The sequence below is a fragment of the Lagopus muta genome, chromosome Z (assembly GCF_023343835.1).
Source record: "Lagopus muta isolate bLagMut1 chromosome Z, bLagMut1 primary, whole genome shotgun sequence".
NCBI lineage: Eukaryota > Metazoa > Chordata > Aves > Galliformes > Phasianidae > Lagopus > Lagopus muta.
The window spans coordinates 2484511-2555951 of NC_064472.1; the positions used below are offsets into that span (position 1 = coordinate 2484511).

General features: G+C 43.5%; 1 protein-coding gene across 4 annotated transcripts; it reads left to right on the plus strand.

Annotated features, from left to right (window-relative positions):
* The first annotated feature begins 757 nt into the window (after window positions 1-757).
* SMAD2 (SMAD family member 2) lies at window positions 758-39247 on the plus strand. Of its 4 annotated transcripts, none has more exons than XM_048931615.1 (11): window positions 758-853; window positions 9018-9303; window positions 27335-27424; window positions 28556-28749; window positions 29358-29492; window positions 32781-32855; window positions 33337-33390; window positions 33958-34170; window positions 35306-35443; window positions 35621-35765; window positions 38982-39247. In XM_048931615.1, the coding sequence occupies exons 2-11, from the start codon at window positions 9071-9073 to the stop codon at window positions 39103-39105; spliced, it is 1401 nt and encodes a 466-aa protein (XP_048787572.1). In that variant the 5' UTR covers window positions 758-853; window positions 9018-9070; the 3' UTR covers window positions 39106-39247. The 4 variants fall into 4 exon arrangements, with proteins under 4 accessions (XP_048787572.1, XP_048787573.1, XP_048787574.1 ...); XM_048931616.1 differs by having other exon boundaries at window positions 801-896; XM_048931617.1 differs by lacking the exon at window positions 758-853 and adding an exon at window positions 1562-1855.
* The last annotated feature ends 32194 nt before the right edge of the window (window positions 39248-71441 follow it).

The following is a 71441-nucleotide window of genomic DNA, read 5'->3' on the forward strand; positions in this document are numbered from 1 at the left end:
CAGCTTCTGGGCTCTGATGCTGTCTGCTTATTTTGCCTTTCCTGTCCTAAAGAAATGAGGCTCATGCAGCTCCTGTTTGTTTTTGCGAGGAGTCCCCCAGCATCGGCTTTTTTTTTTTTTTTAACCTATTGCAACCCAACCGGACAGAGATGCAGAGGCTCTGAAGAGACAGCTGTCTGCAAAGTGGCTGCAGCAGAACAGGCGCGTTAGGGACCAACCGTAGGGAAAGGCAGAGAAGGCTCTGAGGAGACTCCGTGGGGCTGAGGGGCTCTGGGCGGGCTTCGGCTGGGATTTAAGGGGGTTCTGGAGGGGCCCTGGAGGGGTCTCGGCTGGGGTCCAAAGTGGGTTCTGGAGGGTCTCTGTGGAGGCTCTGAAGGGACGAGACCCCGCTTCTCCATCACCCACTCAAGGCCGCCGCAGCGGATCCCCACGGTACCACAGCGCCCCTCAGAGCGCTTGCGCACTACGCGACACACAAACTCTGCCCCTTCAACCGCCCCCAGAGGGCGCGCCGGCCGGAGAGTGACAGCTGGAGCAGCCAATGACGAACGCTGTTTTGCAGCGCCGCCGTGAGCCCTCCCACCCGGTTCCAGCCCTCCTCTCCTTGTTCTTTTTTTTTTTTCCCCTCATCGCCGCTCCCATTGGCTGAACAGTCCGCCAATCGGCTTCGTGGAAGGGTCAAACCAATCCCGTCTCTCCTTTCTATCAGCCGCAGGTAGGTCGGCCAATAGGCCGTCTCCCCTCCCACCTCGGTGGGCGGAGCGTAGCAGTCACCAACAGGCACGGGAAGGGCGGGCGGGCAGCAGAGAGCGCTGAGGGAGGCGGTGGACGAACAGCGGCTCCGAGAGGAGAGGTCGGTGCGGGACGCTCCGGCCGAGAGGAGGACGGGACTGAGGGTCAGCGGGAGCGGCGGGGAGAGGCAGGAGGACCGCGGGGTATTCCGGGCGTCGGGGAGCAGCTGGTGCTGGCTGAACGGGCCTGGGCCCGGCGGGGGCCGCGCGGCGCCTTCTCCCCCTTTGTTGTGGTGGGGACGCGGCCGCGCTCGGGGCGGCGGGAGCGGGGAGGAGGGATGGGGGAGTCGGATCCAACGCGGGGAACAGCACGAACCCACAGTGCGTGTTTGAGAGCCGTGCCTCCTTGAGCTCCGGCGGCCGTGCCCCTCTGGGGAAGGACCTTTCATCACGCCCCTCTGCTCGTGCACGGGCGCTGCGATGCTCCTGTGAGAGCGGCGTGGCAGCTCTGTCTGTGCTATCTTTTGTTTCTTTTTGTTGTTTTGGACGGGAAGGGGGAGTGCCTCGGTGCGGTCTTTCAGCCTTTGCATTGGGGAAATAAAAGAGCCCTTGTGGCACCCGGCAGCCCTGGAGAGCCGTTGGGTTCAACGGGCTGCAGCTTGGTTTTGTGTGTTGGTTGGGTGTCATGATCATTGATTAAAGAAGCCATGTATGTTGTGCTCCCTTTCAAATCCCTTTACGTTAAGTAGGTAGTTTTAAGGAAAAGTTCTGTTTTCTGGATCCGCTGCAGGAAAAATTTCTGAAAGTGCTGCGCCTGGTCACAGGTGAGTAACTTCCATCTGCACAGAGAAGTTAGTAATGACAACTTACGAGGAGCCCACACCTAACAGCAGGTTTGTCTGTCCGTAAGTGTTCCACGCTTAGCCTGGAGAGCTGCACTTTCAGACTGATTCACAGCGTTACTTTTGTGGGGTTGGAGTGTGCAGTGAGGCTGATGAGTCTTTTCTCTGTTCTCCAGACTGGAAGAACCTCCTGTTGTTAAGTCGAAAGGCTTATCTAACGGAACGCAGTTGCTGTTTAGACTTTAAGAAGCGTTATCACAGTGTTGGAGCCGTGGTTGCATGGTACATGAGTAGCTTTATTGTTTGATGGCTTTAAAACCTCAGTGTTCACAAACTCCAGTGAATTACGGGGGAATGAGAATATAAATAAAGAAAGGTTTGAAGTTTGCAGTTGCTTCTCCCTGCCTCGCTCCATTTGCTTAGCACTATCTTGGTGGAAGATAGCATTGATTATCAGTGCCTTTAAAAGAGGAGTGGGGGAGGATTGCACTAAGAGTGGCTCAAACTTCAGTGTGTTCTTAGCATCACCTTTAACAGTCATTTGGGGTGTTCAATGACTTGTTAGAGAATTTGTCTGTAATCGCGTGGTTCAGGATTGGACTGCACTGACAGTCACCAAAATTGAACAGGAGTGCAGGTTCAGTTTTCTTTATGGAAGAATCTGGCCACGCGTAATACAGTTTCGGAGAAAAGTTCCTGAGGTTTGTTTGATCATAGTAATAATAATTCCCTCCCTTTCCCCCCCAAAAATAAAGCACATCTGGAAAAAAGTGATTTTAAAAAAATTGATCTCTTAACTGATCTTTTTTCCCCTCCTATAAACCAGGGGCACGAGCAAGATCAGATGAGTTTGGATCACAGCATATCTCTAAATGCAAAGCCCTGCTTGGGTGCTCCTTCACCTTCCTGCTCCACTTGATCTTTCAGAAGTGTTGAGCACTGGTTGATGTAATTGAGTATATTGGAGCTTAGAAATCTCTGCTGCTGAGTGCAGATTTAAAAACAAAACTTGTCTCCATCTGTCTAATCTCCTTCCCACAATCGTACTGGGAGAACAGGCTTGGTAGTACGTTCTGGCTAACAAAGAATATGAATTATGGTTGAGACTGAAGAAAACTCCCAAGTTTTCTTTCTATAAAGAGCAGCACACAGAGTTTTAATTATTATAAAAGTATTCTAGATTTTTTCAAATGTACTCAACGCTGCCTTAATGACTGTGCATGTAAATGCCCTGTAATTGAAAGCAGCCATTTATGGGCCTGACTTGCTAAGTGAGCTGTAAATTCTGCTTTTCAGATTGGATTTAATGACTTTTATCATAAAGCCACAAACTGGTTGTGAGCTGTGCCGAGAGGCAAACAATACCTAAGCTTACTTTGCCAAAATATTTGTAATTGTGGATTTGTTAAACTGAATTGCTGCAGGTCATGCGATGGGATTAGTTTTTTGTAATAGAATGGGGAGTGCAGGCAGTGCTGTGCTCAATACTCTCTGGGCTAGAAGAAATTAGTGACCACAGAAAATCTTGCTAAACGTTGCTTTCAACTTCCTGCAGTGCTGCTGGATTACAGAGAGGAAGACTTTGTTCCAGATGACTTTTTATTGTGATTAAGTGTGTTTGACAGCAAGAGTGTGAAGGGAGACCAAAAGAGACTGTGAGAGAGCAGCTCCTGGGTCTGCTATCAGTGTAGTCCGGGGCTTCAGCTTGATTTAATTAAGCTGGAGCAAGATGAGCTTAATGGAAGACACTCTTCAAGCTCTGCCTGTGGTGGAGGAAGGAGAGTTTGAAGAAGTTGGGAAACTGTTAAGTTATGCAGATAGAAGCTGACACAGGCACCCAAGTACCTGCTAATCAGTTCTGGGACTGCTCCTTTCAGATTTACCCAGCAGCATTTCCTTTCTAACCTAATGGAACTGACTCTTGCCTGTTACACATGGAAAATTTTAATCAAAACAAATTAGGTGAGAAGAGCTTAAACTGCTGTGGTTTGGAATGCTCATTTGGTGCTTTTGTGGCTCTGCTGAGGTCTTCCAGTATTAAGGAGCAATGCTGTGAGTTCATAAATACTAAGTATGTGGGGAAAGCATGCTGCTTTGCAGACAGGTGAATTGGCTGCCTGCAGGTGTGGTACACTTTCCAGGCTTCTAAGAGAATGGCTAAGATATATTACTCTTATAATTATCTCAATCAGAGGTCAGTAAAATTAACGTCTTCTTTCTCGTATTTCTGGTTGCATGCAGTTTAGTGTCACTGGGTGAATGTGTTGCTTTCAGTCTGTTAGTTTTCTTCTAACAGTTTTTTCATTACTTTTTGAGTACTACTTAGTAACTGGAGAAAAATTCAACTTCTGAAGCTTTCCTGTTGTCATGTTGGTGCTTATTTTGGTTCTGCACGTAAGAGATGTGAGTTTTCTCATTTGATTCGTAATCAATCTTTGTGAAATGCGTGAGAAGAAATATGTCTATGCTCAAAGTAGATGTCTAATTCTCCTCAATGAGCTACACAGAGGAAAAAGTTGTTATGCAAAGTTTCAAGATCCCCTTGAGCATAATAAACTTCATAATCAGCGTGCAAATTGAGTCTATATAACGGCATGTTGCAATATCCTCCTTCTAAGGTTGTCCTGGAGGAGGAATTCTCTTTGCTGCTGGTCCCCTGGATCACAGGCCTGCCTTGAGCTCCAGCAGCTCATGCAGGAGCTGAGTTTGGAGCTTGGCTTTGCCAATGAAGCTATGGCCAGATGGAGCCCCAGGGGACAGTGTTTCCAAGCCCTCCTCTCAGCTGGGTAATTGGCTGCGGGGCTCAGCTGGGGGTGAACCATGGCACAGGGCTGGATTTTGCTCCCAGCTCTCTGCCACCGTCGGCCCCACAGCAACAAACTCCAGCATCCTAAGCACAGGAAAGGAAGGAAACACTTGAAGCTGTCCTATCCCAGCCTTAATGTAGGGAGAGAAGGAGGTGCCTCACCTGAGTTCTGTGCGTGGTTGTTCTTCAGAAACCTGTGTGTTGAACAGCAGGCTTGAGCTTCTCCAGATGATAAAAGAGGTATCTAACACACCTTTGTAGGGTAAGAAGTAGCCCCCATTGGGACTCAGGGCGTGATTTGGAGGGTGCAGGAGAAGAAGTGAAATGTCCCCTCTTGTCCATTCCTCTAAGTTCTGTAAATACAACATATTCCTTCTGCAGGGAGAAAGAGCTTTTAGTTACAGTGTACAGAATTCAGGTTTCCTGCAGGGTGAGATAGTTAGCACTGGGGAAATTCGTTTCAGATTCAGCTGTCTTGTTATTTGGAATAGCACAGCTTAAAGATTCCAGAAGCAGGCCATAAATTCTGTTATGTTTCAGTTTAGTACAAGATGAAATGCTGCATCTTTTCTTAAAGTTTCACAGTCTTAATGACTTTGCATTGGTGTAGGTGACATGGAATACTACATATGCTATAGATCTTAAAGCTTTATCTCGCAGTGCTGTTTGGCATAATGTAAGATCTTGCTACTGCCTTAAACAGATGATGCTAGAATTAATATCTTTATTGTGAAGGAATTATCATAGGGAGGCATGTGGAGGAGAAAGGTGGATATTCCCTCTTCCTCTGAGATACGTGAAACGTTGTGTGCTGGGTGAAATTGGTATAGAATCTTGTCCAAATTCCAGGATTAATGAAAAAAAAAAAAAAAGAACCTTATATATAACAAAATAGGTCTGAAACTGGGAAGAAGTAAAGTTTTAGACTCTCTTAAATGCCACAAAAAGGTTTTCCTTGATTCTCCTTTAGCTTCTGTCCCCTTCATTGCAGAAGAGCACTTGAAAATGAAGTTATTCTCACCCAGGTTGCATAGAATAAAACCAGGAGAGATCAGATTTCTTGATTTCAGATTTAAGATGAATGAACTGGTATGAAATACACTGCATAAGGCTTTACAGTAATTATCCAGAAGTCACTTGATATTTTTGCTTATAGTGTATACCAGACACTCAGGAAGGGGAAACTTCCCTTGAAGATTTCAGTCTGCCTGCATGCTGCCCTGAAGTTTTCCTTCATATTTTACGCTTAGTTATTGCTGGGATCATAGGCTTAATATTTAATCCCCGTTCCAGAGAACCACAGCAGAATTGAATAATAGCAGACATGATTCAAACTGCAACTTTAGAAGTTGCCAGCGATCACACTGTTTGACCAACTATAGAAACGTGTGCATGAGGAAGCGGAATATACTGCGGGGGTAGAGATGGAGCATACCACCACCATTAGGCAATCTGCGAGTTTTCCAGCTATAATCTGTTGGATGTAACAGCACGTGTTCCCTGTGTGCCAGCAGTTCTGACACTGGTAGCCCTCTTTCAAACCCTTGAGTACTCGGAGCTGCGGTTTTAAGGCACAATCTGGCAAATGTGGTAGGGATTGAAGTAGTGACAGCTTTCTGCTCCGTGTCACAGTTGTGCTGCCTTCCTCTGGACGTGCTCTGTGATGCCTTTCTTGTGATGAGAGGCTCAACACAGAGCACTGAGGTATGATCTCACCTGTGCTGAGCACAGAGAGATGGCCACCTCCGTGCTTCTGCTGGCAGCGCTGTTTCTGATACAAGCCAGGATGCTGTTGGTCTTCTGGGCCACCTGAGCACACTGCTGGCTTGTGTTCAGCTGAGCATCAACCAGCACCCCCAGGTCCTTCTCCATCAGATGCGTGGGGTTGTGGCCAAAGAGCAGGACCTGGCACGTGGTCTTGGTGAAGCTCATCTTGTTGGCCCCATAGGCCAGCTGTCCAGCCTGTCCAGATCATTCTGTAGGGCCTTCCTAGCCCCAGGCAGATCAACGCTTCCTCCAACTTGGTGTAATCTGCACACTTCCTTAGGGTGCACTCAGTCCCCTCCTTTGGTTAATCAATGGAGTTGTTAAGCAGGATTGCCTCACTACTGACCCCTGGGGAGCACTACTCATGGCTAGTTGCCAGCTGGATGTATCTCTGTTCATCACCATTCTCTGGATGGTAGTGAAAACAGTAAACAGGCAGGACAGATGATTTTCTGCTTTTGGGATGGGGCACTAAGCTAGATGCACTGACTTCTGTCATGTTAGGGTTTTTCTTAATTACTTTATTGCTGCTTTTTCCTTGCATGATTGAGGTTTGTACTTTGCTGTGCCTCCTGTAGGCATGGAGAAGCGTGTAACTTCTGCATATGTTAAGCTGGCTGAAAGACTGTCCTGTGTGTATTCATCACAGTTGGCTGCAGCGTTAAGGTGAACAAAATCCTGTCCTACTTGTGTCACGTTCTCTTTGCTCACCCTTTGGAAGAAATGAGATTGCTGCTGGAGTAGCTTGTTGAAATGCCTACTGATAGAACTGGCAAATCCATGACATGGCATAACCATGGCTAGAAGAGCAGTCAGAGCCTCCCAGAATCACACTTACTCTGCAGCCATGGCATATACGTTGTTTTCTTAAATCATGTGTCCTCCTATTTAAAAATAAATTGTTTTAATGTAAATATGACAGCGGGACTAACAGATAAACTGTGCTTTATGAAAGCATCTATGAAAACTAGTAAATGTGTAAGGGGAGTGGTAGAAGTCAAGTAAAGAATCTGAAAATTCTGATTAGTTAGGGTTGAACTGTCAGTCTTATGGAAATGGGGAGAGGAGGATTTTTGCCTCAGACTATCTGGAAAATGTGAGAGTTCAAATGTAAAGCAAGTCTGAGATGCACGGGCTTTCTGCATGTAGTCTATTTCAAGACTTTATCAACGTGCATTTGAGGCAGAAACACAAATAGTTGTCTGTATTTAAAAAAAAAAAAAAAAAAAAAAAGCACCAGAAATTGTATATAGATATCAGTGTTATCTCAAGGGAGAGAATACAGCAAGCTTGGACACATCCTCTCGGGGGTGTTGTAAAGCTGAAAATAGATAAAAGGACAGAGAATGTTTAGAAGGTTTGAAAGAATAGGCAATTCAACATCTTGGTAAGTGAGACTGCTGAAGTGCCTACTTTATAATGCTGATAATCAGGGCAGTTGAAAGGTGACAAATCAGAAGCTGAAGAGTTGGTGATACCTGTATTATATGTTAGTGAGCTGCATAAACTTGGGAAGAACGGGTGTGTGGATGAGCAGTGATGGAGGTGTTCGGTTGGGGATGTCTGTCAGTATTGGCTCCCAGGGAAAACGTAGCTTGAGTGTGCTGCTTAGCACTGGATTGAAGACGTTGGCTGTTGAGTTTGTTTCAGTAGTTTGCTGTAGCTGGGGCTCCAGTACAACGCTTCTGCAGTCTGCAAAATGTGACCTCCAGCCTGACTTATTGGCCACAATTCTGTAATAATTTAACACCACTGAAAGAACAGTTCTTCTCATGCTGTGGTCTTATGTGAAGGTGAAACCTTTCATGTAGGATAGATGAGTTATTATTTAAAGCTGCCTGTGGAATATAACCCAGCTTTTGTTGACCTGTTGGTTCTCATTGAAATTGTGAAGGTGTGATGAAGCAAAAATCAGCCAGGAATACCATAACCTGAAGTGTCCCAAATGAACCATTGCTCTTTTGCAGATGAGAAACCATACAAGGTGAGGTATATTTTGGATAGAAGGGAGGAGCGTGCCTGCACAGTATGCACATAAGCTGCCTAGAAAGCTCTGATTGTGTAGCTTGAAGGTAACACTTTGTACTTGGCTCAACAAGGTACTAACTATTACAACTTAGAGTGCTGAAGTTTGACAGCACGGTAAGTTTGTGGAATTCAGATATCCAGTTCCTGCCTGGAAATAAGACTAGTTCTGACTTCAATGCAGTGCTTCTGTCTGTAGATGATGCTGTCCTCAAACAAGCTCCAATAGCTGTCTGCTTAAAATGATACAGCTGATTTGGGGCTTGTATTTTAATTCCTGAAAGTAGCCTGATACAAACTGTAAAACTAGGAAGTGTGTGTGTGTATGTATGTGTATATATATGTAAAATATATATATGTATTTATATATATATATAAAAAAAACTGGCTATCATTTCTTCCAATCCGTTTGAAGTACAAATAGAGACGAATGCCAGACACAGCTCAAGATTCAGCATCCCTCCTGATGTTTTATGTGTCCCGACTGGGGTAGTTGATATCAAATGCAAGGGTGTCAGAATTCAAAACAAACATAACTGTGACACTCAGGTAGCTACAAAATGAGACTTTAAATATTCTTTAATGGATTTTTGAAAGAGTTGATGATTTAAATTAGTGACATCTTGGAAGGTTGATTATCTGTCGGCTGTTGAGTTGTAGATTAGAGCCACGGAGTAAACTCATCATCAAAATTTAAAGTGAATTTCTGATCCGCCTTCTGAACTATTACCTGAATTGTTTGGAGGTGGCGTGTCCTACAGCATTTGATAATGGAAGATCCTAAGCAAGGAATGTTCTGAGGTAAAACCTCAGTGCTAATGTGTCTGTTTCGGTTTGCGTTTTTAGGGATCAGACAGAAATCTCTAACTGTGTGCTGAGCGTTCTGTCTGGTGGGAATCATGTCATCCATACTGCCATTCACTCCACCAGTCGTGAAGAGACTTCTTGGGTGGAAAAAATCTGCTGGTGGTTCCGGAGGGGCCAGCGGTGAGCAGAATGGGCAGGAGGAGAAGTGGTGTGAAAAAGCAGTGAAAAGCTTGGTCAAGAAGCTGAAGAAAACAGGACAGCTGGATGAGCTTGAGAAGGCCATTACCACTCAGAACTGCAATACCAAGTGTGTGACCATACCAAGGTAAGTCCTGTTGCGTTCAACATTCCTTACAGCCACTTAAGGGGTGACTAAATGGATGTTAATTTGTGTGAACAAATCAATAACAGAATCAGTTGCATGCCTTTGATTCTTTAAAAGTTCTTTAAAACCTGTTTCGGTTTTATGTACTGCTTGCTTCAGTTCTTAGAACTGAATCACATGCTTTGTACATTCACAATTTCTTATAAGTTTACAATTCAGTTTTTATTACTAACTGGATTCCAGTTTGTGAATGTTCTGGTGGTGCCTAGCGCAGCTCTTAGCTCGTAACACTGCCATATGCTTTTATTTTATAACTCTCTCTGTATTCGGAGGGGCTTATTTGAACTTGCACTTCCACATTAAACAAAAAAAGACTAGTTTTTCCTTGGTCAACACTTCAGTCCTCTCAATTATTATTTTCAGTTGTGTATGGAAGTTTTGTTGAAGTTTTGCAAACTGCATCCATTTTCCCATTTGAAGGGAAACGTCAGTGGAAGCAGTTTTTCTAAAGACTTATTACTATTTGTTATTGGTTAATGAAAATGCTTTTCATTTAATAACTTAAGAGTACTTCTAGATCTTCTCTTCTGCTCCTTATATGCATGTATATTTAGGTAAACAGCTCGCATTCTACCCCTTTGACTTTCTCAATTCATTGCAATTGCTGTGCGAGGGGCAAGGGTCGTGTTTGTGAAGTGTATCTCCAGGTTCATGTTGTAGGGAATCGCACTGACGGTGTGTGTGTAAGCTCTTCAGGGCTGCAACATGAACCTCAAATCACTCTGTGGTGTGTTTATGAAAATGCAAGGAAGTCTGGTGACAGGAATATTTTGGGCGTTGAGCCCCCTGACACTTAGAGTAGTTTCTAAGAGAGAGAAACTGCATATTTTACGACCTTCATTTCTGTATTATTAGCACACTGATCCCAGCTACTTTTAAGCTTTGTGTTAATCATAGTTCCATTTACATTCAACTGATGTCAGTCATGGTTGCCACTTATCAAATGTGTTACAGCTGTTACCTGATCATGGTTTTAGCATTACCCTATATTTGACATAGCCTTTTCTGTAATCCATACACATAGCTGCTTTCATTCTGCCATCCATTTTCTGTTCATCTTTTGTTTCTAATGTTGCCTCCCGCCTGCATTTTCTTTCCAAGCTGTCCCCAAATTTTCTGGGTTTCTCATCTTCTTTGTATAGTCTCCTTATTGTGATGGGCGTTTCTGGCTGGATTGAGATGTTCTGTTCTCATCTATCTTTGGGTCAGCTGAAGGAGAGCTCACCTATATCTTACTTTTCTCGACTGTTGTATAAGTAAACTGGTAGCTGGAGCTCTCTGGGTAGTGTTGGCATAAGGTTTGGTTTTAAACTAATGGCTTTGGTGCTAACAGGCAAGATGATATCAGTACACAGACTTCATTTTCATAGCTGGCTTTTGGACTGTTGCTGTTATTTCACTTTACGGCAGTAGTCTGGGCTCCCAGGGAAGACCAAATGTCAGCTCAGTGCTGTAGCGACTTCTGGAGTTTTTTGTTTTTGGATTCAGTAAGCTAATAAAACTGGTGCTTGAGACCCATTCCAACGAATTTCTTAAAGATCTGCAGATCAGCATGGGTGAACAACAAAGGGTTGACTTAGAAACATCCCGCCCACAGCGAAGGAACAAAAAGTTTGGGGTGCTCAGTTGCTGAGGTGCACATCTGTCATGAGTGCAGGTTTGTTTGTTTTGTTGTTGCTGGCTTTTGACCAGTTTTAGATTCAGTTTTGATAACTGCTTAACTCAGGATATTGGCAAGTGCTGTGAGATGCCTCTTTGTGGAGCTGTTGCTTTACAACGTCACTAGAAGTTTCACTTGTGGTTTCAAAAGCTGCTGGTCCCATTGCAAATTTCCATAGTTTGTTAAAAATGATTAATTGTAGTGTACTTTTTTTTTTCATCTCAAAACTGAGAGTGGCTCGGATGGAACTGAATAAAGCTGCCCCTTTGGAAATCTGCATACGCACAGCTTTTGATAATCCCGTTGCGTTGTTCTGTTTCTGTTTGTCAAGGTGACCACACAGAAAGTGGGGCTGATGCTGTGTGTGCTACCCAAACTGCTCGTGTGAATTACCACAACTTCTTATGCAGACAAATCGAGGTTCTGAGAAAGCAGAAGCAAACAGATGGAGTGGGTGTTGGCATCACGCAGCAGGGATGCTGAGCTCCTCAGAAGTGGGTCAGTAATCTAGAGCAGAGGCTAAATAAGTACAGAGGTCCATTTCACACCAGCCCTTGAAGTAATTTGGAGTTATCTTGCTGAATCCTCCCGGAAAGCCAGTGGGATTCTAATCTCATAATCCTTAGATATCCTTAAACTAAATGTGGAGACTTGAGTTCACTTTTCTACAGTATGTAATGAATTCAGGTGCGTTTAAGATCATGTCTTTATGCTCTCCCCTGCAGTTCTGATATAAATAGAGCACAAGAAACAAATCAGTGAAGAAACATTTTATGTTGGAGTAGCTACTTCCTCACTAGCATGGATAGAAATGAGTAGTTTGTAAATAACATTAATTAAAACCTGCATCCTTAACAAACCAAACCACACCATGCAGTGTAGAGCTAGCTAGCATGTTCACAGCCTGTGTCCATGGTTTAAGAAGTTGTTGCAGTGGTGACAGAACATTTGTGCTCAAGGTAGGGAAAAATAAATCTCTGGTTTCAGTATTTTTGACTGTATCAGCTGTGTGGCTCTCCTGTCTTGAAATACAGCAATGGTTCTGCAAACTAATTCCATCCTGCGTTGTGCACAGTCTGCATGAGGCAGCGTTGGACTGAGGTACGTGGTGTCATAGAGTGTAGGCACTCTTTTTGTTCCAGTATATGTGGGAGGATAAGGAAGGGCTGGGTGCCTTCCATCAGTCTCAGCATCTGCAGCCTTCATTCATTTCAGCTTTGCATAATGAATAGGGCTTCCATGCGTGCCCTGACAAGGTGACTGCTAACTGGGAGGAAGGAGCAGCTAAAAGGTGTCTGTAGCAGTATACTTCTGTTTCTATTCCAGATGCTGTGTCTCGTGTCAGTACTCTAGGAAGGTTTCATATTTCATATAGTTGAAGACTTTCTCCTTGAACAGACACAATTTTTGTTGGTGTTAATGCTAGTGGTTATGTTAGAACTACTACATACATTTGCTGTTGTTACTGTGCTTGGAACTTAGCATTGAGTTTTCTTTGTGATGGGGAGGTTGAGTCTCTACAGAGGAGGTAAATCTTATCACTGCTTTTTAGTAATCTGTGGCTCAAAAGAAAAATATTGGATGTGTTGACAAGTGATCTGCTGGAGTACTGGCTGAAGGAAGGCTTTAAGACCAAGTTTCCTTAAGTCCCAGTTTAGGGATTTTTTTTGCTGCGGTGCTTTAGAGTCCGGAGTGAAATGAGCAGCTGCTCTCTGTGCAGAGAGGAGTCTGACCCTCTTGCAGGCCCTTGTTTTCCTGCCTCCTGCGCCATTAGAGTTTGGGAAGGTGCTCTCTGGGAAACGGTTGCTTTTACTTCAGTTCAGTATGAATATGGAAAATGTCTTATCTCTGCCCTCTGCCCTTCTTGCTTCACATGAGGGATAGCATCTCTGTGCTGTTTCCTGATTTTTCAGACACTTATTGTTACTTGTTTTTCAGCAGCCTCTCAAATGAAGAAATCAGAGAGGCTCAAATCCTGCTGTTGTTTGGGTTTGGTTCATTGTTTTTTGTTTTTTGTTTCTTTTTTTGAAAGGCTATAGCTGAATTGTGGAATTTGTAGTCAGTAGTGAATTCCATGCTTTTACCATTCAACAACAGACTCCATCGTGTTGGAAATATAGAAGATTTCGAGGAAGCGCTGGGTAAAATACAAAGCAGATAACTGCTGGTGAATTGTTTGCTTTGAGTTGAGATTACAAGCTGCCTACTGACCAGTTCCTTAACTTTGTTGTATTTCCAATGTATTCTGAAAGGACTGAGACACTTAAAGCTGTATAATCTGGTGAAAGTTCACCAATCACCTAGAGGCAAGATCATGTGCCATGGTCCGAATTCTCCAAAGCAACAAGGAATTTCTCAAGCATGCCAGTGTTGTTCCGTTGTTTGCTTGCCCTGCAGCACTCTCTTCATCTTCTGCAATGAGTTAGCAGTATGGCTAAGATAAGTAGCTTAGGCACAGCATATTGCGTGTGTTAAAATTGTGTTCTGAAAGTTGGCTCTTGTGTTACTTAACATAGCCTCCGTGCGTGTAGCTAAATAATGCTAATGAAGTGTTTACAAAAGAGTTAGCAGCAGAAGTAAACTAGGCAAATAAAGGCATTTGTAATGATGGGACCAAGTCGAATGCTCGTGAGCAAGCATATTTTAAAATGCTGAGATTTGGTTGTCTTTTTCTTCATACATAAAAAGTAAATGGTAGTTTAGGTATAAAGCTCACTGTTTTTATTTAACATAACCTGTGCTACCAGTTACTTTTTTTTTTTAATTCCTTGGGAATGTTTGTTGGGAAAGAGCTCAGACAGCTGCATGCAGTCACTTAGTTTTCAGGATGCCTTTGATTATCAGTAGAGCAGAGCTGTTGAACTTACCTGTCTTCTAGAACAGATTGCTTCTGAGCTTTTAATATTTTTCCCCAAAATACAGTACTACAGAGAAATAAATTTCTGTGTTCCTTCTCAGATTAAAGCTATAGAATATGAGTGATTTCAACAGTCCCCTTGGGAGGGGGCAAAAGGTCCCTCTGGAAATGCTTTTAGAATTCCAACATCTGCTGTGAAGCTGTGAGGACAGCAGCAGGCAGTTGGATTGGCACAGCAGATCCTAAAATAACATTGCTATCCAGACAGAGGTGAAGTGTGTTTTCCCAGAAACACAACTTGGCAGCATCTGTTGGATTGTAGCTGTGATAATTCACTACTGGAGTTGGGGACGGAAATTAATTTTTAATCATAGCTCACAAACTGAGAACTGCTCTGGATAAAGAATGTCCTCAAACCATATCCTGTATTTCGGTCCATGTGCATTCGTTTAGACATAAATCAGTTTCCATAAATGTTTGAAGACTGCAGTCGAACATCTTAAGTTTCTAAAAACATGTATAGACGTTGAAGAGAGTACATCAAAATACACAAAAGCAGCACTTTATTGCTGAGATTACAAAGAGAGCATGCTTGTAAATTGTTTGCTGTTAAACCAACTCTTTTTCTCATTTTATGGTGACAGCTTTTGGCTGATTCTCTTCTATAGTGCTGTGCAGTGTAGTCTGGATTTGGGCACCAAGAGAAAACAGCGCTGCTCTGATGCTGAGCTGCCTTCCTTGGAGCCCTTTTGGAGTTGAGTGATAATAGCCTGGAGCCTGGTTTTCCAAGGCCATTTCATGCCCAGAGGTAAATGTCTAGAGACTCAGGATGGCACATCTGCATCTGTAGGCAGAAGGAAACTCACCTTAGTTACATATAGATGAAATGATGTGGATGCAAGTATGAGATTGCAGAACCCTTATATGCTACATGTAATGAGAAATAATTGATGTCAAATATGACTTCCTGTCTCAATGAAATTTAATTTCTAAACCCAAAGTGAACAAATAGTAAGGCAGTATTGGTGATACTACTTGCATCTGCTGTGTGAAAACTATTGTTATGTGTTTCCTTGACAGTTTAACCAGTGTCTTTCCCTGAAGCTAAACTTAAAGGGGAAGGCAATTGAAGACCTGCTGGTCACTCCTAAATTTCTCGATTTTTCTTTCAGCTGATGAAGGAAAAATAACTTTGGATCAAGTGAAGTTACCAGTTCGGATCAACTTCAGATCACCTGTGAAAGCATTCAGCCGCATGGAAGTGCCAATTTGACTGGCTTTGATATTAATAACCATATATTTATAAATGCATACTCAAGGGAGTGGAGTAACTACACAACATGTGTTCTTGTTTTCAGAAACCAGCTTTATGCGAATGCCTCTTCGAAGCCTCTTTGCAATGAGCTTGGCACCTGGAGCATTTCTTACTGAAAATCTTTTCTGAACCGGTCAATGCTGTTTTGTAGTCCTCTTTTTTTGAGTGGAGCCATTGTGGGTTGGGATGGATGGAGTGTAGCAGAGGGCAGTGAATGCTCAAAGCAGTGGAAGGCGAGGAGTTGAGTGGTGTCACTACCATTTCCCAGTTCCTTTCTACATGGTGTATGTTCTAGCATAGGAAAGCCAGTCTTTCAAAGATGAATTTGAAGATTTATGTTTACTGTCCTTCAAGGGCACTGTTAATTGAAATTAGGATTAATGCCTGTGTTCATGTGTAGTTGAGAAAGGATTTATTACATATACTCAGATATTACTTTTGAATTTTTCACAGCTGTGGCAATGTTGAGGACTGAATTGCTGTTGACTAGGGTTAAATTATGCTTTAGCCATTGCTCAAATTGCAGTGTCTCATAATATTTGTGTCATCCTGAAGAAAAAAAAGTCTTAGAGCATTTAACAAAGAAACTCAGGGCTGCCAGTTTCAAGCTCGTGCAGCTCAGGAAGTCACATGGCTTGCCCACATAATTTGTTAATGAGTTGGTGTGCCAAGCAGAAAGTATTGGCATGTCATTGGAGTCAGGTCAGCTTGTGAGAATTCAGATGTGTGAGATACTCTGCCAGTAGCAAAATGCTCTGTAGCTAAAGGAGCTTGCCCCTCGAGCCAGGAGGGAAAGCTGCTGAATTTTGAGGACCTTGTTAGTGTTAGCTGATGTTGTATAAAGGCTCGAGGTGTGCGTTCTAATCTTAGCACTGCTGCTTTTCCCAGCGTAACCTTGTCAACTTTTAATTTGCTGTCACTTTTCAGTCTAAGTAAAAGTGAGTTTTTGTTATGCATGTGTTAGCCACCTCCTCACTGACATAAAATGAATTGTGTTTGGTTAAAGAGTCTAAGTTTAAGACATTTCCTAATGCAGCATTACTGACGTGGAAAGCAAATTTGGAAGTGAGAAGCTGCATCTCTGGAAGCCCCTTTGCTTCATGTTTCCGTTGATCCTCATGAGGATAGCTTTGATGGTAAAAAACAGGAAGAAATAGTCAAGAGGCAGAATCAAAAATTACGTGTTAAAATGGAATATATATTCCCATAAATGTTTGTGCCAGGTTAAAAGCTGATGCTGGGGTTCAAGAACCCATGAAGTTCAGAGGGCACTTTATTGAAAATAGCTATCTGTGATTGCTTGGTGGATCCCAGCATGAAGCTGCAACCAGAAAGAATAATACCTGTGTCTGGCACCTTGTCTTACTGTTCAGAAGATGTGTTGGTGACTTCAGAACGGGTTGACTGTGCTTCATTGTTGGTACTGAGCTCTAAATTACCTCATAAATGCTATTTATTTTTTCTCTAGTAAGGAATTGGGGCTGTGATCAGCCCAAGTCAGTGCTAAACTATTCACTGCAATAGTGGAAAACTTGTGAGAGAAACTGTATGCAGTGCTGTATTCTCATCACAACCAGCTCTTGTTGGCTTCTGTCATGCTGCATTGTTTGCAGCAGACCAGCAGGATACAGGAGAACAATCAGAAGCCAGAGCAGGTTCACATCTCATTGCATGGGCTTCAGAGTTGGCAGAGGAACAATGAGCTTGGGGAAATCCCCTTGGATGGGTGCTGCACAGTGATCTGACTTCAGCATTTGTTTAGAAAAAGATTCCCCAAATGGTGCTTTTTATTCTGAAATGTGTAAGTGCATTTCAGTAGGTCAGAATTGAAGGTCTTTGCTTGAAGCCTTTGCCTCTAATCTGTAGGAAACTGACCAGTTCTTTTTGTACTTGGGTTGTCTTTTCTTGCCTTCTGGGTAGGAAAAGCCCGATGCAAAAGAAGCTGTTGCTCACTGTTCCTTAAATTTAAATTTACTGCTTGGTTAAATTGATGAGTTCTATCCTAGAACTGGTCTTCACTTCCTCTTAGTTTCGTGGGAGGCTTCAAGTCAAGTTCCTCTGTAGATATTTGAAGAAATTTTAACATATGCTGTAGTTCTGAAGTCTTGAATGTGAAGAAAGCATATTATCAACTGATGGGGAGGCTTTCAGTTTTATTATGGAAAGTTGTGTCGAAGCAGCTCTTGACTCTGGTGCTTGGTTGAAGAAGTCTTTTCTCTTAAATATGTCACTCAAATGTTATTTTCAAGGACTCCAGCTACATTTTCCATGAGCACCTTCTGCGCATTCATTTGTTTGTGAGTCTGCAGCAGCACAGCATATGCTTGCCAAAGCTTATTCTTTACTGTCCTTCTACAATATGGATGTCCCCTTCTGTGACAATGAGGGCACTTGAGTATTGTGTAAGGGCCTTATAAAGGAAAGAATTCAGCTGTGTCCCTTCTAATTAATTCCACTAAGCTGAGAATGAAAATACCTTTTTCTTTTGTCTAAACATGAAGTGTCTGATGTTTTTTTTTTTTTTATGTCCTGTGTATCTGTCTTGCAGACTGCCTTGTCAAAGCACCATTAGTATCTAGAGAACCATGTCCTGCTGTCTCCTACATCTTTCAACTGAATGAATATAGTTGGGGGAGATAATACCTGCCAGTAGGGTTGTCCCTGTGGCAAATGGCATTGATGGCAGCTCTTTAAAAATGCTGTAATATCCTGCTTGATATTTTACTTACTGTGTGGCAACTGATTCGTATTTTGTGCAGCAACCTCCCACACTTTCAAGGAATGATTTAACCAGCTCTCCTTGCACCAGGAAGCCACTGTTTTTACTTGCATGTTAACTTGCATAACTTTTTTTACTTGCATGCTGATATTCTCAAGCCTTTTAAACTCTGATCTTTGGCTGCGTTAGTACGGGGGGCAGAGTGCCACCTTGACACAGGGTGGGTGGTGGTAGATAAGGGTTGTCTCCCAACAAGTGGAAGGAGGAAGAGCAAATTGTTGGACACCCTGGGAAAGCACTTCAGCTGTTAAGCAATTGCATGTGAGGCAAGAGTGCTTGTATGCATCAGCTTCAGTTGCATGTTCTGGGTGTGGATCATGAACGAGATGCTAAGGACTTCAGGACTTGTCTGTAATCATAACACTTCCTTTTTGTCTGTCTTTAGGCAATGAAGCTCAATAAATGGGCTTTGATATCCATTTTACAATATTTGTCCCATGCATTCCTGCGTTTTAGGGCTGTAATTCAGTGGGCATGGTGGCAATGGTCCAATGATTGGACTTGAGGACCTTAGAGGTTTTTTCCAGCAATAATGATTCTGTGGTTTCTGGTATGAGTATCTAACGTGGATTCCCATATTCTGGCCCTGGAGTAGTTAGGCATCTTGGCTGTCAAGTTACGTTCTTGATTTTGCCTTTACTCATCTTTCAGGCAACATTTTGTCTCAGCAAACAAAATCTATTTAAAAGAAGCAAAACATGCTGTCCTGTACCTGAACGTTGATACTTCATCAAGCCTTTTCATGGGTTTTCCTTAATAGTTATTTTCTTTATTATCAACATGCATTGCTGGAAGTGAAGGCAGTGCCATTGTCTGACTTCAGTTAATTTTTATATTTACTTGTATATCAAAATTTGCTCTAGCAGTCGTGACTTAGGTACCATTTGGTTCTTTTTCCCAGTATGTTGCTTGGGGAAACCTGCTTTATGGCTCAAGTCTTGTCTTCATTCGAGTTCTGTTGCTTAGGAATTCTGCATGTCCTGTGGACTTTATATCTAATACCTGTCTTTATTTGAATTTTTATGCTCCTCATTCTTAAAGATACTCATGTTTGGATTAAGATCAATATATTCTCACACTGCTTTTCTTGTAGATGTGCCCACACAAGTGGTGTAGATGCAATGGGAGTCATTCTAGCATGGTGTCTAGGCACTCCATAGTGTTAGCACCATCCCACATACCCACTGGTTTGAGGTAGTTCATCAGAATGTCAGATCTTCAGGTTTTCCAGTGTCCACCAGTTGCCATTCAGCAGCCTCATACCTGCAGCACTCTAAGCTGCTCACCCACTTGGAGGGTGTTGGACTGTTGGAAGTCAATGACTGGGCTTTGCCTTTGGTAGCTGTACCTCTAAGCTAGTGACAGAAGCTTCCACTGCACCTGCAGTGACTAACAGTGGTTAGAGAACTTCAGATGAATATCATTCTTAAGTACTTGTTTGAGGCCAGTCCTGAAACATGCTTGCTGAGCTCTGTGTATGTCTTCTGAAAGCCTGATCTATGAGAATGCTGTCAGCTGGTAACTGACAATTCGTTCTGGACAGATTAGCCAGTGTTATGATGGGTATGGCTTCCTGTAAAGATGGGTTGTCCTTTTCCACTCTTTGATTCTGTTTAGGTCTGTCTCCATGTTAATCCCTATTTGGATTGATACAGGGAATTATCTGTGAATTTGCAGTGCGTGTCAACCCACTGTGTGATATTGCTCTTAATATTATCCAGGGAAATGGAAAGGTGGGGACACATGGTGTGAAATGAAATTGAGATAAATCTGCTACATTGTCCATTCCTTACATAGCTTGTGAAGGAAAGATGTATTTACTAGTTTAGCATAGCTCCTGTCCTGTGCTAGCCATCTGTAGTTGGAGCAATTCAGTGACGGTTTAGGTATTAGAAAGGAATTGCTCAATCACCTCTTTCAGTAGGTGATACTGAATAGTGGTATAACGAGACTAGAGAACAGATGGGCATTTCTCAGCTGAACTGAGTTGCTGAGCATACTTGCTTCGTAGCTGAATGCTTGATCTGGGGCAGCACCTCACTACCTGCATGGGGCTTCAAGAGGTTCTTTTCCTAAGAGACGTTCTCAGAACATGTGTGCTTGGATAGCCTTTCTTTACTCCAGTGATAGTTTGGATCCTTTCTTGCTTCTAGGATGTGATGTCTTGAATGTCTCTGGACTTTCTGACAAAATCTTTTCAGTGTGTTGTTTTCAGATGAAATACAGTTTTGTTAATACCAGTTCACTCAGACACATAATGAACACAGTGCTTCCAGCAGTGGGAATTTCAGAATTACATAATTCTGTCTCAGTTGAGTGCTGTGTTTTCAGTTCTGAGGATAGTATGATAAACAGTAAAATAATATAGCAGTCAGAAACTTTTTATTGGCTATAACAGCATTACAAATGAAAGCATGGCAGGAGTTCCAAGGTTGCATTTCAGGAGTGCCATGTTAGCACACAGAGCTGCATCTCTACAGCTTATGGAGCTGTATATTGGTCTGTTTGGTAGTGCCTGGTTAGTCTTTGGGTCTTGTGGCCACTTCTTGGTGGCTTTTGAAATATTTCATTGAAGGTAGAAATCAGCATTGTGTTTCATCTTATCACCAGTAAGCCAGCTGCAGAGATAATCAGATATAAATTGCAGCTGCTCAGTGCAGTCATATTATCTTGGAGAGGGAGCTGCAGGGCAAGTTTCCCAACAAAGCTGTTAGCTCATGGTTTCTGCAGGCTTCTTGTTCCTGCTTTGTTTTCAGGCTCACCAGCATAAAACCCATGGCCAGCTCCCTGTTGGCTCTAAGTGAGGCTGCGCTGTAGCTCATGCCCTTTATTCCTCAGTCCTGAGCACTGGCACTTTGCACAACTGAAGAAGCAACCTTCTGCCCCTGAGCAGAGTGATGTGCAGCTCCATGCTGAGCTATAACAGAGGGTCTTTAGTACTTCCCCCTTCACTTCGCATCTCCTGTGGATATCTTCAGAGTTTAAGCTAGAGTAAATGATGTTCAGTGCCTTTTTTTTTTCCCCCGTAGTGTTAGAGGAGTGAATTGTATCCTTCATCTCCTGCTTTTCTGATTATTTTGATGTGTTAATGTTTTAACATGGATCCATATATAAGGAAGGTAACTTCAATTGTTTTCCACAGTTCAAATGCTGTGTTTTGTATTTGATGGAATTATTTTTACATCGAATTTTATATGACTGTTTTCTTGAAAGAGTTCTGATTGAGAGAAGAGTTGTGTAAGGAGTTCGGAGGCATAGGGCAGACAGTCACAGTTGTGGAAATAAAGCAGCTAGCTGCCAGTCTTACTACTGGTGGAGTTTGTTCTGGGAGAAATTTGAGCTTTCTCTTTTGGAGCCTGGGTTGTCTTAGACATTACTTAATATCCTTTTCCTACAGTTAGCATGGGCATATCTGTTTGATGGCTGTCTACCTGCACTTCTGCTCACATATCTCCTTGCTGTGGTTGTTAACGCTGTCTTGCAACACAGCTTACCATCTTTTGTCTTCCTTTACTTCTTTATTCTGCTGTCTGTCACACAGTGGATCTCTGTGAAAGTGCCTTGTCCAACTTCTCTTAATGATGAGTGGCACTGCAGATTTGTATAAGTGATTTTATAAGAAGAATTCAGAGTTATGCTTTTTATTCAGCCAGGGGATTAGCTCATCTGTCTTACAGACACTCAGAAGAAAAATCATTATTTCATACTAGATTCCCAAATCTTTACACTTTCTGTAGCAAGAAAGAGAGATCAGAACTTCTGTGCTAGCTGCCAGCATGTAGAAAGGACTGTCAGGTCAGAACACAGAAGCAGCCCTGCAGACTTTCAATTGAAAGGTGGGTATGAGGAAACCGCACTCAGGCAGATTTCATAGAAACTGTCTTCTATGCTGAATTGTACAGGAGCAGTGAAACTTGTTAATTGGTGATTTTGATCCATCTCTATCCCATCTCAGCCTTTCAGGTCCATCTTCTGGTTTCTGTTATTTTCAAGGCCCTCATTCCAAAGGTTTGCTATACGCTTTGTATACCTCCCTCTGAGCTCTATGGGTTCATGAACCCCAGTGTCTCCAGGAAGAAAATACTGAAATAAAAGGGAAGGTTCACTTTCATTCGTCAGTTGATCCTTTTTGTGCTATTGGTGAAGTACTGAATGGTGTCTTTGCAGGAGTACAACTTCAGTCCAGCTGTGCCAGTGCTGAGCAGACGGCCTCAGTCAATAGAGCTGTCCTTGTTTTCCAGCTGTGTGTTGTGTATCCTAGATCTGAGATCTCACGTAGCAAAACTCAAGACTTGTGAGTATAAGGTGCAGGAAGAAGATGGTCAGGTGGTCTGGAACATAACTCCCAAACGTATTACTGGGTGCAGACTCTGAATGATGTCGTAGATTTAAGGAAATCATGAAGGATTCAATGTTAGTACTTCACAAATACGGAAGATCATTCTGTAATGACTTCTGTGCAGCTTTGGCTTTAACTAGTTTGATGAAATCTGCTTTTCAGATATTTTTTTTTCCCCTTTTTCTGAAGCTGCTACTTTAGTTCCCTGAGTCTCCATTCCTGAACAGCCGCCCTGTTGCTTTGCAAGGCTGCAGAGAAGAAAGTGGAATTGAGTTATGTTTGAGCTATGACAATATTTAACAACTTCTCTATATAGTGTTTCTGCTACTTGATAATGTAAACGCCTTTGAAGTGGTTCTGCCTTGCTTGCATCTGATGTGCTTGCTGCAGGAACTGCACTGCGTACAAAGAAAGCAGCTGGAGGTTGCCAGTGCTGTGAACAGTTTTAGTGGTAAGATGGTTACTTTGTTCATTGTTTCTGTCCAATTATTGAGAAGACCTATGTGACCTACCACCTTTATGCTGGCTTGTTTTAGCTGTTCTGCAAATGTGCTCGGGGCAAGCGCAAATCTATCATGGAGGGATGGATCCGCGTCCTTTGCCACACAGGATCTATCTTCAGCCAGTGTGTTCCAGCTCAGAGATGGTCTGTCTGTAATTGTACCCTTAGATGCGTGTTGCTTTAGACTGTTGGATCTTTTGTGGCTTATTATGTGGATTATTATGAATTTTGATACAAATTTTGATTCCTCCTATTAGAGCACGATGCGTTAAATAAGCAATGATTACTTTCTTTTTTAAACAGCTCAGACCACTTCTGTCCCATGTTTATGTGCAGGTTTAAAATTCATTTCTATTTGGAGTAATGTCCAGTTTTTAGTAGGCTTGTAGGCGTTCCAATTAGATGGTTTGTGCTGATTGGAAACATTATCTGTAATACGCACACAGAAGCAGCGCAAACACATTTTTGCCTATCTTTGATATTTAGGTTCTTCCTGCCCCCACATTTTTTCCTATGTGTCAGTACTTTGTGTCTTATAAAGAGAAGCTGTTTTGGCACTGGGTCTCAAAATTGTGAAGTATTGCTGCAGCTTTCTGCTGTTTAGGTCATTTCTTGCCCAGAGTAGGGTTTTTTGGAGCTTGGATTTTCCTGTTAGAGGAAATGATGAAATGGAAGGACTGAAGGCATGCTCTATGCTGCTGCATAGTGATAGCCACATTAAAGATTCTTCTTGCCAGAAATGTTGAATATCATCTGAGATGCTGCTCCTTATAAGCAGATAAAAAGGATTGAAACACCAACTCCTTTCCTTTTAGGGAAAGTGTCAGGCAGAAGTAGGGCTGGTTCCACCCAGAGCAATGAGTCTGACCCTTTCTTTTGTGATCAATCCCAAAACTGGGATTGCAGGGCTGAATTGTCCCAGTTTTAGTGTGTAGCAGTTGAACCTAGATATATGCTAGAATGTTGACTTTCCCCTGAAAATCTGAAGAGTTAGCAGTCAGCAATTGTGAGTATGCTTTGATGGTTTCCTCATTTTCTGGAAAATAATCTTCCTGCTCCTAGAACTTCAGAAGGCCTGCAGAATGAGGCCAATTGATTCTTTGAACCCCTCAAAAATAAATGTGGTAATACTGCAGGGTCTGCAAAGCAACAGTCCTGACATGCCATGAGTGCTGGAGGCCACAGAATGTTGTGGTTTGCTAATCTAAATCAGTGCTGAAAACACTGATTAAATAATAATAATAATAATAATAAACTCCCTAGCATTTGAATAATTGATGTTGTTTATGTCAACAGTTAAATTGTTTTGAGCAGTTGTGAAAACATTTCTTTTAATGAAAGTGTCCACTCTTGTGGGACAAAATACGTTAACTTTGAGGGTTTTTTTTTTTTTCTTCTTAAGTATAGTGAAATCTTTCCTGTGTAGACAGGGCTTAAGTCTTGCTTGGCTACGGGAGGCAGATTATATTTTGGAAATAGTGATGGTTTACCATGCTGAGATACACAGCATGTTCTAAACCAAAAACCCAGTTTTGCAAAGTGCGAAGCCTCAAGCGTGCTTAGGGCTGCAGCATGAGGGCAGCCTGCTTCCTAAACATGAAATGGTGGTATGTGCTGGCTCCTTCCCTCCTCATAAATTCAGCGTGCCTTGGAATGTCCCCAGCACTGTGGCCAGCTGTCTTCAGGGCTGTCTGCATCCAGTACATCTGTGCTCTTGGACTCTTCCTTGCAGGACAGGGTGGCTGCAGCAGAGTTCCCAGTGCATGTGGTCCCAGTGGCTGGCAGCTCACCAAGCTGGTAATGGTGTAGGAAGGCATAACTGGCATCATGCTGGGGAACATCCCAGCTGCTTCCTAGGATACTTGTATCCTAGGAATCTTGATCCATGGCTTGGGAATGTTTCCAAGCAAGATTTACCTTAGAAGTACATATGTTAGTCCTTTATTCTTCCAGAATCTTTATGGGCTAAAGCAAACCTAAATCTCACAAGGGATTTAACACACTGTAGAAAGGCAAGTTTTTAGGAGAGAACACCACCTATTTTGAAAGGGGGCACAAATCCTTCTTGAGTCTGTGCCTCCATTTATGTGGCATTAATCACTGCTTAAATATTGTTCAGAATGCAGTTGCCTTTGCAGCCACCAGCTCTCCATGAGTCCATTGCTTGTGTTTGAGTGAACCCACTGTGTAGGTGTAGTAAACGCAACCTTTAATGGAAGCCCTGTGGATGGAGATTGGATTTGGGATGTGTGTTTGACTTACAAGAGCTCTAGATTACTTGGATGGGTGACATGGAGCTGGGAGGTCTGGCAGCATGTAGGCAGTGGATCTTCTGTGTGAGCAGAACAGAGAGGACATTAAATGAACCACAGATCTGTGTTGAGATAACTGTCTTTGAACTACAGGACAATTTCCTGCAGGCTGTGCAGTGTATTTGGATTTTTGGACCTGAAAAATAGTCCTACTGTAGATGAGCCAGTAAGCCATCAGTATTAATCCCAGCCCGGGCAGGCATATGTCCCAAAAGACAGCACTGTAAAATGCAATGGATGGGTAATGGAGCAGTTTTGCTCTCTTGCTAATCGGTTTTTCTGTGCTTTCTTTTCCAGTACCCCCATGTGCTTCCTCACCACCTTCCTTCTCTGTGGTGTCCTGGGTCCTAAGTTACACCTCCATCATACAGTCACTTCAGAGTACTGTTTGTCTTTTTATAGGTTTTGGACTATGAAATCAACCTTAATGGTTCGAATACTTACAGAGAAGAGGTTGATAACGTAAAATACTGTTCCTGTTTGGCATACTGTAAGGCTATAGCACTTCTGTATGTATTATGAAGTAAATATGTGGCACATGGTGCTTACACCCCACAATTTTGAGAATGGTGGAATCTGTGTGACAGCATCAGCTTTCAAGCACAGAATCCATTGCTCCAGGGAGTAAGCTGCTAGAGATACCTGTGTCAGTTAAATGCAGCACTGTGTCTGCTTACTGTTCTTCTAACTGAGCGCATGTGATGATTGTCTGACAAGCAGTAGTGGTGCAGATTTAAGGACACAGGGATGTTCCCTGATGTCCCACAGGCAGCCTGTGTGTCTTCAGGGCAACAATTCCAGTCTATGCATGGCTGCTGGCAGCCCACCATGCAGGTAGAGGCACCTTTGGAATAGCAGTGATGGTCACTATCTCCCTTCTGCCCCCTGGGATTCTGGAGAGCTGTAGATTGCCTTAGAGCATCTCCCCCTCCCTGGGATGGTATTTAATTGAGGTATGTGAGACAGGCAGGAAGGGGAGCAGACCCACTCCCTCCATTTCCCTGTGGCCTGCACTAAAGTTTTTAAAAAGTGTCCGTGGAATTGTGGTGGCTATCTGTGCTAGAAGTGCTGTTAGGAACTGTGTCAGCTGGGGTTGGTAATTTAAATGTAAATCTCTAACTCTCTCTTTAAAATCAGGGGTGGGGCGAACTTCTTGTCCTTTTCTTTCTGGTACAGCTTTTCAGAGGTTGTTAACTTCAAAGGTGAAAAAGCAGCCACATCTCTGGTTTTAAGATGTTTGTTGCCCGAGTTCTCTCCATTTCTGAGTCTTGTTCTGTGTTATGTAAAATAAATAATCATTTCTCAGTGGTCACAGAGCACGTCTGTGGTGGACCTGAGGTGGGCCCATGCCTCTGAGAACATGCCCATTTATACACTCATGCTATTCTTTGCTTTGCCTCCATCTGCTGCTCCTTTCAACTTGTGCTTGTGTCACTGGAAGTTCCTTCTTTTGAACTGTTGTGCTTGTCACTGAGCTGTTTTCCAAAAGTTGTCTCTCATTTCCTCCTGCTTGATTTCACAACTAAAGTTTTGTTGTTCGGTAGCTGGGACTTAAGGTTATAGCACTGTAAATCTGTAAAACATACATCTTGTATGGACTAAAAAATAACAAAAATAACACCCATTACTTAACCAAGGAGAACGCAGAAATTAATGAGAAGCATCACTGCAATATGCTTCTCTTTGGAGCCCCAGTTTTCCTGTACTGAGAAAAGCAGTAAATAAGAGTATACGTGGAGAATGGCTGAATGGTGGCACCTTGGAGCTAGGCTGTGATAGTTCAGTTCCAGATGCACATGGCCTGTGATGGTAATTGTAGGGCAGTTTGCATTGAAGAACAAACAAAAACAAAAAAGAAACCAACCCAGAAATGACTCCTGAAAAGATAATTTTGGTACGAGCTAGGCTGAGGAAGTTTTGCCTGTTTTAAGGAGCATTGCAGCTGTATCAAGTACCTAAAGTCAGAATTTGTTCACCCTTTAAAAACATGATCATTTACTTTGAATCACGCGTTCCATTTTGATAGCCTCCTTCATATAGAAAATATAGCATGCGACATCCATCCAAGTGCAAGCCTCCCAGTGCTCTATCTTCTATGTGGAAGGAAGTACTCTGTACATTTCTCCATGTTTGACATCATGGTGTTTTGAATAACCACGTTCCATATTCATACCGATTTTTTGTTTTTGTTTTCAATTTATGCACAGCACTTGCTCTGAAATTTGGGGACTGAGTACACCAAACACGATAGATCAGTGGGACACAACAGGCCTTTACAGCTTCTCTGAACAAACCAGGTGAATATTCTGCCCTCTCTCCGTCATAGGACCTTGTGGGAGGGATTGGCTTTGGAGGGTCTGTCATGGGATGCTTTAGCTGTAAAATAGACTGAATGCTTCTTAGGCCTCTCACGGTACAGCATTTAAAGACATTTGCTTGCCAGTGTAGCAATCTGAGTATTCTCAGCTGATGTTTTGACCAATGAAATCCTAATTGTGGAATATTCATTTTTCACACCAGTTGAAAGAATGGGAAGACTTGTTAATGCAAGCTCTGATGGGATTTGGTATTTCTATTAACAACGTTGGACTACTTAATTCTTTAGACCTAATCTTACAAAGTGTTTAAACTGCTTTGTATGCCATGAGCTTTCAGTTAAATCTCACTAATTGGCTCTGATACGAGCTGCTAAAGAACTGCTTGTCAATTCTTCAGTAGTTAACAGCGGGCAAATTCTGAACAGGGTCTTTATTTTTTCATATCACATTGCTTGATTTGTGTACTGAGGTTTGTCTCCCATCCCATAATGATCATAAACATCTGCATTTGTGTAAGCATATGCAGTCTGTCTTAAAACTAGCAAAACGTTTTCAGCTGGTAGCAAGGCAGAGGAAGGCAAGAAGATAAAGCGTGTAGCCCCTGTGAGATGTGTGTTCTCGCTTGTTGCATCGCAGTCACACCGCCATGTGGATCCCTTGGGCAGCTGGCTGCTTAGAGACTGACCTGCAGTACCCAGGGAATTGTTAAGCTTAAAACTATAAAGCATCCATGCCACGCAAAGCCTCGAGGTTTAGAAACTGAAGGGACTGTTAAGTGTGTGATTTTTCTCTCAACAAGTGTCTTCTGCATTTAAAAAATGTGTATGAAGCGATCACCCCAAATACTTGGCTGGAGGTAAAGTGGCTTTTAATGACCCCTAAATTCACTGGCAGTAATTTGAGCAGCTCAGAGATGAGTTAACGCTGGTTGATGCCATCGTTTTTCTCCCATCTGAAGCATTTTAACAAGAGCACACATGTCACTAGCAGCGTCAGTCCGCTGAATTCTGAAAATGAGCAAACTGCCCTTCCTGTGTGTTACGCTGTTGACTGAGCGGTTTTGAGGCAGCGTGCAGCCTGTGAATTCCTCTCCACATCTTTCCCATGTAGATCTCTCGATGGCCGGCTACAGGTGTCGCATCGTAAAGGACTTCCGCACGTCATCTACTGTCGTCTGTGGCGCTGGCCGGACCTTCACAGCCACCATGAACTTAAAGCAATCGAAAACTGTGAATACGCTTTTAATCTTAAGAAGGATGAAGTGTGTGTAAACCCATACCACTACCAGAGAGTGGAGACACCAGGTAGGAAGACAGGACTGCTTCTGGCTTTATGGTCTGTGTGTATGTGAGGGACGTGGGTTAGTGTAGGGGTGAGTTGGGGCTGGACTTTGTGATTCTGTGAGTGGGCATTTTGGTGATGGGTGGACGGTTGAACTGGATGATTTTAGTGGTCTTTTTCAACCTTAATGATTCTGTGATTCTGCGTACTTGTTCAGCATGATGTGTCAAATGAAAAATAGAGAAGGATGGTGTGTTCTTGTGCCAGGACTGCAAGATGATTAAGGATAAATATTTGGAGAATACCATCTGCTTAAAGTTTTTAATAGGAAAGGTACTGAAAAATCTTTATCAATGTGTTGAATACCCTGTTAAGTGTTTCCAGTAGTGCTAGCGATTTCCAGCTGGCTGAGGATGGTCCAGCATGAAAATGAGAACAGAAAATGAGAATAGTTCACTAAGTCATGTTCAAGAACAATCTGCTTGTTCTAGTAATTGGCAGTGCAATTGCAGTGTTAGAAGTACTGAGACGCACCTAAAGAAACTGTTACATGGCTTAGATTTGTTTTTTGTTTCACTTCATAGAATTGTGAGTTTGGAGGGTCCTATTAATATTTTGACTTCTTTTCCAGTCTTGCCTCCTGTCCTGGTGCCACGGCACACTGAGATCCTGACAGAGCTTCCACCTCTTGATGACTACACCCATTCCATTCCTGAGAACACTAATTTCCCAGCTGGGATTGAACCACAGAGCAACTACATACCAGGTATTTTCTTACCTCCCAACGTGAAACAGTATGCTTAACATTGCACCATCCTCCTAAGTGATCAAATGAGTTGAAGGATGTACCAATAAATCAAATCGTGCTGATTTCCTTTATTAATTCAAGTGGAACTCCTAAAAATGAAACAGTGACTTAAAATTGTTTGATCTGTAGCTCATAATCTATAGAAGTCTGTCTTGTGTATTTGTTACTACAGTGTATGTACAGTTTTGCTGTTAATATTCAGTATAAGAGTATTGAATTAATAAAGAATTCTTCCTCCTGTTTGCTTCTTCCTACCTGAAGACAAAAAAAAAAAAAAACAAAAAAAAAACCACAAAGTGAACTGCTGCAGTGCACACACAAGCCTCTATTCTTATTGAAATATGAAAAGAGTGACCTTTGTTTCCTATCCCAATTCCCTGTTTCATGGAATCATAGAATGGCTTGGGTTGGAATGGACCTCAAAAATCATCTAGTTCCAACCCCTGTGTTGTGGACAGGGTTGCCCATTGTTAGATCAAGCACTGGGTCAGTCTGTCCAGGGCCCATCCACTCTGGCCTTCCAAGAACGGGGCAGCCAAAGCCTCTTTGGGCAGTCTGTGCCAGTGCCACAGCACCTCAACAAGTCCAGGTAGATAACATCAGTTTTCTTCTGTTTGCCCACTAATGCCGTTGCTCCATCACAGATGGCCACCAAATGGGTCAGGCATGATTTGCTGTTGGTGAAGCTGTGCTGGCTATCTAGGATCACCTGTTCATCCCTCATGTCCCTTAACGTGTCTTCCAGGAGGATCTGCTCCATGATCTTCCCAGGCACAGAAGTGAGGCTCACTGGCCTGTAGTTCCCCCAGTTTCCTGCTGCTTCAGGAAGTTTCTGGGAAGATTCAACTGAGCCAAGCAGCCTTTTTTTCATAAGTGTTTAAGGCAATTATATTCCAGCATCCCAGTACTGAAATAAGCTGGTAATTCAGATCCTGACATGAGAGGAATGACTGCCTTTAAAATCAAACACGTCATGTACATATTTTATCTGCATGTCTAATACCAGGATGTTACATGTTTCCTGTAAATCTATCTGAAAGCTGAAGTAGAGCCAAGAAAATGTCAATGAATTTGATCTCCTTTGTTAAATCAATGCCAAATTTGTTGCCCCCATAAAGAGGTTGGAATTGGGTGATCTTGAGATCTCTTCTAACCTAAGCCATCCTAAGATTGTGACAAGATTTTTAAAGGGCTGTTCAAGATGCAGGAACTTGATGTTGCTTTCTTCATTTTTGTATGCTTTTTTTGACTCAGTCTGAGGGCTTTTTCATGGTGTTTGTGGACTTTGCTTACTGCAAAGAGACACCATTTGGAAATCCAGGAAATGAGCTCAGGGAACTCTGGGTAGCTGTTGGCAAGAAGCCTGCTCAAGGTGATTGCAGGTACTCACGTGATATTCACTTCTTTATGCAGCTCACCACACCTCGCCTCCTCTTTGTCACAGACACTGCTCTTGTATTCAAGAATCATATCTGAATCTCAGTTTGTTTGATGTTGATAGCTAATCTTTGCTGCTTAGCTGGGTTCTGATAAGCCTTCTTTAGTCTGACAGCCTGCTTTGGAGAACCGTTTTCTGTAGCAGAAGGCCAGGCTACAGCTGTTGGTCTACAAAGAGATCATCACTTGTGTGTACTTCATGTGCTTTTTCTGGGCAGGTGGTGACTGCAGAGATGTAGGATAACCTTCATGGCCCTTCCAGTTTGAGCTACAGTGTCCAGACTTCTGGCTGGGATTTGTTAATTAATTTCCAGCTGTGCTGTTTCTCACCTTTGACCCTAAAATTGTATTAATAGGTGCAGGGAGGCTGTGTTCAGACTGAGTGAATATAGAACATAATCTGTGCCAAAAAACTCAAATTAAGAACTGGAAGCTGGAAGTGTGGGTTGGATTGGAAATTATTATTGACTTTAACCACATCTGTGGGCTTCACTATAAACAAAAAATGAAAAGATGGGTGCAGTCCTGTTTATCACAGTGAGTTCTATAAAAATGTTCAAAACAAGTGTGATTTTTATCATCGCTGTTCTTGGTAATAAAGATTTCCCTCTATTTTTCTTTTAAATTCTCACTTGAATTTTGTCACATCTATATTTAGAGCGAACTGAAAATGTAGTTCTTTTGGTTCAGTTTTATTTAATCTGGTGATTTAATCAAGTTTCCTCTTGCTTTCTTCTGTTATTACTCTTCTCCTATAAATCTCTGACGTGATAGTAGATACAGTTTTATTTTAATTCTGAAGCAGAACACTTTATCTTTGTTCTTAGTGTTTGGTAATACGTAATTAAATGTTTAAACTCTTAGATGTTTCTGAGACAATTCTGAGGTGATTATAGAGATCAGTTAGCAGTTACCACTTCCAATAAAGAAATTGACATTTTATTTTCAGTAAGTAGGAAAAGACTCATGTCCAGTTCAAAGAAAATTATTTCCTGAAAGGCAGTTGGTTAGCACATTATCTGAATTACAAATTAATTTTGAATGGAGGGAAGGAACAACCACAGTCTCCTGGGTTTTAAAGATATTTCTGTGAAATTTGACATTTTCTAGTGTCAAAATGCTTGTTACTGAGTTTACTTTGGTCAGTGATACTCCCATTTTTAATAAATGCTAGTGATGAGAATAGATGGTTTTTGTTGGTTTTTTTTTTCAATACAACTTGGGATTTGTCATAATAAGGAGAGCTTGTGCATCATAACCGATCAGATAATACCTTATTGTTAATGTGTGAAAGCAACTTTTAGGTGCTGAAGAAAAAGTGAATGTAGGGACCAAGCTGGAAAATAACCTTTAAATCTAAAAACTTGTAAGGCGTAGGAGGGTGTCTGATCTGATGGTTGTACTGCACGAAGACAGCTCCTATTTTTTTGTGGAAGTCACCAGATGGTTTTTTCATTTGTAATTCGACTAAATGTGAAAGCTGCTAATCACAATTGCAAAATTATTACTCATTGTAGTGGAAGTATGTTGTATTGCCTGGAAAAAACAGGGATATACATTAATTGTGTAACATGTTGGAGCAACTGATGGGCGCGCAGGGATGATGCGTTTTACATGGACAGTGGGGCAGGTAACGGGTCTGAGTTCTTACTGGGAGGGAGGAAATCCAGCAGAATGAAATTCCAGTTCGGTGTTCAGGTATCACACAAAGCATGCAGGGAGTTGACGACCAATCCCCAGATAGTACATCGTGCAAGTTTCTCATTCGTTTAAACTATACATTAATTTTGATATTTTTTCTTTTAACAGAAACACCACCTCCAGGATATATCAGTGAAGATGGAGAAACGAGTGACCAGCAGTTGAACCAAAGCATGGATACAGGTAACGTTTCTTTTTTCACCACTTTGAAGACTTGGAATTGCTTGTTGTGGTCCATTCACATGTAATAGCGTGTCTTCAGCCCAAGTCATGACAGCAGCAGCCTTCTGTATAACCTGTTGTGTTTCAAATTAATTCTTGTTAGGGAGGCTACACTGAGAGATCTTCCTAGTGGAGAAGTGCATAAATAAATAAATGTTCACAGACTGTGCGTGAAGAGAGCTCTGCCAAATGCCCCACTGAGATGTTAATAAGGCTCTTTATGAGGAGGGCTAGGTTCCCAGGAGTCTGGAAAATTAAATGTAATCTGAATTCTGAATAAAGATGGGACCTGCTGGAAATCTGGTTACAGGTTTTCTGAGGGCTTTAAGTCCTAAGAACTCTTAAGAGAAAGCTAGTTCCTAAATAACAGTCATACCTGTCTGCCTAAAATAAGAAGAATATATTGTATATTGCTCTGAACCAATCTGTGTTGTTCCAACAGGATCTCCAGCAGAGCTGTCTCCCAGTACTCTCTCTCCAGTCAACCATAGCCTGGGTAAGCTGGAAACACTTTCATATGTTTGAGTGTGTGTGATGACTCTATTTTTAGTGTACTTGTATACATAAAGTGAAGATATAATATAGGAAAGAGAGTTTTGGTAGGAGGCTATTGGGTTGACCCATGTAGCTGGGTTAATGGCTAATTAATAACTACCCTATTTCTGCAGCTCAATCTCTAGCAAAGAGAGTAAAACCTGAGTGGTTCAGTTTAATTTCTTCTTTACCAAAGTGTTTTTAAGTTACAGAAAGGCAATAGAAATGTCTCTCAGTGTCTGAATTCACAGTAACAGTGGCCTAATCATTGTGCTAAGCAAAGTGCAAGTGCTGGAATACATGAGCTGTGCTCATTCTACATCATCCCTTCTCCTCTTCCCACTCACCTTTGTGTGAAATACTGAATTCCGTTCTTTTTATTGGGGTAGCTAAGAACAACAGCAAGCAGAATTATAACGTGTGTAGCTTGAGGAGACTGTCATTTCTGGAAGAGAAGAACAGCAGGGCAGGTAGGCTCCTTTTCAGGCTCAAATTCTGTGCTAGCTTTCTTTCTTTCTTAATTTTTTAGACTTGCAGCCAGTCACTTACTCGGAGCCCGCATTCTGGTGTTCAATAGCATATTATGAGTTGAATCAAAGAGTGGGAGAAACCTTCCATGCATCACAGCCTTCTCTGACTGTAGATGGCTTCACAGATCCATCCAATTCCGAACGGTTTTGTCTAGGCCTGCTTTCCAACGTCAACAGAAACGCGACAGTGGAAATGACAAGGCGGCACATAGGTAAAGATCTGATCTTTTTCCTCTTCTAATGCTCCAGACTCCAGATTTCTCTCTCTCAAGGCTCAATTACAACATGATCAGTATTTTCTCTTCAATAATTAAGGAATATTGTTTTCCCACATTGCAACATCTTCTTCCAGAAATGGTATTTTATTTTTTCAGATTATTTTATTTAGCCGTAGCCACTGTTTTTAACATTCTTCTTGCTGCTACATCTTGAGTAGAACCTGATTTCCTCCACCTCAAATGGCAATGCTTGGGTAATAAAACTGTAGGTTTGAGGAAGATCAGGATGTGTCTGTAACAAATGATGAAAATGGTCAATTGTGAGGAAAAGCAAACATGTCAGGGGTTCTCCCTTTTTGTAGAGAGTAGCTGATGTTTTGCTGGAAAAATGGTTATAAAGAAAAAAGGGGAGTAGACATTATAGTCTCTAAAAGACCTGTTAATTATAAATAGCTTTTGGAGGGAAAATCAATTGTACATTCCTTCTTACATGTGACAGAAATAACCCATGCAGATTTTTTTCACTCTGAGGCAGAACAAGATCACAATTCAAAAATGAACAATAGGTTTTCATATTGGTTTCTTCTCAGCAATAGGTCTAAATGGAACCCCATTGTTTTTTTGTCAAAGCAGTAAAGCAAAAGGGATATGCAGTGGGTTGGGAAATGGTGTGGGTGCATCAAGAGGAAAGTCTGTGCGAGTGGTAGACTTGCTCTGTTAGTTTTTCCCGTCTCTTAACAGCACAAGACACTTCACATACAACACTTCACGTTGGCACACTTTGTTTACACTGAATCTGATCTGTTTATTTCAATTGTGATATTTCTCAAGTTCTCTCTAAGTGAAAAAGCTCTTGTGTTTGGTTGTAGACCATTACCTGGCTAGAAAATTCAGTTCATGCCATACTGAATATTATTCTGCTTTTTACTTCCAATACTGTGTGATCTATAAAAGCAAGTTAATGCTGTTTGGCTACAGCTGTCAGCCCAGCAGTATGCTTAACCAGATAACTGATTTCTGTTTTTGTTGTAAGGAAAAAAACTTGGCCTTCTCTGAAACAAATTATTCCCTTGTTTGTTAATGTGCCTGGGTCATATCACAACGAGAGTTGCTTTGAATTCTGTTCCAGGGAGGGGAGTGCGTCTCTATTACATCGGCGGCGAAGTCTTTGCTGAGTGTCTCAGTGATAGCGCAATTTTTGTTCAGAGCCCCAACTGTAATCAAAGATATGGCTGGCATCCTGCAACTGTCTGCAAAATCCCACCAGGTCAGTTGCCTACTGAAGGCTTCCTACAAAAAACAAAAACAAAGTCTGGTGAACGGATTCACAGGATGTCGTTTGCTTTGCTTTTGGTACTTACAAAGGGTTTCTTCATGGTTTTGGCCTTTGGTGTAGCTAACACAAGTATTTGTTAAGTGTACCTTTTTGATCTTTTCTTTGTAGGATGCAATCTAAAAATCTTTAATAACCAAGAATTTGCTGCTCTTCTGGCTCAGTCTGTGAATCAGGGTTTTGAAGCAGTTTATCAGCTTACCAGAATGTGTACCATCAGGATGAGTTTTGTTAAAGGATGGGGAGCTGAGTACAGGTAAGAAAAAAACTTTTCAATTTAGAGTTAACAATTTTTTCTTTCTCTATTACATTTTTTCCATCTGTATTGAAATCTGTCCATATGCTACTGCAGCTGTGCTGTCTGTAAATTGAACCCATATTTTTTTTCTCTGTGTCTACTATAGAACTCCTCAGTCAAAAAGACCAATAAACTGATTTTCGTATATCACTCAAGTTCATTGAGCAAGGAATGCCATCAAAGTTCCCTTCATCCTGCTTGCTGGCTTACTGTAGTGAAACCATTGACAACATCTTCAAGTTTCAGAACTTGTTTTACAGTTGCTGTTAGATCTACCATCTCTGTGCTGTTTGGTGGAGAGTAAAATGAGTTTATTAGGTTGTAGTGTGGGATGCAGTTGAGGGGATCCAAAAGAAGGTGTTGGAGTGACTCAGAGTGCAGCAACTGGAGAACATGCTTTTAGGTGATGGCAAATGCACTGGGACTTACAGTGGAAAAAACTTTGAAAGAGTAAGCTGTGCATTTTTGTAGTAAAATTGCTGAAAACGGTTGAGTGGGGAAAAAAAAAGTCTTTTATCTTGAATACAGTCCAATTATATTATTGCTTAGGACAAACTAAAAACCATTTAGGATGGTGCCTCTTTATGACGTAGGATGGCAGTTTGGAAAGAGGAGAAAGCACCTTCTAACTGAGCAGCTTGAAATACTTCATTATTTCAATATTTCGTTATTATAGGTGTGGTTTCAAACAACAACAAAAAAAATCCCTTAAACATCCTTAAAAATTATTTACTGAAAGCAGTCTGACATATTGATACCCTACTGCAATACAGACCATAACAAAAAAAGCCCTCATGATTTCTGAAGCTAAACAATGCCAGGTTGCACTGTAGATCCTGGGGTTTTTATTCCTTTCTTGCAGTATATCCACGTAAATGTGAGCTGTCAGCATGTGGGGGAGGATTTGCAGCTAAATGAAGCCAATTTTGTAAAAGCCTAATTAGATGGAATGAAAAATTTGAGTAATGGAATAAATTGGTACCTCTTTGTTAGCAAGAGGTACGCAAGGAAAAATCTGGCTCCAGTTTAAAGAACAGTTGGATTTAGCTCTGAAGGAGAATGCATACATTCACACATAATTAAATACAACATTCAAATCAGAGTAGAAGAAAGGCTCAGTCAGATTGCATGAGGACAGCTTGAAGTGAATGGAGTTATGTCTTGGGCTAAAGCAGTGAGGAGGCTTTGGGTGAAGCTTTTACTAAGGAGAAAGAGTGTTGATTGTAGTCTACCAACCCTTCAGAGGTCATAGGGTTAAAAAAGCTTCAGAGGAAACTGCTCAAACAGCACAGAATCTGCTGAAGGAGTACTGAATGAGTTTCTGTGCATCTCTGCTGAAGTTGGTGCTGTTCTTCAGAAGAACATTAGTTAGAGGTAATTACAGCGAAGATTTAGTGATGCTCAGGTGGGAAATCTATGGGTAGAAGAAACCAGGCTTCAGCTTTGAGATGGCTGCGAAGGGACTGTCACTATTTGATCTTCTGCCAGGGCTGTTGAACAGACCCAGTTATAACATATTAAGGAAGTGTATTGTGGAACACATTGTAGGGGAGTTGACAGCCGTGGAATAATGAACTTCCTTCTTTGGGAGAGGATTCAAGACAAAATGGAATTACATTTCCTGTGGTTTAGATTGTTCTTTTATTGGATCGCTTTGTTTTGGCACAGGCGCTCAGGGCTGAGATAACAGTGTTTTTTAGAGTGTTGAGAGAGCACAGACCCCAGCTGCTTTCTTCTAGAAAATGTAAAACTACAGGCAGCTTTCAAAATCCATCTTCTCACCAGCTTGATTTCTCTGCCTTTTCAGTTCCTCTGCTTCTATAAACACATTTCCTTCAAGAGAAGGGTTCCAGTGCCGACTGTAAAAACGAAGGGGCTGGAATTCTGTCTGCTGATTTGCTGCCTTTGAATCTTAATGCTTCCTCACTTTGATTTGGGAATAACTAGAATTACTGGGAAAAACTGGCTTAGCAACAGTAGTCTTGCCATTCTTGTTTGAGAAAACTTCTATGCCTCGAGTGGGTGCAGGGAAATAACAGGAGTTCTCAGGCAGAGTAGGTCCAATACTGATTTCTTTACTTTGGAGATGAGAAGGAAGGTGTTTGAATAACAGGTCTCAGAAACAAGGAGGATGGGAAAGTGAGTGGAACTTTTATGGCTGTCAAGCTTTCAACTTCACCGAGGTGTTCGAAATGGTGTTTAATTAACAGCTTCTGTTGTGGGAAAATAAGGCAAGTTGATGTAAGAGACAAGAGAAACACATTTTTTTTTTGTGAGCTGTTTGCGTGAGGATGTGCAAAACGCATGTGGAGCTAGAAATAAGACGACAGGAAATCAGAGATAAAGTTGAGTGTTCCTTTTGAGATAACATCAGTGCAGTGTAACCACACGCTCTGTTACAGTGTGGTGTTTCTGACAACATCTACCATGGTTGCCTTGTACGTCTCCCTTGACAATTGCTCTAAAAATGCAGATCTTACGATTACCGCAGCGCTCTGCTGCTGGACCATCCCACCTGTGCAGAGCTGAGTGTTTCAGTTTCTTATTTCTTCTAGCAGTCAGTTAAATTCAAACATAGTCATTATAATAATATAAACAGCTATATTATTATTATATAATAATAAGTTGTAATTATGCATGCAGGCTCTTTGAAGGTGGAGATGTTAGCTGTGTACAGCTGTCTGTGACATCAACACCACAGTCGGTGCACAGTTTTCAGTTTGACTTTCTTTTGAAGAATGAGGCATTTGGCATGGTGCTCATAGCACTTGCTTCAGCTCTTATTTTATTCTTCAGAGCAGCATGTCACAGAATCATTTCAGTTGGAAAAGACCACTAAAATCACCAGCTGGCCACCCATCACCACCCCATGCCCACTAATGATGTCCCAGAGTGCCACATCTCCATGGTTCTTGAGCACTTCCAGGGGTGGTGACTCCACCATCTCCCTGTTGGAATACTTCTTGATGGTGTTATTGCTGTTTCTTATAGATGTGGGGTGGCTGTTTCTTCTGAAGGCTGCTGAGCTGTTGGTGCACTGGTCACAATGGTTGCAGATTTTAACCTTTGCGTGGCAGGGAGAGATGAACCCCGCCGTGTGAGGGATTGTGTGATGGAGAACCTCACGGTTTGAAAAACTGCCTTCTGACTTTCCTCTTCCACCTGATTTTTCAGGCGGCAGACCGTGACAAGCACTCCTTGCTGGATTGAGCTCCATCTGAACGGACCTCTACAATGGCTGGACAAAGTATTGACTCAGATGGGCTCCCCTTCAGTACGCTGCTCCAGCATGTCGTAAAACTCCTTCCTCTGCTACCAGTGGGCTAAATACTAAGACCTATCAACAGACTTCATAGAAAAGCTCGTCTATCGTAGTATTTGTGTGTGGTCCTCATGAACTCTTTACTATCCAAAAAAAGCTTTTTTTTTTTTTTTTTGTTAATGAAAAACAGCACTTGAGGTCTCATCAATTAAAGCACCTTGTGGATTCTGTTTCCTATACTCTGATACTAGATGAAAACTTAGTATATAGAAATGCCTTCTTCAGAGAGAAGAAGGAACAGCTCTAAAGATTCTTAATGGTGTTTTTATTGGGTATATAATTGAGTGTCCTAATGGTTTATCAATAACATGAATAGCTAAGTATACGTAAAGGTAATGTATCATGATCTCAGATATCACAGTATTGTGCTGTTCTACATTTTAGTTCCCATAGTTAGATGTTTGGTTTGTTTTTAGATTGAGGCAAATCTCTCATAAAATTTCAAGACTTGACTCCTATCTTCTTTTATATTTTTTTTTATATAAGCAGGTTTTCAAGTTGTCCTAAACATAAAAAGCAGACTTTAGTTGTATACAAGCTTAACTTTTTTGCTGCCTTCTTAAAGAAAAATCCCTCCCTTGGAAGGGAAATAAATGTCTGAGATTTATCTGAAATCTCAAGACAATTTGTATATTCTTAATGGGGCCTAAAGTGAATCTCTGTACTCTAAATTCTGAGTATCCATCACACTAGGAGTCTACGTTTCCCTACCCATATGAGCTGATGCATCTGTTGCCAGCAGTATTGCTGGCACTGTGTTTTTTAGGATTTTTTTGTACCTTGGATCACTGAAGTCAGTGCTTTTCTTTTTCTCATAGAGTTGATGATAGCTTTGGATACTGGATTAAATACAAAAGTGACTTACCCCTAACATCTGTGTGCTTTCAATAAGCAGATGCTACTGAAAATCTAGGGGTTTTTTTGTTTTGTTTTGGAGCCAAACACTTTGAAAAATCCTTTCCCAGGGTAAACTAGACTCTTTCTAATAGGTTTTAAATAGATGCAGCTTCTTAACATGTTTCAGTAACAGAACGTAAATCTCTGATCTGATTAGCTTTGTACAGCTTACTGACATACCAGGTCATACTCATTCATTATGTCATAATGGGCCTTGTTATTAAAAGTAGTTGCTTCTGCAAAACCTTTAGGATAGTGGTTGCTGAGGTATGACCAGCGAAGGAGGGTTTCTAGGTTCTTCACAACTGTGCATGTTATTGTGAACCCTTGGACACTACAACTGCACCATATTAAAAATACTCTGAAATATATTCTGCAGATAAGTCTGGGTTGGGGAAGGGTTGGGAAACTGTATAGAAGGGTTATTCTGACTTGACAAGTATACATCTTACTAACAATCTTGTGATCTAGCTGTCTGTCATTCTTATGTCACTGTGGCAGTAGCAGGATTGCTTTTGTCCTTTCCCATGGTTTCACGCGTTGCACCAGCACTGTACTTTGTAAGTACGGCTAGTGATAACTTGGAGAACAAAATCGTGGCCAGTGTTACAGCTTTTAATACTGAGTTGAGGATAGTCGTGGATATTCTTATGCCGTAATGACTAGGACATAGAAGCAATACCAAAAAATCGAGCTTTGAAGAAGAGGGCCAACCACCTTTTGAAAATTGACAAAGCAGTTACCAGTTTGTGCTAGTTTTACCAGTAGACTAATGTATTGGTAGAACTTGTGAACCTAAGAAATAAGCTTCATGAGTGTTGCATTTGCCTAATATGTGAATACACTAATAAAAGTTTTAATTCTCACCTTGACTCCTTTGTCATTATTTACTGTATGTTTTCTTGTGAAATAGGGGGCGATTCTAACCAGCCCAAAGAAATGCCATGAATTTCCCACATGTTGTGGCTGGAAGGGTACAGTTTGGATTGTAAAATCACCTCTTGGGCAGCTATTGCGAGGATTCTCAATGTGTGTTTTCGGCTGCAGACTTCAGACCAAGTTCATTAAAGCAGTTGCTCTTTTCCTACCACGGGTGTATTTCATCCTGCTGGCACACGTGTTTACTTTCACCTGTGAAGCAGATAAGGCTGACTTGTCTGGGTGAAAGACATTACTCTGTGTGTGAGCAGGTTGAGACTTGCACCAACTGGATGGGCTAATCCTTAGTCTCCTTCCTGTGGATTCCTGTGTGTGTTCTCTCAAAGAGCTGTGGCAATATTCCTTGTTTTGCTGTGGGCATAGCAATAGCTTTGGCTACAGGCTTCTCTGGTACGCCTTTCCAGCTGGCGCACAAGGATGCGTGGTGCTGCTTGCAGACAAGGCCATCTCACTGCGTAGAAATCAATTCATTTTTCTCCCATCAGCATCACTAAAGTACTCCTGCTGTGTTTCTGCCACAGCTTGGTGGAACGAGGGAACTAATCTTCATCTGGAATGTTGTTTCATTTTGTTTGAATCATGGAATGGCCAAGGTTGGAACCACCCTGCCACACGCAGGGCCACCAACCTCCCCATTTAATACAAGCCCTGGGGCTGCCCAGCACCCCATCCAACCTGCCCTTGAACACCACCAGGGGTGGACGGGGCATCCACAGCCTCTCTGGGCAGCTGTTCCAGCACCTCACCGCTCTCTGTAAAGAACTTATTTTGCCCGTAGTTTGTTTAAATGCCTTTGGCAGCCCTGGGGTAACTTGAACATACTCTTGTTTCTCAACCCCGTGCCTTTCTGGCTTAATCCCACCACTGTTCTGCTCAAGCATCTCGCTGCAGAACGCATATGGTGTGTAAGGAACGTGGTTGCAGCTCTCTTCTGCTGGGCAAAGTCATCACTTCAAAAATACAAATGTAAAGAGCTGTATTTTGTTTTGTTTTGTTTGTTTTTCCCACTGAGACTTTTGTTAAATAAAATACCAAGTGGAGAGTAAGGCAGCTTCATTGCCAAATCCTTCCAGGATTTGAGAACAATGCCAAACACCTGACGGCTTGCACCTTTAAACTGAGAGCTTATGATTGAAAGTCAGCTGTGTGTTTTCCTGTTGCTTTAGTGCACGGTGCCTAAGGAGGTGGTGAGCTCTCTGCGTCAAGATTCCTCTGCTGTTATTTTAGCATCTTGTGCAGAGCACTCCCACCTCCTTTTGCCTTCCAGGTGCTATTGTACAAGCCTACAACGTGGTGGGAGCTGTGGCATCTTGTTCTTACTCGAGGCACTGTACTTAACTGGGGCTTACCCACTTTGGGACTGACTGCAGGCAAACTGTAGACAGTTTAGCTTGCATCTCTGCAATGACAGTGGTTCTGAAATGCTCAACAGCCAGAAATCACTCTTTCATGATTTCTGGGGGTCCCTTCCAAACCCTGCAATTCTGTGATCACAGCTACTGTACTTCACTAATTTTCCTGTGCCCAACTTCTTGTGTTGCAGTGGGAGGTGTGATGTTTGGGGCTTTGATAGTCATCTGCCTCCAAATTGTTGGCACGCTGAACTGAAAGTGTTTTGTTTGAACCTTCCAGCTCGTCATGCTACATTGTGGTTACGGCTTTTTTTTTTTTTAGCACTGCAAACTGAAATTTTCCTGCAGCTGGGTTTTGAGTTAAAATATTGTGAAATACAGGATTTCACTCTGCTCCACCCACACAGTGTCTTACTTGTGTGTGATGCAGTGTTCCTCTTACCAAAACAAGGCTGGTTGTAACCTCATTCTGTGGCTGAGTTAAGCTTCAGCACCAGCTCTGAGCAAAGTGCAGTCTCTGATAGAAGGATTACACATATCCCAAGCAATGTGCCGTGCTAGGAAGTGCTTCTGGTGGGCCTTAAGGAATTACCTTGCTGCAAGTCTGAAAGTTTATTAAGAGCAGGAAAATACTGTTGAAACGTGTGCTTTCCTGTCTGGGAAATATGTGTTTTCCCAGCCTGGCTTGGAAGCAACCATCACAGACTCTGTATGTTCCTAGATACACAGGTGGTAGAATTGTTCGAGTTGGAAAGGACGCTTAAAGGCCATCTTATGCAACTCCCTGCAATGCACGGGGGCACCTACCTGCTCCATGAGGTGCTCACAGCCCTGTGCAGGCTGACCTTGAGCGTTGCCAAGGATGGGGCATCTCATTAAAGAAGGTCATTTTAAAATAGCCTTTGGTAATGCTAGTCCTCCTTTCCATGTCTCTTTTGCACTTATTAAAAAAGAAAAGAATCTTTAAATAATGTTTCTTCTCTTGGGAAAGCACTGCTTGAAGAGTGAGTTTCTAGCGGCGCATTGTCGTGGCTACAGAAACTGGAATCAAGGCTTCAAAGCTGGGAGCGATCTTTGATGTAACGTTAGCTGTTTTAACTGCAGTCAGGATTAAATCTAGGCTGTTGGCAGAGGAAAAGTGGATGGCAAATGATGGATATGTAAAGATCTCAGCCCTCAGAGCTCTTGATCCTCTTCCCTCATGCAGAAGATGTATGAAGGATGGCTTACAGGAAAGCCCAGTTACTTGTGGGACCCAGAGTGGCAATGGACACCCATATTCCTGCACTTCTATTTGTTTTTCCTTTCAACTTGCAGCTCTGAAAAGCTGCCAGTGTTTTCTCTGCACTAACAGCATCTAGCTATTTGCTTCTCTGAAGCTGTAGTAAACTGCTGTAAAAATACATGTGTTACAAATGCCTCATGAGTTAATTGAGCTGATGGGCAGTACGTACCTGAGGCTGCAAATTCCATTGTCTTTTAAAACTGATCTTTGCTCTAAAGTCTTGCTTGTTTGCACCTTCATTTTGAAGTAAAATTCCAAGAGCAACCACCACAGCTCCAAGCATAGAAGATTATTAAATGTAGGTTTGGCAGCTACGGTTTATCTTTGGATAAAAAGGAGGATGCTGTCCATCGGGCACGTAATCAAGCCCTAATTTGGAGCAGAAAATTCCAGACTTCGTGGGGTTGTATTTCAGCTGCTCCGAAGTCCCCGAAGATACAAAGCAGTTTGACAAGGAGTAGAATGTAGGTAAACTCGAGGTGCCCAGATTGATTAATTATTTGAAATAATACTGATGCATAATGAATTTGGAACCACTTCAGAAGTTCTGTCTCGTCTTTGTGTTCTTGAAGAGTTGATCTGTAGGTACAAGTCCTAGTAAAAATTCGTATGGACCCAAGCCAAGATGCGTACCAGCAGATTTAATTGTTCTTTGTGCTGCGCTTCCTTACGTGCCTGGTTCGAGTGTTAGCAAAGACTGGTGAAGCACAGGCTGCCATAGATGGAAAGGGGCTCAACAGAGCCCTTCCGAGGGTTGAATGCTTACTATCCAGAAGGGAGTTTGGAATTAAATGTGCATCCATATGCACATGCAGATGACACTGGTTTCCTTTTGTTACCATACTGAAAGAATGGTTGGAGCACAGGAGCATGTTTTAAGGGAAATTAGGCTAACGGGAGCACAAATCTCATCTTGCACCTCTGCTGCCATCAGCATGAAGACTCAGTGGAATCCTCTATGAAGGAACTTCAGGTCAAGGCTGAAGAAGTGTCACAGCTTGTCCTGTAGCATGACACTGAAGGCAAGAGACTTTAACTCAGCACAGGGAGAAGAACGAATTAATATAAGAGGTCTACAAATGTTCCTGTGCCAACAGTTGTCTTAAGTTGTCTGAGGGAGGGAGGAAAGAACACCTTCCATCTTTGCTACTGATTAAAAAGGGGATAGGAGTGCTTGGGAAGGAATTAGTATGCACGTAACAGTCTGAGGTTTTTAGTTGTTGGGATTCAGAATGCTGAGCTGGAACTTGCCTAGCTGATGGACCAAAGCTTGATCTCAGGTGTTGAACACTTGATCGCAAATATGCACAACATGTCTGTGTTGACTGCCACAAGTCCGTGGGGCCAGACAGGGATACACCGGCCTGACCAACCTGATCTGTGATCCCACCTGGTGGATGAGGAAAAGGCCGTTGAAATTGACCAGTGCCTCACCACCCTCACTGTAAAATCTTTTTTCCTTATATCCAACCTGAGTGATCTTGAAGCTGTTTCCCCTTGTTCTGCCACCACAGACCCCACCGAAGAGTCTTATTCCTCCTTTCCTGCAGCTCCCCTTCAGATACTGACAGGCATTCTCAGGTCTCCTCACAGCTTTCCCTTCTCCATGCTGCACAGCCCCAGCTCTCAGCCTGTCCTTGCAGGAGAGGTGTTCCATCCCTTGGGAATGTTCTCAAGCTGCATCAGGGGACGCCCATTTTGAAAAACTTCTCCCAGGGGGTGAGCAGGCACTGGAATGGGCTGCCCAGGGTCCCTGGAGGTGTCCAAGAAGCAGTAGATGTTGTGCTAAGGAGCGTGGTTTGTGGGGAAATACTAGTGGTAAGTTAATGTTTGGACTAGGTGATCTTGGAGGTCTTTTCCAACCGTCGTCATTCTATGATTCTACGATGTGTTGGCAGACACCATTGTGTTGGTGGTTCCATAGAGCTAACCAAGCCTCATCTCCACTGAAGATGCTTTAAGGCAGCTCAGTCATCAGTTTAATGACAGGATTTGTATGCTGTAAGGAATGAACTGGGCACACCTGGGAAGATTGTTCTGATTTTGGTACCATCCCAAAGGCACAAAGTGACTCCTACTGTTCCCTTTCTTGTGCGCTCATATACCCACTTGGGACCTTAATTCATACAGTAGAAACCAAAAGAGGCTAACAAGAGACTTTTGGCTTCTGTAGTAATTGCACAATTACATGATAATGACCATAATTTGTGTTGTGTCAGAGCTCTACCTGCTGCCAGCTTGCATGGAACACCCTACATGGAGTCAAAGCCCTCTCTGCTATGAAAGCAAAGAGCAGATGTAAAGTTACAGGAATGTGCTTGCACCCAGTGCTTCACGGTTGTACTCAGGAAGCTGAGATGAGCAGGAGGGATGGTGTGATATTGGTAAGGTGAGCAGAACTTTAATAATGTGGCTTTCTGACGTAGGGTAAGTGAAGGTTCTTCCCTCAGACCCTGCCCTACTTGTCTGGTGCTGTTGAAAGGTCTGTGGCTACCCCAAACAGTTAGTGCTCTGCTAATTAGCTCTGCAGGAGGTCGTCCTGGCCACACTAATTGCTAATGTTGGGACTGTTAGCTCCAACTCTGTGGCTAACCAGAGATAAATGCAGATGGCAGTGGATTTACTGATAGCTTGATTGTGGTTCAGATACTGACTTGAAGAGTACCATAAGCTGCTGGTAGGGTGAATTTTTCCAGGATCTTGACAAAGGTCACTTTAGTGAATTATCTAGGAACTGAAATGCTGCTTTTGTGTTTCTTTATTAGTGATCTCTATCATTGCAAAATGTGTTTGAGAGGGCAGGGCTGGATTAAAACACCTGGGCAGCAGGGAGGAACAGATGGATTTCCCTCCATGATGCTTAAGTGGCAGTTTCACTTCAAACCACAGCCCTTGAATTGGGTGTTGATGACACGGTTGCAGCCACGGGGCTCTGGCTGCCTGACTTCTTGCCAGCAGTTACTGTGCTAATTCCTACACTTTTCAGCAGTACCTTTTGAGGTACAGGAGCTCTCTGTCCTCCTTTGATACCCTGAGATGCCATGTGCTCTGACTGTTGTTGATGGTATCTAGCTTCTTCCTGAGCAGCCCGAGGTCATCTCTGTGTTCTTATTATCTGTATGGTCAAGGCAACACCTCTATTGTAAGCCGAGTCACATTGAGGCTGTTTTCCACAGAATAAAGGAGTGTGTAGATTTAAAAGGGATGAAATTCAGATGCTCATTATGACTGTAGTAACATGACCGTCATTTCTGAAGCGAAAAATAGAATAGTGAGAAATAGGAGAACTCTTTTCTCATCTTTTCTCACCCTAACTTGCTTGCATGGATGGCTCTGCCCAGAGAGGCATGTTTGTGGGAGTCAAACCTCCACAGCTATGGAGGAGTGAGGGGACAGTGATCTGCTATTGGCTGTGTGGAGGATAGCCATGGAGTCAGAGCTGGAGTATGACCAGCAGTATTCATGTATGTGGAGATGGAGCACAGACCACTGCAGCCAGCAGGGAGCATTTTATTGCTCGTGTTTTGCTGGAGTCCTCAGCTGCATCTTGTGTTTGTCAACCCTACATTATTTCAAATGAACATAAACTCGTGTGGAAATCCGTGGTGCCAATTACCCAGTGCTGCTGCAGCACAGCCAGGATGAAAACCCAGACCTTCCTGCCTCCCAGCCTTATTTCACCGAGCCATGTGGTTTTTGTTGGGGTACCACCATAGCTCTGAGTCACAAACACTCAAGCGCAGTGCCAACAGTTACATTTCAGTCCTTCACCCTGTGGAACTGATTTGGCTTCAGCCCACTCAAAACCCATTGGGGTAGCTCACTCGTCCTTAATTAATGAGAGGGTGGTGGAGGTACGTGACCAGGTTGTAACTCGAGATGGACTTGGCTTTCTGACCAGCTGCGAGCAGAAGGTATCTTCTCCAAAGGTGCAAAGTAATGAGAAACAGGTGTTGATTTATGACAGTAGCAGTAGATCAGCTGACAGACTATTTCTGCTATTAACTGGCTGTGGAATTTGCAGATGTGACATTAGGATGAGCTCATCCTTGTCTTTGAGGGGGTGCAGCCAGTTTGTGCAAGGGCAGAGGACCCTCACTGTTGCATTGCCTCCTACACCTCACCCACCTTGACCCCATTCGTAAGACAAGTTCATCTGACCTTAGGCACCAAGCCCAGGGCACGTCTCTAAATGAAATGTTACGTGGAAAATGAATGATTCCATGGGACAATTAAATAAAAGCAAAGAAAATGACTCAGCCCTTTGGTCTTCTCTCAATTTCCGTGAGCTTATGTCACTCCATGTGTCTCCAGTTATCTCAAAAGGAAACTTTTCTGAGAAGTCTTCTGCTGGATATTTCTCACCTTGAATTTCCTTTTCCCACAAAACATGGAAATGGATTGAATCCCTCCACATAGAGTAGATGTTGTGTTCTCATGTTCCTCCTGCTGTTGCCATAGACATCACAATAAGTTGTTTGGATGCGTTTTGTTTTCCTGAAGTCCTTTCTCTACCACCCAGCAACAGGACTGCCAAAAATTGTCTGTGTTATGCCACCACTTAACTCCAGCCTCATTATCTTGCAATGTGGGGAGACAATCTCTTGATCTGGGGCACTGAGAAGGGTCACCTCCCCCTGTACCACACTCCTCAGATATTATGAACCCTACATCTAACAGGTTTAATGCCCTACAGGACGACTAGAAACTGGAAAAAGCTTTCAAGAACAAATCTCAAAGACATCTGGCACTTGGGCCTTGTGGTCCAAGATAGGTTTCAAGCTTGATTTGAATTATGTACTGTTGTGAGCATGGAGTTCGTTGGATCATCTTGTGACTGCCAGCCACTTGACTTCCTATGGGCAAAATTTTCCACTATGCTGAACTTGATTCTGCAGCTGATGTCCCAGACAACACCATGGTCAAATGATGTCTATCCCTCTTGGGCGCGCAGTCTTTGTTCTTCACAGAAGCTTTATATGAAAGCTTTGCTTCAGGTGTTCCCACATGGAGCTGCTCTCTTTACTCTCTTGCCAGACTTTCCCACAGCAGCTTGGTCACCATCTGTGCTGTGGCAAGACTTGTTCAGTGGTTGGGAAGGAGAAAACACCGTCTCTTCAGGTTGGAGCAGCTCGTAGGCAACGTCACTAGTCTTGGTGTAGTCTTGGTAGATGAAGAAATCTCACATTCATGCCCTAAAGCTCAGGGCTGCTTTTTAAAGGCATTCATGCAAAACTTTCTGGCCTGTCAAGCACTGTTACTATATCAAAGCAATCACCTTTTGCTCTGTCAGGCAGCCCTGATCTCCCCATGGGTTCGGTGTGAAGGCAGCAGGGCTTGCTTGCCTCAGCATCTCTCCTTCTGCTCATCCTTGGACACTCTAGGAGATGTATTGAGCACAGTTTTGCTTTTTTTCCTCTAGGTAGGAGAGAGACTTTTTGAAATTATTTCAAGGACACGTGATGTGGGAATTAATCAAGTCTGTCTATTTCTATTTCCATGATCAAGAATCATGGAATCATAGAACCATTAAGGTTGGAAAAGACCTCTCAGATCATCAAGTCCAACCCTGAGCCATCAAAAGAAACACTGATTCTTCAGCTTGTTAGTAGGTGTGTATACAAGGCCCTCCTCAGGTTTTTCAGTCTGCAGGGTTCAACTCTTGGAGTTGCCATCTGGGGTGTTGCTATTTCTCTGCAAAGCTCTGAAGAAGACTCTGGTGAGACTCTGATGATTCCAACTGAAGCAAGGTGAAGGTGTTACCCAAATCTCCCTTGAGCTTCAGCAGCTGGGGCCGTGCTCACTATCCTGGGTAGCCTGCACCATGCCCACCACCCTCTGTTGCAGGACCCTTTCCTAACACTCACTTGAGTCTCCCCTGATGAGGTCCATGCCAAGAAGAAACAGTAGGCTGTCATGAGAGAACTGTAGGGCCATGAGGGGCTGTAGGGTTATGAGAAGCTGTAGAGCCATGAGGGGCTGTAGGGTTATAAGGGGCTGTAGGGTCGTGAGGTCTCCCTTCAGCCTCCTTTCCTGTGGGCTGAATAAACGACAGGATTTCAGCTGCTCCTCACACACCTTGCCCCCTGTCCCTTCTCCATCCCCATCCACTGGACATTCTGATAGCTTTATGACTTTTTCATATTGTGGTGCCCAAACCTGCACCTAGTGTGGAAGTCAGGCGCTGGATTCACATTTCTGTACAGGAGAGGAGAATGGAAGCTTTGGGAGCAGCCTTCATCCATCCACGCTCTGAGCTGTAGCTATGAGGGCAGCCCTGGTGCTGGTCCAGCTCCTGCAGAAGTCTCCATTTGTTACATTTGCATTGTGCCTTTCTCACATCTCCTCTTGCAAGGGAGACACAGAGCTCACAACACAATCCTGTGCCATGCAGGAAATTCTCCAGCAGAGCACAGTGTGCTGATCTATAACATATTGCAGAGCACATCTACTCACTTAGCAACACAAGGCAATTCCACCCAATGGTATCAAGGGAAAGGAAAAACAGGAAATAGTTCATGAAAACACATTCAAAATGTGCAAGTACTGAAGGCCATGGTGCACACAAGGAATTTATGGAAATGATGCACAGCAAAAAGAGCCTTCTATGAAAGGGATCTGGGTCATGGCTGGTTGTTTTATGATGATCCTGGCTAACAGTTCTTTGTATTTAAATCACGTTTACTGGGGAGAAAGTTTCATGATAGCCCCAAGCCACGAAAATTTAGAATTATTATTATTATTATTTTGAAAGAGAATGCATGTGGCAAAACTTGAAATGAGAAAGCTCGGGAAAGCCATATTCTGCAGAACATTTGCACTGAAACTTCATAAACAGGGAAGGAAATACTCTGAAGTAAGCTAATATTCGTTGAAGGGGGAAGACTTTCCATCACACTTTGGTATAATTTGAACTGTGTGCATTTCAAGCTGTCAGGAAAGTAATGAGATTTTTATGTCAAATGGTATTTTTCAGATGTATTACTTAAAGCCATTCCTTCCAGATACCTCAAGGCCAGCTTCGTCGCGTTGGTTTTGCATGAGCTACGAGGATTCAGTCTCCAAAAATTCTGCATTTTGGTGTTGGGTAGTTCTGAGTGTTTGGTTTTTTGAGGGGTGTTTTTTGCACAAAGAAAATGTTAACCTGGCAAGGTGGAAGGATGAATAGGTGAAAGCTGCGGCACTGTGAACAGATGAAACCTTGAAACACGCAGTCATTATTGGCACAGCATTGGAGGGGGGAGAACCATCCGACGAGGCTCAGTGCTCATTAGAAGTGATATTTGCAATGCTTGTCATCGGGGACAAAGTTATGCCCAAGTACCCTGTGGCCTGGAGAAGCCTGAAGCAGCCCGCAGAGGTGTGCGTGTGGCACAACACATAAAAGCACACCAGCTCCAATGAGGGTAAATGAAAGGAACAGGTTTGGTCGTAAAACTCCCGGAGAATGCGAGGATGTCAAAGCAGGCTGGGTAATTAGCCTAATTACATCACGGCGAATGCAAAGGAGATCGTATGGAAGATGCTGTATTGTGGGAGCTTGGCTTTGACTGGGAGTGCGTGTTGAGCGACAGAGTAATGGAGCGCTCCGGGGAATGGCGCAGTAACATCTTGTTATGAATTTGTTTATCCAGTGCATGGAGAGAGGGAGCAACAGGGCTGGCAGTTAGCTGGCTGAGTTATTGCTTTTTTAACCTTGCTTTCTGCCGGTAGTCGACACCCGAGCATCCGATTCACTCTCGATGCAGAGGAGGAGGAGCAAAGAGACTCTTTTTGGGCAGTGGGCACCTCGTCTGCTGCCTTCTGGGTACGAAATTTTTGCAGCTGCCCCCTTTTTGCAAGTGCACAAGTGTGCCCACACCATTCTGTGCCTCTTCCCTCTTGCAGCCCCTTGGATCTCCTCACCTGTTTGGGTTGCAGTTAACAGAGGATGCTCAGATTTGTGGCATCTTCCAGGGCCACACAGAAGAAAGACCCATACCGGTCTGCTGCTGTTTCTCTGCTATTTGATCTGTTGGCTGTAACTGTTGTACAAAAGCTTTGCATTGCCCAAGCATGTAGAATAACAGAGTCGCTGAGATTGGAGAAGACCTCCAAGATCTCCAAGCCCAAGCCCAACCCATCCCACCGTGCCCACTGACCATGTCCCCAGGTGCCACATCTCCATGGTTCTGGAACACCTCCAGGACTCCACGCATTGCCTGTGCCAATGCATTACCACTCTTCAGGAGAACAAATTTTTTCTAGTATTGAACTGTAAGGTGCATTGCATCATACTGCGTCAGCATCAAACCTGTTAGCAGTGCCCAGGGTCTGTCCAACTGTCAGGTTGGTTGACTCTCCCAGTGAACTCTCTAAGCTTTCCTTTGCAACTATGGTATTCAGGCTGGATATTGGGAAAAATTTCTTCTCACAAGGAGTGGTGATACACTGGCACTGCTGCCCAGGGAGATGGTGGAGTTCCCATCTCTGAAGGTGGTCAAGAACTGTGCAGATGTGGCATTTAGGGACGTGGTCAGTGGGCATGGTGAGTTGGGGTTGGGGTTGGGGGTTTTGGAGGTCTACTCCAACACTAATGATCATATAGTTCTATTTAGGGTCATGGTCAGTGGGCATAGTGGTTGTTGGATGCGGTTGAGTTTGGGATCTTGGAAGTCTTTTCCAACCTTGCTGATTCCATGATCCTGTGATCTATCTGAATTTCAGTCCTGAACAAATATTCCCATCTTGTGCTGCTGCAGCACAGAAAATAGTAATTTACGTTGCTCAAATTAGCTGCTGCTTTTCATCATAAGTGCAAAACAATTTCAAGAGAACTTCAAGCAGAACACAGTTGGGAGCAGTTCTCAAAAGTGCCTCAGAAGAACACATCACTAAAAAGATGTATCTGTAGAATTGGACAGGAGCAGTTCTTGTCTGGTGCAGCTTTGGCTGCTGGAGGGAAACGATGGAATGCTTTCAGTCTTGGTCAGCATCATCACTGCTGTATCATTCAGATGGCCAAAGCGCTGCGGTGCTCTGCTGAACATGGACCTGCTCTGTGTTCTCCTGGGCATCCCTGATAGGAGATTGCTGGCTTGTGCCAAGGTGGGTGCTGGTGGTGATCCTACACCTGCTTTAAACCATGGCCCTCCTGGGGTGAGGTTTGCAAGGGAGATGCTTAGGTGAGGTTGAATTCCCCTATATTCCCCTATATTCAGCACTAGTGAGGCCGCACCTCGAGTACTGTGTCCAGTTTTGGGCCCCTCACTGCAAGAAAGATATTGAGGCCCTGGAACGTGTTCAAAGGAGGGCAACAAAGCTGGTGAGGGGTCTGGAACACAGGGCTGGTGAGGAGAGGCTGAAGGAGCTGGGAATGTTCAGCCTGGAGAAGAGGAGGCTCAGGGGAGACTTCATTGCTCTCTATAACTTCCTGAAGGGAGGTTGTAGTGAGCTGGGGGTCGGCCTCTTCTCTCGTGTCATCAGTGATAGGAGCAGAGGGAATGGCTTCAAGCTACGGCAGGGGAGATTCAAGCTGGACATGAGGAAGTATTACTTTTCAGAAAGGGTGGTCAGGCACTGCAATGGAGGCCCAGGGAGGTGGTGGAGTCACCGAGCCTGGAGGTGTTCAAGGAAAGACTGGATGTTGTGTTGAGGGACATGGTTTAGTGGGAGCTATTGGGAATAGGTGAACGGTTGGACTGGATGATCTTGAAGGTATTTCCAACCTTGGTGATTCTATGATTCTATGATTCTATGAATGCATATCATTGAGTAGAAGCATTTCGCAGCCCTGCTGGTACTCCCAGGCCTCTTTCCACCTCTCTGGATTGCGGTGGGCTTTCCCTGCGTGGCCAAAGGCGTTGGGATTCACTTCCCCGCAAGGAGACGCCGCGGGTTTGCAGCAGTAAGCTGTAGGAAAGCAAACTTCCACTTGATGGCAGCAAAGGATGGGGAATGAGGAAACCCTGGTATGGATGGAGGCAGGCTTTGTGTCCTTCCCACGACCAAAGCCCGTGACCTCTGTCCCCAAGGATAGCAGCTGGATGTCCTTCTGGAGAGAAAAGGCCATGTAGGGTTTGGGGCTGTTGCTGAGACACGAGCAGCACGAAGTGCCCAGCACGTGTGAAAAGTGGTTTCCAAGTTGCAGCATCACCCAGAAGCAGGTGATGAGGGGCACAGGAGCAGGGTGGGTGGCTGCAGTTGTCTCCATGAGCTGCGCTGCATGCAGCTGCGGTCCCTCCAGCCATGGGCAGCAATGCTGGAGGTGCTGGGAAGAGCGTGAGAATGGGCTGAGAACAGGTGGAATGGGGGATTTGAATGGATATTCCCATACACCATGGGGATGTGAGGGTTTTCTCCAGTTCTCACTTTGCTGGTAGTGGGGCCATGGTTATATCTGGCTTTACAGGACTCCACCAATAACCCCAAAGCCACGTAGTCCTCTGGCACAGCTGGAACCAAACACCTGCAGAGTGATGGATCTCCTGGCCATGGGTCTGCACTCACTGCTTTGGGGTGAAGTTTTGGATAAAAAGGAACAAGAGTGGTGGGGAGAGCACAGAGGAGGCCCAGCATCCTGCTAGAGGGGCACGACAGGGCAAGTCCAGATGTGGTTTGGTGTAGAAACCTGTGCAGATCTCAAAGGTGATGCAGGGTGGGTGAGACCAAGGTGCTGAGCTTTAAGAAGAGCTTAGGAGAATACTGGGAAAAAAACCTGAATGCTGTTAAATTCTCCAATTGAAGAAAGCTTGACCTGCAATTTGACATTTAAAGTTGGCACTTCTTGCAGTTGTATCCCTCAGATGAGTCTAGAGTTGTGATTCCTTCAGATCTGAGGCTCCTTGAGGTCCGGGTAAAGAATCCTCAACTGACAGCATGCAGGTAAGAATAAACCAGGTGTTACACGAAGTGGGAAAACTGAATTTGGATGCTCATCACTGTTGTTCGCTTTAATAGCTGGCTGGTCTTTGTGTGACTACCAGATCATTTGTCAAGAATAATTGGAAAACAGTACGTATATCCATGTGACCTTCTGGTGACCAAGTAATCAGAACAAGAGCGCATCGGTGACATGGTTTCAGATGGAAAGCTGTTGCCACAAATAGGTCTGCACTCAGGGAACGCAGCACGGTCCAGAGGGCAGCGTTTTCTGAAGAACCAAGGGAAGGAGAACGAGCATACTTCAAAGATAACCTCATCCTGCATTCAGAGCAAACATTTAGCTAATAATACTAAATGCCAACAAAAGAAACTGGTCAGTTACAGGTCATAAACTATTAATTAGAGCTTTACCATAAATGACTCTCGATCTCTGAGCCAAGACAATAAGCAGTTGAGGTTCCTTTGTTTCCAGGCTCTTGACTCCAGCAGTGTCAAGTGTTGGATACAGGTGAGTTGTGTCCTTCTCCCTGTTCAGGAAAGGCGATGCCCGGTAATTTGAGGATATTCAGCAACTTAGAAACTAATTAGCAGAAAATTAAATTTTCCGCTCCGCCAGAGCAAGCACACAATGAGACAGGTCTTAAGACACAAGAGGCCACATTGGAAAGGAGTGAAGGGTGAATGGGCATGTGGAAGACCCAGCACATGCTTCAGGTGGATCCAGATGAGCTTATGAGGTGGAGCACAAAGCCATGCTGACCCTGTGATCCCCTTGGTGTCCTCATCCCCCTGAGTCCTCCCCGTCCACCTCCTTGCCATGGGCTCCCTTGTGTGGGAGCTCACCGAATACGTGCAGGAAAACTGGAAGAATGGAAGTTCAGCTGAGCAACTGAGAACTGCTTAAAGTTATTTTTTAGAATTAAAAATGAGTTAAATCGGGCTGAAGTCATGGGCTTGAAAGATACCACCATGTGCATTCCATCCCGTTGCTGATTAATTGAAATCCTCCTTGGAAGGGTAGAAAACAAAATCCCACCTCTTCCGTGTTGTTGGGATTTCTGTCCTTGATCTCCTTGCCTGCAAAGAACCTCTCTGGGGAGGCCCCTTGTTCCCTATTGTGTGAACCTCTTGTTTCCCACTGGGGAGGCTTCTTGTTCCCCATTCCCATGTCCTGTTGTAGCTCTGTTTTGCTGGGAGACCATTTTGGGATCCTTCCCACCTTGGGACACCGAAGGACAGACAAGAATGAGGCTGTTTGCCATTCATGCAGGGCCATCTCTCACTTTCTTGGCCAATCTTGTTGTCATTGTGAGATGCATCCCAACAAGCCTGTCTGGATGCCCAGTGTGATGAGGAAAGGTGGGATTGGCTCACGGGGTACTTCAGAGCACCTATTTACAAGAATGGGCTCTACTTCAGTGAATTCTACTAGGAAACCCCTTTCAAGGATAATCAGTTAATTTGCATTCCCATAGGAAACAAACAAACAGAATGAAAACCACAAGACAAAATCCCCACAACCTTTCTGAATGCTCTCAAAATACTTCCTTTAACTGCAAAAAAAACCAAAAAACAAACAAACAAAAAAACCACCAGAAAAAATTTCCTCAGGTTAAATTGTTCATAGCTAAAATCTGCCCCTGCACTCCCAAAGCCCCCAAGCTCTGCTCTGATCCAGCTGTGCACCGCAGTCCTGTTGCTTGTGGTTAGCACCGCTGAATGCCAGGGAAACTGTAATCATTCCTAAGCAAAGTAGCACTTCCCAAAGTACAGTATTTGCTTAATGGATCATTAAACCAATATAAATAATGCTGAAGCACGCATGGAAGCAACAAGGATGTCAACATAATTACGCAGGGAAACATGCAGCATGGCTGTCTACTTCCTGTGGCTGTGCTGTGTGATGGGATAAAACGAAGCTCAGAAGAGGTTTGACTTTCCCAGGCTGCTTGACATTCTGTTTTTTTTTCTTCCTGAAATCGTTTCGTAGTTCCATCAAGATGAGTGGAATCAAATTTGAAAGAATTGTGTTTTTCTGACGGCTGTGGGAGATGCTGGGAGCGAGTTGGGGGATCACAGCACTTGGAGCCAGGTTTGTCAAATGCTTTTGGGGTTGGTTGCCTTTGTGAGTCCCCCCTAGGGGAGCAGTGAGAATTCAGCATGGGTTGGGCAAACTCTACGCAGAAGCTGCACCGCTGCTCCCTAGGTAAGATGTTCCTGAGCTTACAGTCACAACCTGGCACTGGGAATGGCAAAGCCACCAGGAGATTTGGTAGCAAATTGCAGAGCTTCTCTGCCCGTAGGTAGTTTTGTTTAATTTGGAGAAGGAAGAACTCGTTACATCTGGGAGAAACCAGTGCTGCTGTGAGTAAGTGTGGCTGCGTGCTGGCCTTCTCCTGTCACTCTGAACTCATGCTTTAATCCCCTTTACAGAACAGAGAGGTGAACCCATGTTGACTGCTCCTGAGACCTTCTTTTCTTGCAATTGCTGGAAGATGACATCCAGAACAAAACACCTTTCCAGAAGTGGAGAAACGTACTGCTCCAAAAATGCAGCCTCAGTGGCCAGTCAGTGAAAGCTTTTGCTTTGTTTGTTGCTGGTTTGTTGCTGGTCAACACAACTGCTATGCAAAGCTGCAGGTCCCCTTGCTGCCCAGGTCTTGCTCTGAGCCCAGGGCCGTATTGCAACATAGAATCATTAAGACTGGCAAGGAAAAGACCAATCAGACCCCATTCATCACCACCATCATTCCCATTCGTGAACCGTGAAGGTTGGGAAAGACCTCCAAAACCACAAAGTCCAACCCATCCCCATCGCCCCCGTGAAAGCACGTCCCTCAAGGCACGGATGGCCACAACACTTCAACCAGCACCAAAGCTGCTCCGTCCCCCCGTGTCGGGTGGGCCCTGGAGGGCAGCTCTTCCCCTTGCAGGACCTGGAGAGGGCAGCAGAGAAAAGCGCAGCAGCTCCGGCTGCGAGCGGATGGAGCAGGAGCAGCTGTGTTGCAGCATCCAAACACACTTCTCGGTGAGGAGGGTAATTTAGAGCAATTACACCGATTATTATTGCTTTTCTAATTAGTGCTTTTCCTACAGAATTAGCGGAGTGTTTATCAGGAGCCGCTTGTTGCCAATAGCTTAACTGCTTCACTACCAGTTTTTATCAAACATTAGAGGGGCTTAATTTTTTTTTTTCTTTTTTTCTTGTGCGTAACTGGTTTTGTTATCTGGTTTCACATAAAAGCCCCAATTAAATATTCATTTTGCTTTGTTACATATGGCATGAAATTTTCATGAGCTGTACATTCTCCTTGAAATTTGGGGGGAGGAGAGGGGCGAAGTAAGCCCTTACAAGCAGGCGGGGGAGTGTTGGTGAAGGTGCTCCTTCAGGAGGGGAAAAATATGTATAAAATAGAGAAAAACACATCTCTTCTCCAAAAGAGCAGTGATGCAGTGCCCAGTGAAGTGGTGGAGTCCCCAGCCCTGGAGGTGTTCAAGAGATGTGGCAGCTGGGGATGTGGTCAGCGGGCACGGTGGGGATTGTTTGTGGATCTTGGAGGTCTTCTCCAACCTCAGTGATCCTATGGTTCATTGATGTCCCTCAGTGGTGTCCCTTGTGGCCCCCCTGCTCCCCAGCTTCTCTCTGAGAACAGCCAGGGTTCACGGAGTAGAGAAAGTCTATACTGAAGGTATGAGTTCCTAAAAACTGTACTATATGATGAGACAAAACGTGAAATCCATATATATGTACACACTATTCATACATGTGTTCATATAAACATGCACATACAGGTATTATTTTCAGTATCAAAGCCAGGAGATACAGCTTCCAACAGTAAGCAGAAAAGGTGCTCCAAAATGTTGTAATCTAAGGAAGAATTTCCATGAAAATATAATTTCTTCATACACCTTAGAGTGTTTTTATAGTCACTGTTTTGCCACAGTAGAAGTATATTTTTGGTTGACTTTTTTAATTAATTCTCTTTGGTTAATTCTCGACGAACAACCTTTCATAGAAATAAAGCACTCTTCTCATTTTCCCTACAAAAATCCTTTTTACTTGTATCTGCAATTAGAAAGGCAAAGGGATTTTGGAAAAGGAGGGGAAGTGTTGTTTTCAGCATGTCTTCCCCTTCCCTTGCTCTCAGATGGACGGTGGGACATGGTGAAGACCATCTCCGTCTTCCTCCTCTTAACCCCAAAGCTGGAGAAAATGACTTTCCAGTTTCCTGAAAGCTGACAGTAAAAGCAGTTCTGAGGACTCTTTAATGTCCTCAACATTTTGTTGTGGTGTTTCGTTTATTTATTTATTTATTTTGCCACAGGACATGAAGGAATTCCCGTGCTCCGTCTCCCCAGCAATGGGATACAAATTATTATCCCTCGTGAGAAAACTACGGCTCTCATTTGTCGCGTTTTGTTTTTAGTGCGTCTTCCTCCACAATAGCAGAGCTTGCACAATAACTACATCACAAAACATTGACCAGAACACCAAATCCTCTGAATTATGTCATACTTATGGGTTTCCAAAAGCAAGCTTTAGAATAAATTCCTGGGGATAAGTAGGATGGGAAATACACCGGCGAATATGTGCGCGCACACCGCGAGCGACGCTGCTGCAACTGCTCAGACCGAGGAAGGTGGGAAGATAAATGAAATTCATAGTCAATAGATCAGTCCTTATCCCCCTCTTGGGGCAAGGGGTTCAGGTTTTCTTCGGTTTGGATTTTTATTTCTTGTTTTGTTGCCTATAAGCGGCAATGACTTCTCTGAGGCCATCCCTGGGTGTAGGAGGAAGAGTTGGGGACCCTGTGGGGCCATCCAGACCTTCCCAGGGTCTCCAAGCACATCCCAGGCACCCAAATTCCCTATCTTTGGATAATATCATCGATGCCCACACTTTTGTTTCTCTCTTTTGCTAAGGTTTATTAATTACTCCTCTCTGTTTCCAACAGTGAAACAAGTGTAACTGAAACTATGGTGTGAATGGAAGCGGGAAGAGAAAAACAAATGGTTCCTTGTCCAAAGATAGACAGTGGGGTGAACAAAATCAGTAAAAAACAGCATCCAGTATTTTGTCTGATTAAAAACAATGCCCCAGAAATGAGGAGGTGGGGCATGGTTGTCAGTTAATCCAAATGAGATGGCTTCACTTCAGCGCAGTGTCTTGGGTCTGTCCAGAATTATGTTGAAAGTGCTCAAGGCCTGCCCCCATTGCTGTCTTGAACAAGAATCAGAGAATCATGGAACTGTAGAATCACAGAATCACTAAGGTTGGAAAAAACACTCAGATCACTCAGTGCAACCCCAACCATCCCCACATACCCACGGTGTCCCTCAAAGCCATGAATTTGGATGAGTCCTGCGTAATGAATTTATGTAGAAGGTTACGAGTCAAATTAAACACTTTTAATCTAAATTAGATGTTTTCACTGTTAAGGGAAAGAAGAAATCACACGTGGGTTAGATAAACTATTTTTTTCTCCAAAATTCCACAGGGAAGAGAAAATAAGGGAGAAGGGAGAGGCCTTTTCTGGCTGCAGCATTCTCTGGGGGCATTCATGCAATGGGTTTTCCTTAAGATCATGAAACAACTGGGGACCTGAGCAAAATGAATGGGCATGGGAGCTGCTCAGGGTTTCCTGAAAGAAAGAATTTGCATTGAAAAATATAATTTTTGAGTGTGGAAAACCTAGCTGCTCATTTTCTTCCTTGTCTGAGCGTTATTTGAGTGATGGTTTCCCCTGTCTACAACAATACTTTTTTTTTGGAGTTTTGCTTTAGGTAGGTGACAAACTTGGGAGGGAAATGGAAAATAAAAATCATGTATGGGTGAGTTCCCTGCTGTGTAAAGCTGGTCATACATTGGGCCATTTAGTCATATTAAAAATAAAGTGAATAATATGAATGTCCTGCACAGAAAGAGCAAACTTATTTTCAATCAAACTGGAGTAATACAATTTTTCTTCCTTTTCCTCTCCCTTGTGCTTCTGAAGAATTTGGCCGCACAGCAGCTGGACATTCAGTGCTCTCCAAACAAAGTTTTCCTTAATTACAAGTTCAAGGAAGGGCTTGTGCTTTAGACCAAAGCCTGAAAAGCCATCAGCTGGCACAGGTCAGTGCTCCAAACTCCTGGCAGTTCATCCTTTTTCTAAGCACTGCTGTCCAACACTGCTCTGTGCAGAACCGTGCAGTCCAAAGCTGCCTTGCACAGAGGGGTCTCCAGAAGGCAGCTTTAGAACAAATTCCTTGGAATAAATGGGATTGCAAATATACAGCCAATATGTATGTACACACGTGGTGAGCAAAGCTCTTCTAACAGTGTAAATAGCGCAGAGTGGCTGGGGATGAATTTTGATGGTTTCATTTCATCTGTGGGGCTGAGCAGGAGGTATGTGGGGTGAGATGGGGCAGTGCTGCCAACCAGAGCTGGGCCATGTTTGGGAAATGCACGGGGGGGGAAATGGCTTTATGGAGAAAGTGGCCTCTAGTGAGTGGGGATGGCTGATTTTCCATTTGCATTTCCATTTCCATTCTGCATTTGCTTTCCTTCAAATAGCTTTCCTCATACAAAAATGTCAGTCATCCCACCAGGGATGCTGGATGCGAGGAGCACCTTGTCCCCAGCAAAATCCCACTTTCGGAGGCTGGAAAGCAGCCAGGGCTGGGGCTGGATCCCTAAAAACCAGCGTGGTTTTGGCACCCCTTAGGCACTGCTCCCCACCAAGCCAGCCAGGCAAGGGAATTGGAGTCCCATCCAACAACGTGGAAATCAGACTGGTCCCAGCTGGGTTTGGGTTGGAGGTCGGAAATGGAGCCAAGTTTCCCAGCCCGTGGCTCGATGGCATGGAAACCGAAACGCCCCAGCAGGTTCATAGCAGGCTCTTCCACCTAAAGGATGAAAAGAAGGGGGAAAAAAATAGAGAGAAAGAGCTGCTGTCATTGAATAATTGATGAGTTTCAGACCAATCAATGCGACAGCAGAGCAGGGCTAATTAAAGGTTTCTAAGGAATCCCTGTAGTAATTTACTTGAATGTAAGAAGTTTATTCTCTCTTTCCCCTTTTTTCCCTCCCTGTTCTCAGGAATTCCAGTTTTAGGCTTCGGCGGTCTCTAACCACCGCTCACTTTTCCCCTCCAGGGGAGGGTTTGCTATGGAAATATGCAATTAATATTGCAGCGATCATAATTGCTAATTATTAAAACAATGCTACCCCCTTTTTCATGGCCTACTTTCTTGCTCAAAATCATTTAAATAACAGGGAGCAGGAAAAAAAAAAAAGCCAACAGAAAAGAAACAGAGATGAGGGCTGAGCAGATCCAGGAATGCACACAGAAGGTGGTTGGGTTTGGCTGAAACATGGCATGTTCCTGTTGGCACCATTAGGAACCCTGGGCTGTAACCTTGTGCCATGCCAAAAAAAGTCTCCTGCCATGCTGTGTAGACTCCAATAAACTTAGTTGTGGTTTGTCAAGCGAATACAGATTGTGCAGGGGAGTGATGATCACTGTCCAAGCAGGATTTGCCATTCCATCATTGGAATATGGAGTGTTTGGCACTGCAGGTGCTGGGATACTGGGGTTATGGAGAGTTATATACAGCCAACTCATGGTGCTTCCATGAGCCCCAAAGCCACAGAGCAATGGGTAAGAGCTGCAATGCCTTGGGGCTGAGCAGAGAGAGGAGCACTGGCATTGGCTCTGGTTGCTTCACAGGTTTGTGTGCCAGCCCTTCACTGGTCCACTGGTTGCCTGAGCTCACAGGGGGGCTGACTGAGCCTGGTGTGTTTAATGGGAAGATGCATGCGGCACCGTGCAAGGGCAGGTGGGTTTGGACATGAGCAAAAGGCTGCTGCTGCAAGAGGTCTCAGGGGGCATCTTGGAGGACCTCCCCTATGGCTTGGAGTCATAGAATCGTGAAGATTGGAAAAGAACCTCTGAGATCCCTAAATCCAATCCCAGTACATCACCACTGACCATGCCCCAAGTGCCATGTCTTCATGGCTCTTCAACAGAGCCGCTGCAGTCACTGGGGCTGAAGGCTTCAATAATAATCCATATGTAAAAACAGCACAACCAAGATGGGACACCAATGTGGTTTTGTCACCCATATAACTGCGGTGCAGGAAAGGATGAAATGCCCTCTGCCAGCGTGCTGTGTATTGAGTTTTATACTGCAGCAATCCAGAGAGAATCTGCTGGAGGTTGCTGGGAGAAATATATGCAGAAATAAAGTTGAAAGCACACAAATGAAAGCAAAAAAACGGTGCAGTTATAATAAAACATGAAAGGCTTATGTGTAAGCTCGGAAGAAAGGCTTTGAATGGGTTCCTGATGGTCTCAGGTGGTTGGAGGGGTAGCTGTAATGCAGCAAGCAATTAGAAACAGGTTTTCTATTAACTGGCTTACTTTGCTAGCTGCTTTGTTAGTGCTGACCTTTCCCTGCTGTCCCATCCTGAAGCAGGTGATAGGTTGAAAGCCATCTGACTTGAACTATTGTCTTTTCCTGCAGCTTCTGCAGCTAGCAGAAACTCACCTGATCTTGTTTCAAACCCACCACTGCTCCTAGCGGGACTGGAACCAGCACTTGGAAGAGAAGCTCTCTGCTGACTTTGCTTTGAAGAAGCAAACTGGATTTGGACTAGTTTCGGATTGGTTTTGGACTGTGGCTCCAGCCAAGTGTCTCTGTGTCATGCCTGCTTTTTCCACACATGGAGCTGCACTTCCTGGCCTGAATTAACGCCGCCTGTGGATGCAGAAGTGGTCATCAAGACTGATGAGGAGCTGAGCGGAGAGTAGGCTCTGTTCCGAAGATTTGCTTTTAGCCTAGGGGTAGTCTAGCTTTGACCAAGACATCTTCACAATTTGCACTTCCTCAACCCACACTTTGTTCATCTGCATTGCACTGATGCTCCTCCTGGGCACAAAATGATGCCCAGCTGCATCTGTCCCCTCTGGGGAAGGCTCATGGTGAATTATTTAAAATCATTCCCACTCTTGGTGTTTGCGGACTCGAGCAGCACTGCGTAACACTTTCAAGGAGAACCACACTATGCTCCCTGTGATGTGTGTGCTTTGTATCTCTCCCAAGCCAAATTGTTGTGTCTTCACCTGGAGTTTGTTGGTGAGTTCAGACCAACCCCTGACTACTGAGGGCAGAAGAATTATTAGGAATAACTGCAGTGTTTTAGGAGGAGGGATGAAGTCAAAGCATGGCTAAGGCTAACCCTGTGTCAGTGGCTGGCAGGGCCATGCGCACCAGGAACCCCCTCTGCTCTTGGCAGTCAGATGGTCAAGAAAAGAAGACCATCAGTCCCACCAAATCACAGCAACAGATGCTGGGATATGCTCATGTTTACATCCAACCTGCTCGCCCTCTTGGAAGGAGAGCTGGATAGGATGAGGGCATTCGTTAATTAAATCTGGGGAGGAAGAAGGAATGAAAACACAACAAAACCAAACGAAAAAGGTGCTGACGTTGAAACGCTGAAAGGTTTTCACCACCTGCAGTTGAAAGGTTTTCCCATCTTTCCCACAACAAAAGCCAACCTCCTGGGATGGACGGAGCATCCCCGAAGGAGAGGAACTGGTTAACAGCACAGCTCCCGTGGAGCAGCGGGATCCAAGGCGAGCGGTGAAAGATTGGTGGGCTGTAATGATGCGCGGGCTCCATGGAAATGCCCAGCAGCCGACGGGGGACGCGGCACCGGGAGGCAGAGGGAGCGTTATTGATGCGCTCGCCTCGGGGAGGGAAGCGGATAATGGATGTGGGATGCTGGCCGCGCTTTGTCATCAAACGAGGGGCCTGAAAGATGGTGCGCTGGAATATTATCCGTCATTCCTTGATCAAGATGTAACGCTCTCGGGGTCCTTCTCTTTTTTCTCTTTCTCCCCCACTGCACTGGTGAACGCTTTTATTTCTCACTCTTTGACCTCTTTGCTCCGGCGTTCGGAATGCTCAGATCCGTTCTCTACCAACAAGGACCATGCTGCCCGCAAGCTCCAGGATGTTGTTGTGAACTCGAGGAAATCAGCTTTTATGATGCTCTAGCTTTTATCACTCACCTGCCATGCTGCTAATAGACGGCACGTATGCCTACACATACTTAAATTTTATTTCTACAGTGCTTTTGGTAAGAACAGTGCTTCCTAGGCAAATAAAAAGGTCACTCTCCACATTAAGATTGTCATAACGCAGCAAGGGATGGCAAACATGGGTTTTATTATATCTCACCTGTATTTAGGCAAATCAGGCGACTGCGTTTTTTACAGTGCTGTGTAATGGCCTGGCGTAACCAAATGAGCCCTTGCACCCAGGGTGTATAAGCAGCATATTATCTTTATCACTTGACGACCCATAAAATGGTTGTGCACCCCTTAGTGATTACCTGCCTTGCTCAGCACTGCTCTGTGGGGAGGATATTTAAACATTTTTTGCATTATCGATTTCATAATGGCATAGCTCCAATCCTCAGCCTCTTAAAGGCAATCTCTTTCCTTCTCACCTTTGTAGAAAACCAAGGAGGATGGGGAGATAAAACCGTTGGAGGTGGACCTGAAGTTTAAGGCAACTTTCAAAATACCAATGGCCAGAGATATCCTACATTCTATCTGGGACCATTTCTCCATCTTTGGGAGTAATACACATAGAATATTCCAAAGTAAAATGGGCATGTGATGAGAACAACAGCATTTGTCTAAGGTTGAATTCTCCCAAATTACAGCCAGAAATGTAGAGGAAAGTGATGCAAAACAAACTGTTTCAGAACAGGTTTGAGTGAAGAACAATGAACCATGTTGTACAAGATCCAAAATCAGCACCTTGGGATGAGAGTTTCTCATGACATTTCTTTTGAGTGTCTCAGTTTTGGGGGTTATTTTGTGTCTAAAGCAGGTTGGAAAACAGATTTTTTTTTTAATCCTACAAAAAAACGTAAAGGATTCAAGATTCATATGGTACCAAATTCAGATAAAAATCATTTGCTTTGGTACCTGTTGGAAATTGAGTTTAAAGAAAAAAATCTGTCCTGACAACTGTTTCTTTGGGGAAATATATATATATATATATTTACTGTTGAAAATATGGGAATAAAAGGTGTCTTAAAGCAAAATAAAAAATGTTCAGAAAATACTTGGAATTAGGCATTCACTGTTCAAAAACTTCTTCTATTTCTTCAGTCTGTCATGCTTTTAGAGAATTTTTGGATAGTCCCAAGATATCTGGCACCTCTGTTTACACAGCCCATTCCCAGCCCCTTTTCTAGGCTTTCCAAGAGAAATCACACCCAGCAGGATGCACTGTGTCCTACTGAGACTCCATCCAGCCAGACTGTGTCGTTGTAAGTTGGAGGAGATGTCCAGCGTTTGGGCTGCTTACAGTTCCCATGTCAGCTAAGTGTCACCAAACCTTCAGTTGGTTCCAAAATCATGCTGTGAAGAAGATTCATAGCAGGGGCTCTGCTGTTACCTCAGCAGGACATCTTCATCTGCCCATGATTGGAGAAGCAATGAACGCTCAGTACAAATGATGACCTTCCAATCTTGGTGGGGAAGTACTGGGAATAGGATCAGGTATCTGTTCTTAAATTCCAAGACTGAACCGACTGGCCCCATTTTTACTGGTTCTTTTTCATAAATCACTCTGAAATTTCTTCTGTCTTCGTGGGAATGCAATCAGTAGGTGTCATCAGTAGGTATCACAAGGGGCTTGCACGGCAGTGATGTATCACCTATTCTGAAATGCGCACAGCGAGCGTATTCATGGTAAGATTCCCTCCTAAGAGCAGCCCCCGGAGATTGATCTCAGGCCTTAGTTAAAGACCACTGTCTCTATTCATTATCTTGTCACTGGGTCCCGTGTCAGTTTGATCTATAGACAGTTGTATGGGAAGCAGAGCATAATGACTGGAGAAGGAGAGACTCTTGGGTTTTGCCACTGACTAGTTGGAGTCACCTTGGGTAAGTCCCTTGCTCCTAGACCTTGAAGAAGAACTTCAGCTTTTCAAACTTGATGTGGGTGGGAGATTGTCTGGTTTTTGAAGGTGTGCCCCTCAGAGCCATGTCTTCTTGCGCCACATCAGGGTCAAGATGCACTTCATTTTCAATGGAGAAGCTGCACAGAAAGGATTTGTTGGGATTGACAAACATGTTCTGTGGATATTGTTTCACTTTGAGGTTTCCTGAAGGTGAGGAGTAGGGAAATCTTTGCCACAGTTCTCATTTTTAATGAACACTTTTACAAAACCCTCTCTAATGTGCAAGATTTTTTCAATCCCAACTTGAATTAATCCTACTGCTTTCATATCTGCATATTTCATAGTAAACAAACAGCACATGCAGCCAGTCTAATTTTCACTTCCATGGAAACGTTTCAAAGGGCTGAAACCTATAAATCACCAGCTGGAAAATACGTGGGTGAGTGAAGGGTGAACTGGAGTTAAGTGTCGTTGACCCATTTTTACATGGCTCACAATGGGATGGAAGGAAAGCCCAAGCTTCCTTCAACATGCTGTGATAGTTAATTTGCAATCCTGGCACAGTGTGGCTTCAGTTAAAGCGAAGTCATCTCACATCTGTATCTCCTGACCTGAGGTCCCGTACGAACACGACAACGTTCAACAATGAGCAAGAAGAACACACAGTAAAACAAGCCCAAGATATCAAGTCTCCTTAAGGCACTGTTTCCTTTTGTTTTTTTATTATTATTTTTTCCCCGTAGTGGCTTTACCCACCTGTAATTGCAATAGAAAGAAGGAGCCAGGAGATATTTCTTTGCAGACGAGACAGTGGTTGTGTTATTATGGTGTATTGTGTTACTTTCCATTAGACCAAAAACTTTTCATCTCTAACCCTAGGAGGTGACCTACAGTAAATACAGTGTCGTATTTAGCTTTTGTAAATAGCTTAGCTCTCATGAATGTTTTATGGTGGGGTAAATATCACGTTATCTCTACTTATTTACATCCGCACAGCATCACTGAAGACTTGTTGGGATTAAATATTAATGGTGAGCTTCAGTGAATGTATGCTTTTGTCAAGAGTGCACTGGGCCACACATCTTTTTTGCCCTCACACATTGAGAAACCACACAACCTTACAAAGAAAGAACTGGAAGTACATTAGCAGAAAAAAAGGGAAGATGAGACCACTGAGCTGAGGGCAGTTTTTACCAAACTTCCATTTTTTTTGGCTCAGCTGGGAGGAGGGAGAGAAGACTCACGTGAAGATGTACATGCCTGACCCAGCACTTCGACCGTAGTCTATGTACCTTTTGCATCCCAGGGCAAGTCTCTGAGGAAGGATTTCAGGGATTTATGAAAGCTGGGATGGCCAAGCCTGGCTTGCTCTGTATCTTGGTCCTGTGACATCCCTGTCCATGTCAAGAACTTCTGTCTGTCCCAAGTATTCTTCCCAGGGAGGAGCCATGCTTTTGGCTGTAAGACATCAATCAACGGGGAATCCACTGTCTCCCTTGGTACGCCGTTATTACTTGATGCATGGTTAATTAATTTTAGAATTACCAATTATTTCTAATGCCATGTTATCGTTTCCCTGGTTTTCATTTCCAGCTCTGGTTTTCTGCTGTGCTTTTCATGGCAGATTGCAGATCTGCTCTTGAACCCCGTGCATTCCATGTGGAAGGCGCTACTTCTTCTGATGGAGGGAAATCATTTCCTCTCTTTCATTGGATCACTGGATATGCCAAATGCATGGAGTTCTTGCTCTCCACAAGTTTTCTCCAGCCACAAATTGTTCATGGCACTTTTTGGAATCTCAGTCCATTTTTGTACCTCATCTGTTGATGGAAGACTCTCAGCGTTTCAGAATCAGTCAATCATTGGTTTGTGAAACATTCCTTGGAGGAGCTGAAGGTGGCTTTTTTGAGTACAAAAGAATAAGTTTTCTCACGCAGTCACCAGAAATGTATTGGTGATCTGCTATTTATACCCAAATAAATTCCTACCCAGCTGTTACTTCAGCCATGTAATTTGGGACGCACAGAGCTGTGAGCATCAGCAGTGTGATGGAGGCTTCTCCCTGCTCGTTGATTTCATGCCCACCTGTATTGGTGCATCTCTGTCAATATCCCTCAGGTTTCTGCTGAATGAATGTGGGTGGCTAGAAAATACACAGTTTGGGCTGAGGAGGTTACAGACATTCTGCAAGAGGAGGACAAATAGACATTACGTCTTTGAGGAGTTCTGCTTTAGATAATCCTCCAGAATGCTTCATCTGAAAGCCAACTTTTCTCATGTTCTATCTGTTACTGGTGCAGGCTGGGGCAGTCCTTGAGCCCTGGCTGCTGCTGGAAACCTGTCACTGAGACACAGAGATGAGTGGTTGTAATGGAGTTTAACGGCATTGATTTTACATGGAAGACTCATTCTGCACTAAATCCCTCCTTCCCTCACCAATACCTTATTTAACTGGTTAGTTTATAATTTCTTAATGAAATGTTTCTTAATCCATATGACCAAATCTGGGAAGGCTGCAGCTGCGTAAGAGGGGTAACAAGCCACTTGTTTTTTAACTCTGATTTTTCTGATTCATTGACTTTGGTGCCTTTATTTGGCTAGAAATGTCTCTCCTGCCCCACTTGACCCCAACTCATTCAAATGATTGCAGAAATGAAAGCTGTTGCCAGTACACACTGGAGTTTGCCAAGGACTGAGCCCAGAGTAGCAATCTGGTTATTTTTAATCAATGCCAATCAACTTTTGAAGCATCCATTATGCCCCGGACCAGGAGCAAATATACAAGGCAACTCAACTACATTACCAAACACTTAAGCCCTGTGAAATTTCCTGACCTCTGAAATCTCGTACGACCTAGTTGCAGCCTCGAAACGTCTAGCACTAATCTCTCCATTAAAGCCTCTTCACCTATTTCCTACGCTGTGCACGCTGGATGTATTTAGACAAAAGCAGCAGCTTTCAGAGCCATTAAAGGCTCAGGCCAAAATAAAAGATGATTTTCTTATGGCTGAGGGTGTCTGCCAGCCCAGGGGGTTGGACAATGCCATGTTCTTCAGCTGACCCTTATTTATGATAACTTGTGAATGTTGGGATTATGATGCTAAGATTACCGTGGTATTTAAATATTATGTTATTAGTCAAATACAGGCATGTATAAACCCAAGATTTTTTTTTTTCTTTTTTTTTTGAGGAGGGATGGTTTACTGCAAAGTCTTTGATTTTAGCTGTTAAATTTAGTTCACAACTGACTCTTCACAAATACACTCTTCCCCTCTTATAAACTGCTATTTATGGTTAGTGTGCCAAATCAAAGATTTTGCCACAAGCTGGTGACCCCAACATCCTTTATTTTCATCTACTAATCAGCAAATGACCTTTCCAATTCAATCAAGTGTGTTCCATTTGTGCGAGGGTATGCTCTTATTGTCCTCTGATGCAGGGGAGGCAGAGCCTGAAATGTGTATTATTTTACTCTTTTTTTTAGTTCTTGGAACTCCCAGACCTGCAGTCAGAAGAGTGAGCCCTGTGAAGATGTTTTTCTCCACTGGTTGGTCCAACATCTCCATCACAGTTACCTGAAGGTTGGTAGGATGCTTTCCGTCTCAGCAAGCACGCAGATTTCTATTGCTTTGCAAAATACCTTTGTAGGAGTACAAAATCCCAGTTGTCCTATGGGCTTACAAAACCACGAGCCCTTGGACACACAAGGTTTGTACCAGCTCCCCAGTGGAGAAGCAGGACCTGTCTGATTCCATTGCACTTCTGCTGACTTCAGTGCATTGATTCCAACACCAATGGGATTTGTGATTCCTTCTTTGTGACCCCACTCCATGCGGTGACCTTGGAACAGGTGCCACTTCTGTAGGATCCTCAGATTTCAACTCTACAAGATGGAGATGGTTGCATGGCCTCTCAGCACCTGCTAGTTCAAAAGGAAAGAGCAATTGAGGGTGCGTTGGAGCAGCACCAGCAAAGCCCCTCTCCATCAGCACAGAGCAGGTTTCCCTTGGGAAGATGCTGAGGTTGTGCCATTTGGTGTCCCATAATCTCCCACTCTGTATCAGAGTATTTTGCTGCCATTCTTCACAGACACATCCTGGTCTCAGGATCCAGTTAAGCAAACCCTGTATTATCCCCACTACCTAACAGTGTGACATCTGTGAATGGCTTTCTAATTACTCAAATAAATCAGCGTGATTGGAAATTCTTGAGATTTTATTGGGAAGGAAATTTATAGTAATTAAACCCAATTAATTTTGGATTTCTGTTTATCCAAAGAAGTTTCGGAAGCTTTGGGTTAGACTTGCACTGTCTCCAGGAAGTGATGTGGGTGAAAGAATGAGAAATTAATTGATTTTGGACAAGGTAATGATAATAATATGAAAATGCTCCAAACGAGTTTGTTATGCATCTCGCATCAATTGCAGAGTTTCTTTTCTGGCATCTAAAAATATCGTTCAGGGCTTTTACTAAAGATTCAGACAGACTGAAAGGAATCTTTTTTAATCAAAATAAAGAACCCTTTTTAATTACTCAGACTCCTTCACAGTTGGAGGTAATAATTGTCTTTCGTTCTTAAGTAGTGCTGTTATTAGCCTGCCCTGAGGCTCTTCTATTTTCCAGAAGTTCACATCGCTCTCTGCTGAGTGCCAGCATACAGTGTTCAGCGTCTTCAGTATGTCTGTGTCTTCAGTATGGGGAGCAATGTGGGTTGAACATGACCTCTCTGGATGCTGGTCCCAAAGTGATTGCCCACAGCAGTGGGAGCCAGGGCTAAAACACCAAGGGATTGGTACATCTGCGCTTTGCAGAAGGTCTTCAGGTCTTCAGGAGCACCTTTTACGACTGTTTTGTTGTTGTTGTTGTTGTGGATAAAGCAAGTTACTGGAGCAGAATTCGGTGTTCTTGACAAAGACCTGCAAGATGCCCACTAGAATTCTGGTGATCAATAACTGATATGAAATTAAATGTTTCCAACTAAGGGAGAGCATTGCAGACCTCA

Excerpts from the sequence above, each read along its gene's own strand:
- SMAD2 (XM_048931615.1), top strand. The coding sequence starts at position 9,071 with ATGTCATCCATACTGCCATTCACTCCACCAGTCGTGAAGAGACTTCTT. Across the intron at positions 28,750-29,357 it reads CCAGAGAGTGGAGACACCAG|TCTTGCCTCCTGTCCTGGTG; the intron begins GTAGGAAGACAG and ends CTTCTTTTCCAG. Across the intron at positions 32,856-33,336 it reads GAACCAAAGCATGGATACAG|GATCTCCAGCAGAGCTGTCT; the intron begins GTAACGTTTCTT and ends TTGTTCCAACAG.